At 47.0% G+C, this 72089-nt stretch overlaps 1 protein-coding gene across 5 annotated transcripts; it reads right to left on the reverse strand.

The window, feature by feature from the left end:
- Window positions 1-615: 615 nt before the first annotated feature.
- LOC119165656 (uncharacterized) lies at window positions 616-30267 on the reverse strand. 5 transcript variants are annotated; one of them, XM_075872299.1, is made up of 7 exons: window positions 30142-30248; window positions 12663-12759; window positions 9035-9147; window positions 6043-6111; window positions 1950-1985; window positions 872-937; window positions 616-752 (listed from the first exon to the last, which is right to left on the reverse strand). In XM_075872299.1, exons 1-7 carry the CDS (start codon window positions 30142-30144, stop codon window positions 648-650), a joined length of 489 nt encoding a protein of 162 aa, XP_075728414.1. In that variant the 5' UTR covers window positions 30145-30248; the 3' UTR covers window positions 616-647. The 5 variants fall into 5 exon arrangements, with proteins under 5 accessions (XP_075728414.1, XP_075728417.1, XP_075728415.1 ...); XM_075872302.1 differs by lacking the exon at window positions 9035-9147 and having other exon boundaries at window positions 30142-30267; XM_075872300.1 differs by lacking the exon at window positions 1950-1985.
- Between the last annotated feature and the right edge of the window lie 41822 nt (window positions 30268-72089).

Raw genomic sequence — 72089 nt, forward strand, 5'->3', positions numbered from 1 at the left:
GTTTCAAGCAACAAATGAGGGAAGTGTGTGTGATAGTGATTTCGATATTATTTTGTAAGTGAATCGATACCAAAGGAGGACATAGTTAATATTGATAACGTCTGAAAGTTTTACGTCCACAAACCCTAGTGTAATTATGAGAGACGCATTAATGAGGGGCTGTGCAAACTGCGATGACCTGGCGTTCTCTAATATGGATTGACATCGAGCAGTATGTGCGCAGTATATGATTGTGGTATGGTATCTCACCTCCAATTTATGTGTCACTGCTGCACTCGTGATACAACCCACCACTTTCGGGTTAGCAGGGCACAGGGCTTATATATTCGCGAGCTGCTCGGTGTCCAAAGGTTCTTTTTCTGGCAAAATAAGTAATTAAGGAAGAAACAATACCAGTAGCTTCCTACTCGTTGTTCCGAAACTTCACTTGCTCTCCCATACATAGGCACGAAGGAGGATTTCTTCAAATGAAGTACATTGTACATATAAAATTGGAAATATTTCGTAGAGCTTCTACATTTATGCATATTCAATGCGTGCAGATCTGTCGTGCAAAGTGCCAAAAAGAGCTGAATTGCCACACTGCTCAGCAAAATAAACGAGTACAGCAGGAAGGCAGTACCACTGGTGTTTGACGGTTTATTCAGTTAAGTCCATCCAAATGTCAGTACAACTCGGCGTGTCAACGCAGCTGCATCATCCAGAGCTTCAATGTTGGAAGGATGAGCGGCCACTACATCCCAAGCACAGGCCTAAGAAGTAAAGGATAGGACGAAGCCTTAGTCTAAGCGTAATATATGTTCCGCGAAGTCATATGGATTTTTTATTTTCTCATCGACACGTTTCCAGAAACCAAGGTAGAGAAACATACCAAGGCATTCGCGGCAACTTCCCTGTGTGCTTTCGTCAAATTGAGACGTGTGTAATGGGGCGAGCTCTGTGGGCAGAGAAACGTAATGTTTCTACTATAAGTGCTGCGCAAACCAAAACAAGAACGTGCTAGTACACAAACACGCTGCCAAGTTTCAAACCGCACCTTAATTTATGAGGGCTACAATTTTGTCATTATTGCCTTCACGCACTAATTTTATTAGGGAAAAGTTTTAACAGGTTGTTTAAAGAAGTGGGTCTGAGAATAAAAAAAAACGAAATAGTTTCTCCTGCTTCCGTAACAACGAATTTTTGTAATGGCAATTATCTTAGATGACTAGACAGAGCACTTACGTGTGCAAATCAAAACAGGTTCTTTTTCATTAGCACTGACGGATAGTAGGTTAAATGGGAATATTTTTTGCGAAGAGGCAATTACCCCTAATAGACTTCAGAAAATCAACCTCTGGTGTGTAGTGCGGAGCAATGAGACTTATCCAAATTGACTGGCCAAGCATAAACGAAATTTTGCATAAGAGCAACTACGAGACCACCTGAATGACGTTCCTGGTCACGACAATGACTGCAGTGGTATTAGTTTATCTGCAGTTGTCAGCGTACACGCGTCACAGAGGCTGTAATTTGAAACTTAACTAGTACAACCATGAAACTACATCAAGTGATGGCCACTGCAATCATGCTTGCTAACTCAGAAAGTTTCGGGAGAGTAAGACAAGTGTGCTTTTCTAAGCTTCCACTTCTATGTCATGAACGAAATTGGTAAGATTCGATTAGTCGTTAAGAAATACCAGAGACAACTAGTCTTTTTTTTTTGCAGGAAAGGCTGCAATTTTACCATTTTACCTGATCGCCTGTCTCCACTAATCAAGAAGTTGTCTAGCTGAATTAAATGAACCGGAAAAAAAAACTATGGAGGCAGCGTGAATATATTTTTGTCCCTACTTTTGAGAACTTTTATGCACATTTATTGAGACCCTCAGTAAATTAGCGCTGCCTGTGAGTTTGCGGTAATTTATCATGCATTTTAATGTATGTTATGAAATCACAGCTCTACTTACCTCGTTACGAACCGGTTGTAAGATACAGTCGTATGACTAAAAAAAAAAACACTTACTGCTTTAATTTTTAAGTTGTACTATGACGTCGCATATACATTCTAATTACTGAAGAAATGGCCTTTTGAATCAGGAGCTTTATGTCGCCGCACCAGCTCGATTCGCACACCTACCCCAGTCCTAAGATGCTATCCCGTCAGGTTGCGCTAACTCCCTGTATTAGAGTTGTCAAACAATCCCAGGCAGTGGGCCGTAGTCACGGAGAATTCAGGCCCGCGTGGGTCAAGTCAGGGAAGATTGTAAGAGCCCTTAAACAAGATAGTTCTTTGTACACATTGTGCGCAAACGTCACGATTCAAAATAAAACATTTACCGTATATTAATATGGGTCATGTCGCTGACTCTCCAAAATATAGGGCAACGGATCAATAAGACACAAGAAGGGCGCACACACACCGAAGCATTGTCATTCAAGAGTGAATGTTATTCCTTTTTCTGGACGAATATAAACAGAAACAAGAGCGATGGTAGAAGATCACTTCTTACAATCTCATTTGTATTTTTTTCTTGGTTTTCTTAATTCATTAGTTCTTTTTTGTTCACGTTTTTTGTACGTTTTCCTCCACAAGTGGGCATAAAATTCATTGTTCACAATTAGTGCTTAGGCGTGTGTACCTTTGTTGTGTCTGATAGGTCATTTGAGCTATATTGTCCACAGTCATGCTTTACCAACACGCGCTGTCTTCAACCTTAGGGTCATTTCAATACGAGAGTTGGGGCCATAATATCATTCAACAACATGTGGACACTGACCTTGATATTGAGCGAAATGTGGACGCAGATTCTGATATAGTGTTCTAAAGACGATAGTCTTTCGGGGTATACTTCGACGCTGAAATTCTGGTCTATCTGTCTGGTTGTTTCTCTGTCGATTGCTTCAGCCACCCGAGTGTAAATTTGACCCCTTGCTGAACGCCCACCAATCTTGATCTCCTGGCTGCGTTTATACTAATGGATACTGTCAATCAGAAACAAATATTGCGCATGCTTGGGCGCCACATCTTCAAGTAGGTATCAGGTAGTGCGCGTCTTAGATATTGCAGAGTTACGTAATTCTAAAGACCGCAGTGTTTATAACGCTGCGCTGACAATGCAAATCCATGGAGGAAAAAGAGGGTGCTTTTTACACTTCACTAGAACCACATGGTGCTGCCACCTACCAGTTCCGATGTGTTCAAAAACAACTTTTGTTTCTCTGAACTACTGCCACATGGTGTTCACATATCTGACAGTGAACACAGCGCCTCCACACAGAAGACTAACGTCTTTCGGCGTTCTTTGAAGAAAAGGATGCTGATACAATGCCAATTTTTCGTTTCATAGTTCTGCTTCAACTGGCGGTGACTATATGCGGCGCCTCATGCAAACAATGCTTTATCCACCAGTCACTTCTGTCTGGCTCACGGACGCACTTGTTTACTATGAAAATATCAAACGATTGTGGGAAAAACACACCGACGTGTGGGGCACGGACCACAAGCAAGAAGCTCGTGGGATCGTGTGTATGAGAGTTCTGCCCTACACTTTTCATGAGACGCGCTCTCAGATTGTGATGTGCTATGGTAGCACCGCTTCCACTATTAGCAGCTTAGCTGCTTTGTATCTTTTTAAAAACAGTTACCAAACAAAATATTCATCTTCAGTTTAGAATCGCATTGAAGGGGCGACGACTTGTAAAAGGTGGCGCACAACAGCGCCCCTGTAGTGGACGTTGTTTTTATAGTCGTCCTCCCTCAGTGCGACGCTAATATTAAGATGGATTCGTACCAACTTGCTCTAGTTTCTATTCTCATGGAGCAAAATGTTCGTGTCATGACGTCGCCGATGAGTTCAGCTAAACCAGGAAAAGTGTGTGACGTGAGAAGATGAGGGTTACTGCGAAGGCTCTCCTGGGCCTTGTTCGCATGGGCGCGCAACGTGTTCACGCTTTCTTGCAGGTACTGTGGCTGCTAGGGTGACGAGGCCATTCCTGAAGCTTAGCTAACTGATTTTGTTTTGTTCGCGTGCTGTGAAAAGAACAGATTGAATGTGACCGATTTTTTTCTCAATAAGATTAAATTATATCAGCAAACGTAAACGTAAGGTCTTCTTTTATACATGTGATTATTACTAGGAAAGAAGACACATACGTTGTGTGAAGTCGACATGTAACGTTAACTTTATTTGACAAATGGAATATGCAAATAATGAGAAAACTTTAATCCAAGAAAAGAATACCTGAGCTCATGTGAAACTTAGTAAGAATCAAGAGCAGCTCATACGCACTTTACACAATCACGCATGTTATGACACCTAATATAAGTTTTTCAGATCTTTAGTACCAAAAAAACAGATTTTCAAAGAAAAATGAAAGTCTCGATGCAAAAAAAAGTTGTTGAACAGCGAACACCTTTGAAACAATGTTTTGGCTATTTTTCTTGTTTTCTTCAAGGCATTAAAGAAGAAAGGTCTGCTTGTGAAAATGTTGGCCTCTGTGAGACATTTTCTCTTTAACGATTTCTCAAAGCATCAGAAGTCCATCAGATCTATTTCATTGCCAGTATGAGAAGCAAATAGCCACACAGTGTCAAATGGGCTATATGAACCTATATTAATAGGGAAGAGGCTACAACGACTTACCATCATTTAGTACAAGCCATAGGTAAAAATTAAAAAAAAAACTGTAGCTGTGTCAACACACAATCGAGTCTCTCATGAAACTTATTTCGTAGACAACAGCTAGACTCTCGTCATCTCAAGTGTGTCTAGCGACACTGCGCTGTACAGTCATGCTTGCAGAAAACTAGGTTCACCCACCTACTCACGAGAAGTAAATAACTACTGATTTGACGTGTGGGGTTTAACGTCCCAAAACCACCACATGATTATGAGAGACACCGTAGTGGAGGGCTCCGGAAATTTCGACCACGTGTGTGTTCTTTACCGTGCACCCAAATCTGAGCACACAAGCCTACAAAGAGTAAATAACTACTCAAATAATGGACCCAGGTACTTCTGCTGAATCGTTCTACCCTGAAAATCTCAAATATTCCGCGGAACATTAAATCCCTCGGTTATCACATCACAGCACCAGTCAAAAAATACGATGCGCAGATTTAGCCACTTTCGTATAATCTATCGTTAACCTGCTCGACGTGGCTCACTGCAGCTTCCGTTTTGTGCCCACCGCATATTATGCCTTATATTTCTCGTATTAAAACTTGGCATGCTAAGTTAACTTATGAGGCAATTGACTGCGATCAAACTTGTGACATCACTAAGCGAGTGGCAATGAGGAGCGGAGACAAGCGATACACACACGTCTTCAGCACTTCGCCTGATTTATAGTTGACAAGCTTAGAAATAAGAGCAAATGATCCACAAGGTATATGTTTTTTAAAGTACCATTCGATTTGTAAAACCTGGTGAAATACAATAGGTGCGCACATCCACAAACCCTCAATTCCTTCAGACAGATCTTATTATGTCCGGCAACCACTACCAGCGCACATGTTCCTTGAAACCCCAACTGACGCCTAGTATCCATGGCCACTTCGCCTTTCACTGGTATTGAATTGGTGCTGAGTTGGCGCTGAGTGAAACGTCACCACCAGCAACATGTTGTTGTCTCCCGACATGACACTCATGTGAATCATTGTCAAGCTATAAGGAATTACCATTGCTTCTAATTTACTGGCTCCCATCGCGCAACATCGCTTACATCATGGAACAGACAAAGCGTAAAGACTAGCACTGCCCGGGCAACATTCATCATCATTGCTTTCAATGCAGATTTCTGGCGTATATATGCCTTTTACTAGAAAATGTATACAGAGCGATGGTATCTCTCTCCGGATAGTGCTTGATAAAATATTCCTTGGTATGTGGCGTATTTTATGAAAGAATGCTAATCCTAAAGTGCTGCGTATCTCCAAAATCCGATGAAGTGTTCTGTTCCAGACTTGTTGTAGTTTGATTAGTTGTATTTCAATGGCTGCATAATGCTTATAATAATCTCTGGAGTCTATGGCCGAATATATTACTTGAAACAGCTTACCTGCCTCAGGGTGTCCTTCTGAATCAGGGATTTGCATGCGTTGTATATAGAGCAGCCAAGCTTCAAAACCTGTGAGGAAAGATAAAAAAAAATTATGTTTAACGTCATGGAAAAAGCAAAGCAAGGACAATCGTCTCAAGAGGACCTTTTTTTTCCCTGTTTATTTTTTTGCACTGTCTCCCTGTACACTTGTCTATATTATTCGAGCTCTAGTGGCTTTCTCTTCAAAATCCTTCCTGATATGCCAAAGGCTACAGCGTTCAACGCTACCTAAGTAACGCGCAGTCCGCCTCGGAGTCCTTCCACAAGCTATTGATCTTGCACCAGCTATCAAGAATGACGTCACAGGATGGTTTACCGATCACTTGCACAAACCGAGTTTCGCAAACCCTGCACAGGACTACTTCATTGTTGTAGAAGCGAAGCACTTGTTTGGCTACCCTGTGTAACGCTGTCCCTCCACAGGTGTTGGCGCGGTGCCAAGTAGGTCACGCCACTGCTCCACGCAGATGTCACGCTCCTCTCGCAACGCACGCTGACGTCACTCTCTCTTTCTCGGCTGCTGCGCGCTTGCTGGGACGCCCGCAACTACCGTCTCGTCTGTTCACCCGCTACGCCTGCCGGGACCGCCGCTCGCTACACCGCCGACTCGTCGGTTCACGCGCAATAAACGTGACGCGCGCCTAACCTACGCATTGAAACATGCCTGTACGTGCCACCTAGAAGACCTAAGCCAGCCATCGCTTCAAACGAATCATACAGCGCTCACCGCAGCACCTTTGTTAGCGCCGTTCAAACTGTGACTCACCCGTAGGCAACCCTACTGCTTTGCATTCCGCCAGCCTTCCCTTTGTGAAGATGGTTTATTTTGTTTTTCTCCAATAAGGCATTGTTGGTCGAGTGATGTAGAATTTATGATCTATTTTTGTATTTCATATGCTGCACTGTACAAGAGTGTATTTGTGACTCGTAATTTTTGGAAAAGCTTTCAGCTGCTTTGGAAAATAGTGTAAATAAATGCAAAGTTGCGTTAATGCAAAAGCTGTGAAAGTAGTGTAAAGTGTGATGTGTGATAATATTGTGTTGAGTAGAGACCAGATTTTAGGCAAATGCCGGTTTCATCGCTTATGTTCCTATCGTGCCAATTTTGTCTAAAAACCTATGTTGTGGATTAGGCACTTCTATTTCATTCCGATTCAATTCTGGGGAATTAAACTTGCCGTAATCCCATTGTTTTCAACTTATCGGAAAAAAAGAAACTTCGCTCATTCACACTCCAGAAATGGTCAGGCAGAATAATTCAAATACGACAATTTGTAAACGTTGATAAGCTTTTGTGAGGGAGGCTTATATCACTTAAATTTTGTTTGTGGTGTCCGCGTTCATGTCGGCGGCGATGGTCATGTGTCAAAACCAGTGTTGTCTGTCAGCGCAAAACTGCGGAGGGTGAAGAGCGAAACAAAAACAATCGGTATAACACCAAAGTGAAACGTGTCGTTGCAGAAGTACTTCAGCGTTCATTGTGCACTGTTTCAGCACAGGAATAACTGCTACAGCAACTAAATGCAATATAACGCGAAGAACGGCAAGCAGCTCTAAACTTGCAGCACACACCCCAAGCAGAAAATACTCATGAAATGAGCCTACACAGGACAAGCGCAGACAAACAATTGTCAAAGCTCGACAACTGAAGCACGCTGCTCAAAGAGAACGAAAGACACACAAAATGAACATAGAGGTATGCACAGGAGAAGCGTGAAACACTGTCACAATTGTTACTTCGTGTGTGAACAGCGCGCTTCCTTCGTAAACAACGCCGCGGCAGCCACCGAAGAGACGTTCGAGCTCTCGTTAACTACTATAACTTGCGGTGGAAGCGAAGGAGGTAAAAAGCACCGAATCTGAAGACAAGTGCGCTAAAGCGCGAGTGCGTGAGCCAGCACGCCATCGAACATCTATACGCCCTTTCCCCAGCCGCGTGGAGCCGCGCGGTGCGCACGGTGGCACAGCACGAGGAGCTTGCGCGATCCCAAAGTGCGCCCGCCGTGCCATCTCGCTACTGATGACCAAAACGCGCTGAAGTTGCTCAGCTACGAGGACCGCCAGTGCTACATGACGTATACAAGCCTTTCGCGGTTAAAAACGTTGTGAAGGGTCACTATGTGGCCTTGTGGTTGGCGTCGCGTGAAGATGAACGCGAGGTCACTGGTTCGACGCCCGTCTGCGAAGCTTTCCTTCTCGTTTTTTTTGTTTGCAATTTGTTAGTATATATTTTAAAACGTCATATCCGTGACGGAAATACGCCAGAGAAGGTTTGGTTGACCCTGGTGTGAAACACCTTCGTGTTAAAAAAAACAGTAAAATTTAACTGGCGTGCTGCGCGTTGCAGGCACGTCTGCAAGAATCTATATTTCTGTGATTTACTGTGTCAGAAAATAATTTATATCAAGACGTAATATATCGCGAGGAGTCGATATAACAAATATATTAATCAGAGGTATAAGCATAGAATAGTTCATAGAAAGCGTTATCTTAACTGCGTAGAGAGTGATTGGTTGAATGCGTTTGTGTTTGATGAAATACATATAATGAGCAGCTGGAAAAATATTTACACATTCCTCAGTACGTATTTTGCAAAACAATTTGGGAAAGTTTGAAATCACCAATGCTACGCGAAAAGCAGCTCATTTCATAGTGGCGCTGTGTAGATGTGCACGGAGAAGTGAATTGAGACAATCTATTGAGGAAGGTGCTGGATTTGTCTGTTGGATCTCACTTCTCAACCAAAGGCTTAAACGAGGTCCAGGTTTTTTCAACTTTATAGATTCTGAAAGAATGATCAAAACAATTGTTTCATTCAATAACTGTTGTCTTTGTTTGTGGAAGTATTAAAGGGAATCGAGAAACAATTTCCAAGGTGAGAAAACCACTAAAATGCGCATAATATAAGTATTTGACGCAAAAGTAAAGCAGCATTGCTTCATATACTTACGGTTGCCATTTTGTCAGATGGTATTGTTTTAGCGTAGGCAACAAGTTCCTTCTTACATGCGCGCATTATGTCTCCAAAAAGAGCTTTTGCGTGAAATAGGCGAGGTCCCATACCTGTCGCAATGAAAAGTTTATGTTCTTTTCAGCCGTATTGCGGGAATTAAAATCTATATTAGCAACGTCGTAGTAACAAACATACACTTGAATGACCATTTGCTGCTTTTCTAACTGGTGTTTGTTTGTCAGAAAAAAAAGTGCCGGCAAGTGGATACCAGTGCCGGCACAATACTAACTTATACGAATTCTTGAAGTTCTACAAGCTTACTATCAAGCAAAACAGGAGGCCACATCTTATCGGCTTTCGAACCTCTGCAATATTACGTTCTTTTGGCTTTGAATGATATCTAACTCGCTACTCGGAACGCCGAGTCGTTACAATAGAAGCCTATATTTGTTAGCCTATGGCAGCCGCTTTGAAAATAGCGGCAAGAGAAATAAAGGGTAGATAGTAAAGTACATACACCTGTGGTGTAGCCAGGAGCTGGTGCACCAAGACCACGCCTCCCCACCCTCAAAGCCTTCTTTCGCATCGGCATACATAGCGAAAAATGACCATTTCAAGGGGGTGCCACACTGTAATCGAGGACGTCCTCAACCCCCTCTGTAAAAGTTTCTGCCTACGCTCCTGATAAGCGCGCATTGTCAAACAAACCAAATCAAATGAAATTTTATTTCAACATACGTAAAAAGGACGTTGAGCACAGTTAATTACAAACACCAAACATTTGACGTAGTCTATGGCCTTATTTCTGACACGTCAGCAACAGAACCAATTATAAAAACGGCTTAACGCTATAAGATGAAAATAATAGTATACTCATACTAGGAACATTCCACGTACACAAATATACAGACTTAAGCTTACCACACATGATTTACACGCTCAAAAGCTGAAAAGCAAGCAAACAAATGCTGGAAAAACAAATCTTGAGCTGCGGAACTTTGGCATTTATAGGTACATGTTCATTTTATTGCAGTTCTATTTCAGTATGAAACGTGCCATTGATGGACACAATATGGTCTAGGAATGAACAGTTACCTTAATTCAAACATTCTCCTATTGACCATTTTATGCTTTACAATAAACTCGCAATAAGTTTCAGGATGTCATTGGTGTTTAGAACACTGTTGCTTCTTATTATTTAGTTTTGTAAACGTGCGGCATTTATGGGCAATTTCTCTTTTCGTATAGATGACTAGCTGGCATTACTAGTGCAACGCATAGGCTCTTTGTGCATTTTATGCGGGGTATCGTTTGTCGGCCCCGACAATATGACAATATATGTATGACACAAACAGGAAATTGTGCTTAAGAAGCTGAATACTTTCTGGTAGGAACAAAAAAAAAACGTAACACGCGTAATATTTCAACAATCAGAAACATGCCACCCACTGTCAATTCTACGCGAATCTTCAGGGCATATGTAGCTCAAATAGCGTGCCTTGACATTTAAATGGAGGTACGGCAGGCAAAATAAAGTTATTGAAATGTACATTCAATCGAGCACAAATGTTTCACTTCTTCCCTTGAGTACGGCATTTATTTTATTGACTTTCATTTTTAATGACTTCACAGTGTCAAGGTGATACTTTTCACAGGGCATTATAGAATTTAGTCATATGATAGTGACAGAATTTCGTTGTCAATACTAAAATTTTGGTGTTGGGTCTATATGTAATAATTTTGCGTCTGTATCAATGCTCAATAAATCTTGTCTGTTTCTGCAAAAGAGCAAAAGCCCCAAACCACCTAATGTAATGCTGTTGCCATAAGTAGTTTCAGTTCCAATGCGTGACTATTAATAAGAGGTTTTTGCGCACGCTGCTGAAAACACTGTTACAACAAAGTCAGAAAAAAAACATTACAAGCAATATTAGTTCCATTCTTCTAATAAGTGGGGTATGGTTTATGCTGTCAAGTGCCTTCAAGTAGTCCACAGAAATGCGCAATTGACATAGGTGGTGTTTCAAAGATTATGATACTCATTTTGTTTTTATCTAAAAGTACCACTTCCGTATACTGACATCTCGCAAATCGAAATTGCTTAGGCCTACATGTCATTGATTTATAAGACACGTAAGCACCATGTATCTCGGCCTCAAGTAAGATGATGCGCTGGTGCTCGTGGGGCTATTTTCTATGGTCCTTCAGGGAGCACCGCGTTTTGACTTTATTCAAATTTAATCGCTCTCTTCAAGGTACTTAATACCCGACTTGAAAAGAATTACCGTATTTACCGCGTGCCAGTCGTGGTCATGTACGATTTGATCATTCCAGCGATTATAGGCGGCGCAGCGGAAGGTCGAAATGGCGGACGAGACGGTGATGTCGTGAGCATTTACGTCAGCGTCGCAGAGCGTGAAGAAGCGTTCATTGGTTCTTGGCTTCTGAGAGACCGAACTGCATCGCTGTTTTATCACCATGTGATAGCTTCGGAGCACGGCTAAATGGCGCCGCCTGCGTCGCTTGAATGACCGAATACTGTATGCAGAAGTTCATAGGGAATGTCTCGAATTATGTTGAATTGCCAAATTTCCTAAAATACTTATGTCGTGAACTCTTCGGTATTCAACTTTTTGAGATAAACCAATGACGTAAACGCAAACTAATTAATCAGCCGGTTCAATGGTGCTTTAGTTAGAAAGCTGTACGTCCACCGAGACATGAATAGATAAATAGATAGATAGATAGATAGATAGATAGATAGATAGATAGATAGATAGATAGATAGTTGGATAGGTAGATGGATAGATAGATAGATAGATAGATAGATAGATAGATAGATAGATAGATAGATAGATAGATAGATAGATAGATTCACAGTGTCGTCCGAAGCATTTTAACATTTGTATTGTTGTTCCTCTATTGATTTCTTCGGGGTTCTTGTAGTCTTCTCGTAGATCACGCACGCCCGCGCGTTCACCTGGTAGGAACTTCAAGTTATCGCTATAGGTTGGTGTTTTCTAAAAAAGTTTTCATCTAATATAGTTCATAAATAACGCGGCTGTGAGTCTGTTTAGCTTATTCTGTCCAGATTCATACATTCAGCATTTTTTCTGCATGTACGTAAGCAGTAATTTCTCAGTCTTGTAGTACATAATTATGATAATCATGTGTGAATACTTACGGACAATGAATCATACATACGCGAAATATGCTTGAATACTACTGGGTGTCAATAAATATTTATAATTTAGTTGCTGACAGAACCTTTCACTAACGATACGGTCCAATGCAAGACTCAATGAAATGAAATTAACGCTTTATATTCTACCCTAAAAAAAGAAAGAAAACTGTGCATATTTCAAAACATAGCATGCTTCTACTGTTTTGAAAGATTACACAGTGCTTTTACGAATGTTTTTGCTTTATGATACACCTCTATCGTATATTGCCGCATATGTATAATATGCAGATGTGCCTTCCTGCCGATGTCCCTGCCGTATTTATCAGTGGTGATACAGAGGTGGCACTCAAAACTTCCTGAAATGCAAAGTTGGTTTACGAGAAACGGCGACAATAAACGAGTGAGAAGAAAGAAGGGCTCAACGGCTGGAGCACATCTCACGTGGCAGTTGCGTATTGCAGGGTGTTCCATGATCTACCATGCATATTTCAAGGAAGAGTACCAGGAAAGCAGTTCTTTGCGCGTCCCACTTCCATACCTTTCGATGGCACCAATGATTGTCCGAGCGTTGTAATACATGGCAAATATGTAGAAAAAGAAGGTCGTTAATAGAAAAACTTCAGTTTCTCCACAAGCGTGAAACAATAAATACGATAGCAAAAAAACTATTGATATATGAATGACGGCTAGCAGCTAACCCGCATAGTCCCTGAGCTGGTGAAACCCTACGATCTGCTGTGTTGCAACTAAAAAAAAGCACAGGTTCAAAGAAAGAGAGCCGCTTCACACTTCGAAGAAACAATTGTGCTGCATCTCTCATCAATGCAAAGTGCGTGCTGAAGCTTTTACAACTGGCATATGTGGAAAGGTACTGGTCGTCTAATGAGGACTTTCTGTGGGTATGGAAGACATTATGCCAGTGCCGTATATGCATGGTAATGGCGATACTAGCGTACTACTTGATATGCGATTGTCCAAACACATCTACTAGCTGTCTATTTTGGCGTACCTTCATTGCTTAGAGGGAGCATCGGGAGTTCAGGGAAATAACAAAGCCTTTCAAGTTCAAAGCCTCTTACAACCATACGGTGACTGCCATGGCCGCCTCATTACGTGGGCAGCCCTTTCCACCTGGAGCAGCTCCTGAAGAATATTATCGAAATGTTTTATCAACATCTCGTCAGCCTTGTGAACTATACTTTCAGTTTATTGCTTTGCTAACATAGCTGTAGACATACAATGAACCACTTTTTAACGCTACGTTCACCAATAGAGGAATCTCGATCGCTGCTCTGTGTACTGAGGCGTAATATTAAGAATGACATTATGAAATAAAAAGAATTGTATGGCTAATCCTCAACCTACTATTTATCCTCTTGCCTTTGACAACATACGCAGACGTGAGAGAAGCTTTCAATAGGACGCTCTATAGTATACACAATATCAATATGTTTATTCATTGGTAAATCGATGGAATGGCGGAAAGCCAACTCTGTGTTATGCGTGCGCATAGGATGGATTTTTTAAGAATCAGCAATGAGGGCTAATAATGGATATTACATTCCACACACACCATGTAGCATACAATGTTCTCTCAAACGATGGTCACTTAATCACGCAACAAATATTCGGATAGTCTTACATCGAAACAAAACCAACAATATCAGCGTGAATCAGAGAGAGGATGGAAATAGCCTCTTGAGCTTTAACTTCATGCGTGTTTAAAGGCATCGGCTACCGCGATTGCTGATTTCGACCAGCTTTTTACTGTCGAGTTGCATATAAACATTCATGACTTGATATAAAACTGACGCCTGCATGCACAGTGGTTTGCCAGTAGGCATAACAATATTGTTATACTAGAAATTAAATTTTTTTTTTCATACGCACACTGTGCACTACAAGTAATAGGAACAATCGCTGTGAAATGGGCTTTTCAAAATGACACAATTAAAGCACTGCTTCATTTACCTATGGTGTGAACAGCCGTTTCTAGGATATAAAAGAGCTGGCCATTGCACGCATGTTCAGATATTTGCGGTGTTTAGATCACGCATCAAAAATATTGAAACTCGTGTATAGCGTTGTGACAGAGAGGAGGTCTACGAAAAAAGTGAAGCACGAATTGATCAGCGTCAAGTTCTATCAATAAAGAGAGGATACCATCGCATGCAACAGCACTTAATGACATCATGACAAATTGTGATAGTAGAAACCATAATGTCACTAATATTTATGGTCACTCTCTATAATAAATTTAGAACTACAGCTTCAATTAGTCAATGTCAATTGATCAAGCGTTTGCACGCTGCACACATACAACAAGATACACATAATTTTATCCCAAGATGAGGAGACAATGCCTATAACAAGTTCTTGCTAATGTTTGATATAAATCAGAGATTTTATTATTCAAAAACACATAATTTAATAAACAAAAGAAAGGGCGAGTGAGTCAGTCATATTAAAATTATGGCAGCTGATGGCCCTATTAGTTGCATTATTTATATTTGCAATAGCAGTTATATTGACACTCTTGGCTGGTTTTGGCCATCATCATCCCTGTGCTGTCCCGTATATGTATGTATACATATTTACATAGTTATGAAAGCCTCCAAAAATAATTCAGGATACTGTTTTCAAAGTGCAGTATCCAACGAAGGGCATCTGGAGCCGCAGAGCAAGCGCTAACTGCTGAACCACCAGAGTGCACGTCCTTGATCACTCAAGGAATTAGCTATTTATTCACAAAACTTACCTGTAATGGTACGCCGATCTCGTGTAAATACCCGCGTGTTCTCAGCATTAACAGCGAGATGGCGCAAAGGGCACGCTCAGCGTCCCACTCGTCGCGATAAGCGCTCGCCTCCCAGGCGTACTTTGCTCCTTCGAGGGGGAGGTGTAGACGCTCGTGCATGCTCCCACTTATCCTACTTTGTGGTGGTGAAGAATCGTTCGTTTTGCCATAACAACTACATGAACCATCTCCAATGGTTTTTGTCGTTGCCAAAGCTGCCACCATGCACCGTAGATGTATGTGTATTTATATATAGGAAAACTCAAGAAAGAAACAAATTGGCCCTGTATCTGCATGTTTCATTGCAGATGTCGTCGAAAGACGATAGTCTTGCGTCTGTCGAGATTGGAAAACTGTTTGTTTGATGTTCTTTGCGAGAAAATTGGTGAATTGTATTCTGAATGCGCTGTATGAGAGAATATCGATCCGTGCGGCGAAGGCGAACATGTTCATGGAGGCACGTTATCTGGCATGACATGAGCGTTATCTGGCAGTTATTTTCAAAAGTGAAGGAAAGCATGCGGACCTGTCTCGGAGACGGTAAGGTCAGGCCCCGGAAACTCTCAAGTTCAAGTGCTCGCCTATAGGGGGCGAAAAAATCAACCACAGCGCGTTTCTGTATCAAACACCTAGAGTGGATCTACTAACCTCTCTCGCCACTCGCGCTATCGCACTTTCTTGTAGAGGCGCCTTCGTCGGGGCCAAGTTTTATTTCAAAATGATCAAATACTACATGTTTGCGTACCGCTACACATAAAAAACATTTTGTTCTTCTAGCAAGTAGTTTTTCTTAAACATGTGCTGCGTCATCAACTTTTGTAATAGTTTTTGCTCCAGCTGACTCGATGTCAGTAGCAGCCTATTGACATAGTTATCCCCATTTCAAAGTTTGCGGCGGCCAACGGTTGCGACGGCTGGTACGTTCGGCTCATGGTACGTTCAGAGGTGTCTCGGACTGTTTCGTTTCGCTGTAAATATTTCGAGCCTCTGCCGACCGACACATTCCTTCTCATTCTGTTTATTTTGACTCGTTCAAATGCTTTCGCGAAGAGAATTCGAGTGACTTTCGGGGGACGAAGCGACTGTTTAAGCTTTCATCGGATGAACACCCGTTGCTAGCCCGGGGTGGTGAGTAGAAACCACTTCAGTTTTTTAAGGATGGTTGCTTGCGGGGCTAGTTGGTTCATTTCAACATATGTAGTTTTTTTTGCCAATGGCTGTGTAGGCGTCACACGGTGGCAGCGCATTGCAGTATTAAATTTTAAAATTGTTGAACGTCTCAATCTGTAACCGGAAAAACGTGCGTTACCTGCGGCGTGCATGGCTTCTTGTGGGAACGAGTCGCTGACTCAATAGTTATTTCTGAAGTTCTATTACCAGGTAACACCAACCAGGCCGTTGCGATAAAAGAAGGCAAATCAATAACTGTCGCCTCGCATGTGTCTTCTTAGCTAGCCCATATGTTAGTGCAAAAAACCTACTAGTTAGTAGTTTACTGCAGTCGCGTTTGAGAAACATCACATAATTATGGAGCTGGTTTTGCTATATTGTGACAAAGGAAGCGTGACATAAATGGGAAATACTTCTTTTTTTGCCACAGCCTCCTGGCCCACCTACCATGGAAGCGAATGTGTACAATTGGCTAGGAACCTGCTACATGACAGGCCTTGTGAAGAAGCAGCCCTGAGTGATATACGTGTTATGAGGTACCACTACATATATTTATAAAATACTGCTGTTTATTAATTAACTGATTTTATTTGTTTACTTTGAAAAATTTCATGCATTGATTATGAATTGATTTCATGCATTGATATCTGGTGATGTTACTTGTTTTTCCAGACTGCCATGCAATGACAGGATGACTACCCTCGCATGTCCACTCTGCCAGCAGGTTGAAACATCTGAATGTCCACTACAACAGGTCATCTCTGACCTCACACATGTAATGCTATATTTGTGCATGTTTTACCGTGCATATCGTGGAGAGGTGCTTTAGATTAGCTACAAGCATTGCCTGCCTACCGTGGCATAAAATGTAAACTTCAATAACGTTGAAACTGTAACACTACTAGTTAGATTGTGTGGCGCTGCTGAGCTCAACAACACACTGTTTGATCCCAGTCACTGTAGCGATATTTCGATGGGAGTGAAACGCTAAGACGCTAAGGGTTTGTTCGATTCGGCTGCACCACATGATTCATTTTACAAAGGGCTGCACTTCGCCATTAGTTTCAGTGGCGCAGCAATGGCATCTTCTAAATCTTGCCATTCATTTCAAAAAGCGCAGGAGGGGTACTGCACCAAAACTATTTCATGACCTTCCTGTACCTTCTGCTCTGACGGCGCTGGTTTGGTGGAGCTGCTCGCACAGCTTAACTAACAAAATAGCATTACACGTAGATGCTCTACCCACCCCTATAATTGTGGCGTGTTTTGCCAAGATGTTCGCACCTCAATAAATTAAGCGAACAAAAATAAGGATTTCACGTTGTCGGCACCTTGTCATTCACCTGTGATGCCGCACCGCTGAACTCCTGCCGCACAAGTTCTGAACTTCTCGTGAACAGCTTCGAACCAGTTCGCATTGGTGCAGGTGAACTAAACTAACCCTTAAAAGATGGAAGCTTGAAAATATGAAAATTATGATAAGATAAGGGGTCAAAGCAAATTTTTCGACAAGCATTCTTGTCTCCTGCGAGGCTACAATGTCATTTGTTTGAACCCCTGGAAGCCAGAATCAATCTAAATTCACCCACTACTGTACGACTCACGATCTCTTCATAGCTGGCATGTGAATCGTCGGAAATTATTATTTTCACTACATAACGAACACACCCACAGTGATGGGCATTAACAGGCTTTCCGACATTTAGTTGTGCCTTGTGACAGTTTACCAACAACACCCCGAACTGTTTTGTCTTAATTAACTGTGTTTAGCTCATACAAGTTTACAAAAAGATGCACCAAAGCTCATAAGACTGCACTCAGTTGCTTTAGCTTTGCACATATGTTCAGTCGGTTCCTAGAATAGTAAATAATAAAGGTGATGAGCAGTTGCAGCACAGCTTCCTCAAAGACGTGAATGGTGTCATGAAGAGCAAGATAGTGTTCATTGCATGTGGTACCATTTTTTCTGGCAGAAAAACGTTTCAGATTTCTTTGTGCACATCTGCTTTTGTTTAAATGAAGTTGTCATAATTATATTGTTTACCACTACGAAGTGAAAGTCTGTGCACTACGGTCATGAAAAAAAATCTAGAAAATCGCACATGTAGTTGAAACATACATGATCTTCACTTATCTACAGCCACACTGCAAGATAGTACGTATTTCAAGTCCTAATCTAAAAGTAGCAGAGAGAAAACAACTTCATTTTCAAGCACAAGTATACTGAAAAAGTAAACATAATAACAAGTGTGTAATAAATGTGACCTTTATTGATCCAGTATTCGGACAGATTCACATAATGTACCACCAATTGATTTCAGGAGCGCTTGCTTGCAAGAAAGTACTCAAGTTCTATGGGTATGTCTATGCAAAAAAAAAAGAAATTGTGCTCAGGGCTGAGCAGATAGTGTGATGTAAGAGTACCAACAAAGATGTACAGACAACAAAATTGTACAATGCATACAAGAAGCTTATTTTCTTAGAATTGGGCCTTTTCGATCTGTAAGCACACACCTCATAAGTGTCCCTTTAGCATACACGTTCGCTGCATACTCAGCAGACTGGTCATTACCTGCGACGAGAAATTCTAGCTGTGATAACTGTGTAACTTAACTCTAACAATAAGTGTAGCGAGCCTGAAATATTTTTAGGCCTATCCCCTAAATACATAATACTTATGATATGGGCTCACGGCTGAGTATTAAAACTATTGCCTACCCTCTCGCCACGACGTGACATTGCAGACTTGTGAAGTACTCAATGTAGGACTGCAGAGCGAGAATGATACAGAAATGCACGCATCCGCAATTGTTTATTTAACAAATTTAGCAAAACTACATTACGAGCTATCTATCGGTAATGTGCAAGTTTCCTTCCCGATTACACATCATGCATTCGCTTCAAGATCAACATTACGGGGCAAGCGCCGCATCTGACGGCAGTATCGGACCCTTGTCCTGAAGCCACGCTATTAAACTCGAGCGCCGCAACACAATTAAAGCGAGGTTCATTCAGCAATTTCGATATTCACTTATATGCATATGCTTGTTAGCTTTCAAGAGTCTTTACACATGGGTTGAAAGCTTTCGATATGTATGAGTGACTTGCTTTGTTCGGACCCGACCGCTACGTATTTGCATGTTATTTTGATACAACAGCATAAAGGTACAGTTTCCGTTCTCTAAACTGGTAGGTGTTCTGTGGTAAGGTGTAGAACGCAAAGCAACGGGCAGGTGCCACCACGGTGTGGTCTTGCAAAGTGTTTGAAACACTTGCCTTTTTTTAGCATCGCATTGCATTGTCATCGCAGCGTCATAAACGGTACTGTCCTAAAAATTTTCTATGTATGCCTTCTCTAGTATAAAGACACACATACAAAATATTGACGTGTTGTTATTGTACCTCAGATATAAGCGAGAACTGCTTTTTAATCGACAACCGCACAAGTATGAACGCCAAAATTTGAGCGAAAAATTGGGGGACCCTTAATCTTAACCTTTGGGAGTTGAACGGGATGGCAAAATCCGGCTCCTAAGGCAAGCCTACCTATTCCACGCCGCTTAATTTCTAACCTTGCTTGAACTTCTGATCTCGTGCACAAGACCGCATTGCCGAACGTCAGACCAGGAACCATTACCCCTTTCCATATTCCTCTCACAACATCGTACCTATTGTAATTCCACAGTGCCCTGTTTTTCATCACTGCTGCATTCCTGTTACCTTTAGTCGTTACGTATATTCCGCGTTCCCTTAAACACTCTGTCTCATTGCTTATCCATACGCCCAGATATTTGTATTTATCTGTTATCCCTAGCGTGATCTCCTATCTTCTAAGCTCACTACTTTCATTATCATTAAAAACCATGACTGATGATTTTTTCTTACTGAATCAGAAATTTAGCCTGTCTCCCTCATTACCGTAGATGGCCGTGAATCTCTGCAAATCTTCCTTGTTGTCGGCCATTAGCAATATATCATCTGCGGACATCAATGCTGGTAGTGCCTGTTCAATGAGTTTTCCTTGTTTGAGGAAAAATAGGTTGAAGCCAAGTCCACTTCCCTTTTACTTGGCTTCTAGTCCTAGTAGGTACATAAAAAAATAACAAGGGTGACAGAATACACCCCTGCCTAAGCCCCCGTTTTACCTCTGCGGGCTTGGATACCTGTTTTTCCCACTTTATAACTGCCTTGTTACGTTTATAGATATCCTTTAAAAGATTAGTGATTCTAGTGTGTCCAGTATTCTCCACAAGTCCTCTTGAACCACGCTATCGTACTCTCCCTTGATATCCAGAAATGGTAGTTACAGAGCATGTGTTCTCTTTCTGCTACTTCGATGCACTGCGTCAGTGAAAGCAGATTGGCTTCCAACCTCCTGTGTTTTCGAAACCCAATGGGTAGTTCCCCAAGCACCCCCTAATCCTTTATCCATGCCTGCAGTCTTTCCTTTATAATCTGCATCGCCAGCCTGTAGACCACTAATGTCACTGTTATAGGGCGGTAGTTCTTTATGTCAGCTTTGTCCCCCTTTCCTTTATAGATCATGCTCATCCTGCTGTTTCCATCTATTGGGGACATCATCATCGAATTATATTTTGCTCACTGCCTCTCTCAAAGTCTGCTTAGACTTTGGACCCAATGTCTTTATCAGCATAAATGGAATGCCACCTGGGCCTGTTGATATACTACTAGAAACCGTGTTCACAGCCCTTTCCCACTCTCGTTGTGAAAATGAAGCGATTGCGCCACTTGATTAAATTTTGTCTATTATGGGGCATTAGGCACTTCTTTGTTGAAATTTTTTCGTCACCCTTGTTTTTATATTGTCACAATGCAGAAACAGCAGCAGTCGAATCCAGGAAACTCACTTTAATTGTATTAGAATACTGGCAAACTGATCGGGAGAGAACCTCGTCTTCTTCACTCGCTGCGCGTGTTCTTCGTTGTCCTCTTCGCGCTGCATATTCAATGTGGCATTTGCCCCCCTCCAGAGAGCAGCGTCCCGATGCTCTTCTACAAAAGACGGTGTAGTAGATGTATGGTGTAAGTCAGTCCGAAAAGTAGGGCTTCATTCGCACAACATGCACGATTTCTGGTTTTTGCTGGCGAGTTGTCGAGGGGTTGTCAGGAACGACCACGTAATTAACGTCACTCAGGCGTTGTAAAACTGTGTAGGGGCCAAAATACTTCTTCAGCAATTTTTCAGACAGTCCCCGGCGGCGGATAGGACTCCATACCCAAACTTTGTCGCCGGTCCGATAGACGACATGTCGGTGTCGCAGATTATAACGTTGGGCGTCATAATTTTGCTGCTGGGTGATTCGGACACGCGCAAGCTGCCTCGCTTCTTCTGCTCGTTGGGTAAAAGATGCAGCGTCCAAATCGATGTCATTGCAGTCGTGCAGTAACATGGCGTCAAGCATCGTCGTCACTTCACGGCCATGAAGGAGACTGAACGGCGTTCTTCGTGTAGTTTCTTGCTGCGCTGTATTATAGGCGAACGTGATGTACGGTAGAATGTCGTCCCAGTTCTTGTGATCCACGTCAACGTACATACTCAACATGTCGGCAATAGTCTTGTTGAGGCGTTCTGTTAAGCCGTTGGTTTGTGGATGATAGGAAGTGGTTTTCCGATGGGCGGTTCCACTGAGCTCAAGCACTGTCTTCAGGAGCGTGGCCGTGAAAGCGGCACCTCGATCCGTTATTATGATTGTTGGAGCACCGTGCCTCAGGACGATATTTTCTACGAAGAATCGTGCGGTTTCAACGGCGGTGCCACTTGACAAAGCCTTCGTTTCGGCATAGCGCGTAAGATAATCAGTGGCGACTATTACCCACTTGTTGCCAGCATGGGAAGTCGGATATGGTCCAAGGAGATCCATTCCAATTTGGGCAAAAGGTGCCGTGGGCACTTGAATTGGTTGTAATAGCCCAGCTGGTTTTAACGGTGGCGATTTTCGTCGTTGGCAATCGAGGCACGTGCGCACGTAATGCTTCACAATAGCTGGAAGTCTTGGCCAGTAGTATTTCTGTTGGATTCTGGCCAATGTGCGTGTGTATCCGAGATGACCAGACGTTGGCTCATCGTGGCAAGCACAAAGTATCTCCTCACGAAGTGACGTCGGAACGACAAGTAGGTGGGTACTTCCTCTGGGAGAAAAGTTCTTCTTATAGAGAACACCACTACGTAAGCAGAATGACGGCAGGCTCCTTGCAAATCTTCTAGGGACGGTTGTTGTCCGGCCATTCAAAAATTCAATAAGAGGAAGCAACTCACTGTCTTCTTTCTGCTTGCACAAAATCGTAGTGGTGTCAACGACTCCTACAAACGCCATACTGTCATCTTCTGTGTCCTCTTCGCGCTTTATCGGTGACCTTGATACGCAATCGGCGTCGGCGTGCTGCCGTCCGGACTTATACACGACCGTCATATCAAACTCTTGGAGGCGTAAGCTCCACCGTGCGAGCCGACCAGACGGGTCTTTCAAGTTGGTCAGCCAGCAGAGGGAATGATGGTCGCTGACTACGTGGAAGGAACGGCCGTAGAGGTACGGACGAAACTTCATAACCGCCCATACGACAGCAAGACACTCTTTTTCCGTTGTGGAGTAGTTGGACTCGGCGCGGGAAAGCGTCCTACTAGCATATGCGATCACACGCTCGGCTGAGTCTTGCCACTGGACGAGTACAGCGCCTAAACCCACGTTGCTGGCATCTGTATGGACCATCGTAGGAGCATCCTCATCAAAGTGAGCAAGCACAGGCGGAGTCTGCAGGCGTTGTCGGAGATCGTCAAATGCCACCTGTTGATCGTCGCCCCATGTGAACGAAACGTCTTCTCTTGTGAGTCGTGTTAACGGCGAGGCTATGTTGGAGAAATTGGCAATAAACCTTCGGTAGTATGCGCATAGGCCAAGGAAACGCCTGACTGCTTTCTTCTCTTTTGGTACCGGAAATTTTCTGACGGCCGCAATCTTATCGGGATCAGGTCGAACACTTTCATGGCTCACCACATGGCCTAAAAATTTAAGCTCCTTGAAACCAAAATGACACTTCTCGGGTTTCAGTGTCAGGCCGGCAGACCTTATTGCCCTAAATACCGATAGCAGCCTGCTCAGGTGTTCCTCAAATGTTTTTGAAAAAACAATGACGTCGTCCAGATAGACCAGACATGTCTGCCACTTAAGGCCTGACAGAACGGTATCCATCAGTCTCTGAAATGTTGCGGGGGCTGAGCACAATCCGAATGGCAAGACTTTAAATTCATAAAGCCCGTCAGGCGTTACAAAAGCCGTTTTTTCTCTATCTCGCTCGTCGACCTCTATTTGCCAATACCCACTTTTGAGGTCCATTGACGAAAAGTAGCGTGCATACCTCAGCCTGTCGAGTGAATCATCGATGCGCGGTAATGGGTACACGTCTTTCTTTGTCACACGGTTCAGCTTGCGGTAGTCGACACAAAATCGCAAGCTTCCGTCTTTCTTTTTAACCAGCACTACCGGCGATGCCCAAGGACTTCTTGGCGGCTGGATGACGTCATCATCGAGCATTTTCTTCACTTGTTCCCGGATTGCTTCACGCTCTTTCGGTGCTACGCGGTATGGGTTCTGTCGTATTGGCCTTGCCGTCTCCTCCGTTATTATCCGATGCTTCGTCAGTGGCGTTTGATTGACCCTCGAGGTCGATGAAAAACAGTCTCTGAACTGGTGAAGAAGATCTACTAGACGCTGTCTCTGCGCTGGTGACAAATCCGAGCTTACGTCAATAGGTGGTGAGGCTGACGTGGCTTGCGGCTCGTCCTGTTGTACTACACAGCACTCGCGGATTTCGGTGATCTCGTCGAAGTAGGCGACTGTAGTGCCTTGTGTAATGTGTCGTCGCTCGTTGGTAAAATTCGTCAACAGAACCTCTGCTTCACCGCACACAACGTTGACGATACTTCTGGCAATTGCAACACCGTGAGAGAGTAGGAGCGTCAATACTTGTTCAGCGATTCCTTCTCCAGTATTCTGCTCGCTGCACGTGACTGGAACAAGGCGGCACGATAACGGAGGTATGGTCACATCGTCAATGACTCGTAGGGATTTTCGGTGTAGCGCCGCGCTTTGATCCGCTGAAAAGGTCAGTACACCGTCCGGAATATTGATGATGGCACCATATTCACTCAAGAAATCCATCCCCAAGATTGCCTGCTTGCAACACTCAGAAAGGATAACAAAAGTTGCGACGAAGGATGCATCCCCTATCTTCATTCTTGCGGTGAACTTTCCGGTAGGTGTGAGTAGCTGCCCTCCAGCTCCTCTAATCTGCGGTCCTGTCCATTCCATTCTAACCTTCCTGAGCGTGTCTGCCAGACTCTCACTCATTATCGAGAAGTCCGCGCCAGTGTCGACCAATGCCATGACGTCATGTCCGTCAATCGTAATTGCAACTTCGGCAGTAACAACCCCATCTTTCGTCGATTCATTGAAAATGTGTCTCTCTTCGCTCGGCAGTAATGGGGGATTTTCAGCACTTCGACGATTCGCAACCTTCCCCCCTAAGGTCGCTGCTTTTAGTTTCCCCGGCGTGGACTAGGAGATCTCCCTCTTTGCATGTCAGTGGTGCTCCGTCTAGAGGATGGAGAAAAACGCCCAGGAGAGGGTGAGCGTGACCGAAACCCAGGAGGAACATCCCGCGGGGTCATGACACTCGTGTCGACGTCAGATGTTCCATTGAAATGGCGCCGAGGAACCGTAGAAGGAAATCCTTGGTACCCTGCGGCGCGATACGGGCAATACCGAACGATGTGGCCTGCTTCCCCACAGTGAAAGCACAGGGGCCTATGATCAGGGGTACGCCAGATGTCAGTTTTGCGAAGTGGTGGCCTCCTCGGCATCGAAGTTTCTCTGTAGTACCAAGGCGCTGTCGGCGGATGTTGCTGGTGGTACTGATGTGGTGTCGGCACGTTCGCTGGCTGTCGGCGGACTACGTCTGCATAGCTTGCCCTGGGACTGCTCGTGTTCGGCTCAGGAAGCGAGAGCGCTTGCCTGATCTCCTGGCGTACAACTTCCGTCACTGAGGCGATCGCGCAGTCATTCGGTTTGACGACGAGTTTCTTGACCTCTTCTTGTACGATTTCTCGTATTAGTTGGCGCAAAGAACCTTCGTCGGGTGTTGTTGCTGTGGTAGAGGCTGCCACGCTGATCGGTGCACTGTGGGTTGGGCGGTCATACTGGCGATAACGTAGATGCAGTGCGCGTTCGATAGATGTCGCCTCCTTGGAGAATTCATCCACACTTGTAGGCGGGTTTCGTACGAGACCAGCGAACAGCTGCTCCTTAATGCCCCGCATGAGGTGGCTAACCTTTTTGGTTTCGGGCATATTAGGATCTGCTCGACGAAATAGCCGCGCCATGTCCTCAACAAACATCGTAACGGATTCATTTGGTTTCTGAATCCGTGATTCGAGGAGACGCTGTGCGATTTCTCGTCTTTCAGTGCTCGCGAACGTGTCGAGAAACTTCTGCCGGAACTCGTCCCAAGACGACCACACGCGATTCGTGAACCACGTTCGGGCTCCGTCTTGAAGCGGAAAATAAACGTAGCCCAATTTCTGTGTGGTGTTCCAACCGTTAACATTCGCTGTGTGCTCGAATTCCTCGAGCCAGTCATGTGCATCCTCATATGCGTTTCCGTGGAAATCAACCGGAAGTCGAGGGTTCAAAACAGTCACCTGTGTCGTGCTGGGGCTGGACATGTTGGGGCCAGTGCTTCCAGGCGCCGTCATGCTTTCTGGCACAGTCACGCTTTCCGGCAATGGACCAAACTCCGGGCTGAGGCCTAACAAGCGCCGGCTGCTGCGGTGAACGGGGGTGTCGATGCGCGGAAGTCTTTCTTGACCAGATGCGGGGCTGTTGTCAGGCGTCCCGAACATGTACCCAGCGCCTCCACCAGTGTCACAATGCAGAAACAGCAGCAGTCGAATCCAGGAAACTCACTTTAATTGTATTAGAATACTGGCAAACTGATCGGGAGAGAACCTCGTCTTCTTCACTCGCTGCGCGTGTTCTTCGTTGTCCTCTTCGCGCTGCATATTCAATGTGGCAATATAATAAATAGCTTCGTCCCCTTCCAGCCTACCACCTTCAGCTGTAGTTATGAACCTCTGCTCTAGGCTCGTCTCATTTTTTTGGGAGTTCAGATGGTTCCAAAATTCTGCAGCTGCCTTTCTATCTTTTTATGCACTTCTGCCAGCCACTGAGCCCCCTTTCTCCCAATATTTTCATCTATCAGAAGGGTTGCTTCCCTTCTACAGCTTAGAAAGGTTTCCTGTTTTCTTTCAGCATCATCTGTTGGTTCGACCCACTGGTTAGCATGTCTGTGTTCTCTACAGGCTTCCTGACGTTATGCTAAGGCTCTTTTAACTTCCTCATCCCACCAACTCTTGGGCTTGTGTCTTCTTTTCCGGGGTGACTTGTCACGTGCCTTAGCGAGCTATAGCCCAAACAGTCTAATTAGATTTGTGTATGTCCACAAATTTTTATTATTCTCAGTGATTACTTTCTCAATTTGTTTAGTATCAATTTCTATTTGCCTTTCTGAATGAAAATTTTCCTGTAGTTGCTCATCTTGTCTCCTTCCCACTTTCGCTGCTCTTCCAAAACTTAACTTGATACGTTTGTCATCACTACCCAGACTTCTGGAGCCACCTTCATCTATGTGCATTCCCCTGAGCTTATCATAAATCTTATGTGACATCAGTGCGTAATCTATGGTTGACTGCAGCCTTCCTATCTCCCATGTTATTTGCCCTTCGCGCTTCTCGGTACTGTTGCAAATGATCAAATCATCCTTTCAAACATATCCATGATCTTTTTGCCTGTTGAGTCAGTATACCCATCTATGTATTCTATATGTGCATTCATATCTTCTAGTATAATAATCTCGCACTCTCCTCCTAACTCCTGAATGTCATTTGATATACACTCTACCATTGCCTGGTTTTCCTCTCTGGCCTTTGCTCCCGTCCACACGTACACGAAACCAAGGAGTATCATTTGCCCTGCCACTTTCCATTTTTGCCATGAATGTTTCTTGCGCTCCTGCTTGACCCTTTGCCAGTCTGTACTTTAGGAATGAGTGCCCCAATAGCACGCCTCTTTCTGCTGCCTTTTGTTCTATTACAGGATTCCCATGCGTAGCCAAGATTGTTAGGAGGTTGTTTCATGTCCCTAAGATGTGTTTCTACTGAACCGTATACCATCGGCCTCTCCTCCCTTAGCTGTTCTTCTATCTCTTCCCACTTCAGCCTGTTCCTGTCACCCTGCATGGTAATATACCCTATTTCTGAATTGGCTCAGCCCTTGCGGCTACGTCTGTTTCTGCCCCTGACTCTACCTATCTTAAATATTGGTGTCACTTTGGATTTGTATCTGTCCATACCACCTTTCAAAGAGGCTCTCTGGTTGTTTTCCTCGTTACTAGCTATCCTGCACCCTGAAGGGCCTGCGTACCCCCCCAAAAAAGCTACTGTGCGTCCGGCAAGTCGCCAACCTACCTCATGACCTAGCCGCCCATAGAAATGAATTCTGTCTCGAAAACCACCCCACCTATGCACATGTCTGTTTACTTCCACCACCTCAAAGCCTTTCTCTCGACTCATCCGCCATATACCTTGGTTTGCGTTGACGACCGCTCTTCGCAGGTGGCCGTCACGCACCGGTACCCCCGCTATCGTTCATATCACTACCTGCTCCTGAGGAGAAGTGGCGTGCAAATCATCGACCCCTTTCGCCAGTGTGGTTGCTAGTCCGGCAATATCTTCATTTAGGACATCGTTTAAGCCGCCTGAATTTGGAACGAGGTTTCGTCTATCAGCTGTAGTTTTGACTTTTGCGCTTGCTTGCCTCATGGCTGCTTCCAGCTTGCGTCCTGGGGACGTACCTACTGCAAACCTCTTGTCACCTTTACCCTCTCTTTGATTGCTTCCGCGCATCAATTTAAATTCGAGTCCCCGTCGATTATCACTTGCTGTGACTTTTCAGCTGGAGCGTCCTGCACCTGGGGGTTACTTGCACCTGTCACGCCGGCTGCTTTGTCCCCTCCCAGCCTGACCACTACTTTGCTGAAGCTGGGTCTTGCGACAATTGAACCGGCTGAACGTGTTTTTTTCAACGTTTCTTGCTCCTTCTTCTCTGCCTTTCTGGTTACCGGTGCTCTACTGTTCTCTCCGCCGGTCGCTTCTTTGTTGACCTTAGCTAGTGCCTCCTCGGCTGGCTTCAGCCTCTCTCCCCTAGCCCTCAATTTCTCTCGCTCTGTCGCCTTAGCAGTCTCCAGCTTGGTGATTCTCATCAGCAGTTCACTCTGGGCAAGCATCATTTTCTCCATTTTTCACTCAACCCTCACATTGCCTACACTTGGTGTCAGCCTCCTCTCTATTCGCTTCTGCACTTGGGGTCCATTTTCAAAGCCGCCCAGCATTCCGAACACTTTAGAGCCTTTTAAATCATGTCTTTCTGACATCAATTGTCTTATGACTTGTTTCACTTGATAAATATGAAACACGATCCCTGCCCCACGAAAAAGAGAAAGTCAAAGCTCTACTACAAAAGTTTGCGTGTTCAATGTATGTGTACTTCCCCCACGGGGTCGCAAGAGAAAAAAAACACAAAGAAACAAACATACACACACACACACGCACAAACTAGTAAATACCTGGTGACTGACTCTCGAAAAAATCATACAATGTAATAAGTGCTACAAAGATTTTACCTGCTGCCTTAATAATTATAAAGGCAAGCTCAAAACATGCAAAACCACTTATCTGCGGAACGAGCCCGGTTTGCCGATCCCTAGCTAAGCCCCTGCTTTTTATTTGTGGTAATTAGAAGCTTAAATAGCTGCCACGAGGGCAACACATAGTGATCTGTCATTTTTTACATTCGTGCCTTTTATTTGGTTCCTTGAAGTGCAGCGAGAAAAAACCAATGTTTGAACTGTGCAGCGCTTGTGGTGCAACTAACGGCAAAAGAAGCGATCATAACTAAGAGATACTCGTGTCGCTATCTGTACTCAACTTGAAGATGTGAGAGTTGCGTCGACTACATCTCCAAGGCAGCTCTTACAAAAATAAAATGGTTCGTGCTTTCTAAGAGAAGCTAAAACAGCTCCACACGAAAATTCCAGCACAGAGAACTGGTAGTGAACCAAAGGAGTGAGGCTTCATCCCAAAGCTAAAATAAAAGGGATCAAGAATCAAAAGCCCATTTCGGAGAGTCGAGGGCAGGATTGCAGCTTCTCTCATTCATACATCTTTTTTTCGAAGAGTATACCATTTTGTAGATGTGAAGCTTGGGACACCAACTTTTATAATCCATGCAAAGAAAGTGGTCGAAATATATTCATGCCTAAGGTTCCGTCACATCAGGAAGAAAATAAACAAGCAAATGAATGCCGAGAAAGTTAGCTCAGCTCTGACGAGTATGCTTCTTTTTAAAAACTAGCGTTACCGATCGCCTTCATCGGAGTGAATTCTTGCAAGGAAAACGCCTAAAGAAACAGAATAAGGTCGAGTCGACTCTATTCTTGTTCACCCTTTTACTTCTTATTTTGAACAATTTATCACTTATTGCACTCCATAACCGTTAAAAACTACGGTGGAAAGTAGCGGCGGGCGTGCTTTGTCTACCGTATCTTGCCTATGGCAAGATGGTCGCCACTGCTTTACTGCAATCCAATGATATGTATAGGCGGCCTCGACTCCAGCGAGATTTATTTGAACCTCCTCGGTGGCACATAAGTGTCTGCTGGTTAAAAAGCAGATCACTGTGCCCATATGCAGCATCATTGTATGAAAATATGTACATCGATAAACAACATTAACCACATCTCTAACAATGCGAGGCGTGTGCATTTCCTAAGAGCATATAAATCTCAGGGCATACTTTCGAAAATAAAAAAATCTAAACGTACCATTTTTGTGATTTTTACGATGCTATTTCTTTCTTTTCCTTCAATTGTTTCAAAAATATCAGTGTAACCACTTGAACATTGAAGCCAGCTTCAATACCTGGATAGGATAGGTCTCATAGTTCTGTGTGTGACACCACAGCAGAGACAACTCATCCCTCTCTTAACACCATCCTCGCCAGTACCGTTTGCTTAAGAAAAATGAAACGTGGAAAGTAAACTAGGTGCCTGGTTTATGTTTGAACAGCTGATGCTGCCTGTGTGACTTTGAATTAATGATACTTGACTGCGTCCGCGTTTTCTGTCAAGACAACGTTTCGAGCTTCGCGTGGGTGGTGCGCCCGGTATTCACTTACTATGTCATGCTGATTTAGGGTTCTGGAAAACAATAATTTCACGCCGAGTATATCAGTACGCTGTGCTCAGAAATGCTTTCACCGTAATCTCGAGTATCCTAACATGAAAAAAAACGGGAAAAAGACGCAATTGTTAGCTTTTATATACCTCACAGCTTGCACAGGCATTGCACTTACTCAGATAGCCGTAGAACTAGCGTCGTGAACTGGTACACTGCCGCTCAATTCCACAAAGTAACATTCTAAATAAAAAAATTATTGCAGACGATATACAAGAGGTACCATCACGTGTGCCACTTTTTGATGCCGTATCTTACCTCCCTGTTACCAGGGCAAAAACCACATCGTCACGAACTCAGTGGCGCTAAGAAACATGAGTCTAGCTCTCACTTATCTGATTTGAAGTGCATCGAAGCCGCAAAAGACATATTCCTTGAAAGTTGTAGCGCGCAGAATTAGGACAACCCTATCGTAATCAATCTGTGTCTCTAAATAGTTGAGTGTCCAGTGAAAAAGAAGCAAATATACAAATGTTATTTTCGGCGTTATACAACAAAGTTCAATTGCCAAGAGAGAGCGGCGATTCGTTCACTTGATTGTAATTTTATTACAAGAAGAAAATGCCTTGAGAATCGATGTGTTCGCTTGAAGCTCTGAAAAAATTCACTGTTACACCGTTAGGTTGAAAGAATGTCGATAGTAGCAAATCTAGTGTTGATTTTTCTCTTCTCTTTTGATCTCCTCTATTCACTAAAGACTTTTGGCATAAGCTACAAAAATCACAGCATCTCCACGAAGTGAATGAGCAATGGTGGGGCGCCGTCTTCGTCAGTACGCCCATGCTTTCGTTCGCCAATTCGTTGTTGCTTCTGTCCATTCATGCGTCCATGCGTGTTTCCGTCCATCCGTGTGACCAGTGGTACATCCGTCCGTCCTTGCGTTCCTCAACGTGTCCATCCGTACGTCCGTTTTGCCATCTGTCCGTCCATCCGCACGTCTGTTCGCACGGCCGTCCCTCTGTCTACATGTCTGTCCATCCATCCATAAGCCCGTGCGTCCGCCCCTCTGCCTGTCCGTGCGTTCGTCAGTCCATCCGTCTATCTGCATGTCCGTCCTTCTATCTAGTGATCACTCCAAGTACAGCCATCTCACATATTTTCTTGACGTATTCGATGGATGGATGGATTGATATGGCGGTACTCTTTAGATTGGTCGGCGGCTAACGCCACCTAGCCGTAATACTTATTGAACCAAAAACAAGATTAATCTTTTTTTCTTGAAATAGCGAAGTCAAGGACTGCTGCTTTGCAGTGAAGAAAGAGAAGGAGGAATAACTGTTTATTTTTCAAAACAGTGCACTGGTGTAGGTTCCGCTTCCACCACAGGTGGGAGGTCTCCTCATTCCAGAAACCCTCTGGCCTTCGTGGCCTCCTCGATCCTAGGGACAAGACGTCGTTGTTGAACCAGGTCCTCCAAAGCAACCTTGGCCTCCCACGTTTCGAGAAGGTGTTCATTTTCTTCACCAGCGTCACAGGTGTTCGGCAAAAGCGTTAGATCTTTGTTTGGATTGCATGCACACTCGTGTATAAGGTGGGCCAACATGTCAGGTACGGCACGAATTGGGCAAACATATACATGTAATGTTGGGTTCAATCGGTGCATTAGTATGCCGTGTGTTTATGTATTGCTCTGCAGCGTTCTCAGTATGGTGCTGTCTTCTTTGTTGAGCTTCGAGGATTTTATTCATCATATACAAGTGCCGTCATCCAGCGTACCTTCAAAGGACCGCTCTACACAATCGGAGGAAGGACATACAGAATCCAATACACAATCGTGGTTACATACACAATCGGAGGAAGTACAGATCCACTCCCTGAGGAGCTTCACCCCTAAAAATCAGACAAAAGTAGAAGAGAGGAAATGACGCCTATATTGACGCACGTATGTGCCAGTGGTGAGGACAACGAAGGAGTGCGAGTGTCTTTGGCCGAGGGCAAAAGACGAAGAAGTCGTTGCAGTCTGTTTCCTGCGATCGATAAATCGTATTTGTTTGAGGCGCTTTGTGTGCTCGTCAATCTCGCGTCGTCACACTGGTGGAGGTGCGGGGTACGTCTTCATGCTTGGCACCCCATCGCGGACCCGACATTCAAGCCCGGAATCACTACCACCCGTCGCCGCACCAGTCCACCGTTCCAGCCGCCGTCTGCGGGGCCTAGCTACCGAGCTCAATCCCTTTCCAGAAACTGCCAGCAATCGCTTGCCTCCTTCAACCACCATGGCCACTGCAGCTACATCGCACATGACACTTCAGAATCCCATGATTCCTGACTGCTTTCATGGTGAGATCTATGAAGATGCACAAGACTAGCTGGACCAGTTCGAACGCTGCGCGAAGTACAACCAGTGGGCCACCCCAGAAGACAAGCTCGCGAATGTGTATTTCTACCTGAAAGACAACGCCCAGACGTGGTACATCAACAGGGAAAGAAGCATGGCTACGTGGGATGACTTCCGCAACCAGCTGATTGACACCTTTAGTAGTCTTGACAGAAAGGAGAATGCGCAACGTCTCTCGGAAGCTCCAATTCAAAAACCAAACGAGAGCGTCACTATGTTCGCCGAGGACATGACCCGTCTTTTTGGCAGGGCGGATCCCGAGATGCCGGAAGACAGGAAGCTGCGGTATCTAATGCGAGGCGTGAAGGAGCGACTGTTTGCTGGGCTTGTGAGAAATCCGCCAACAACAGTAGCTGAGTTCACGAAAGAAGCCACAGCTATTGAACGGGCCCTACAGCAACGGTACCGCCAGCAGAACCCGGTCAACGTTCGAGCGAGTAGCCCTGTAACGACTGCGGCGAGCCTCTGCGACAACGACAGGCCTCTGCGGGAAGTCATCCGGGAGATTTTGAGGGAGGAGCTTCGGCAGCTTGGTTTAATTCCAGCAACTGAACCGACGCCGGCATTGTCTTTTGTCGCTGATGTTCTCCGGGATGAAGTCCGCCATGCTCTCTCTTCATCCGGCTATAATGGTGTGCGACGACATTTTACTTATGTGATGCAGTCCGACGCCCCGTCATCGCTCCTTCAGCACAGCAGACCCCAATGACTGGACCACCACCAACCCCGCAAACACAGCCACTGTCAGCAACGACCACTTTCGCAACCTCACTGATTCCTCCGACAAGACGAATGCCGTATAACCAACATGCCCCACAACGTAGCCCCACAACGTGGCCCAATAGTGAGTCTCCACTTACCTACCAGCGTCGGAAAACGGATTTGTGACGTACCGCTGACCGTCGACCGGTATGCTTTCATTGTGGCGAAGCTGGGCACGTCTACAGAGTTTGCCGTTATCGCGACGCTCAGTACTTGAGATTTCCTCGCTACCCTGAATACACTGCGTACGACGATCAACGCATGTACAACTACGCCTATGTGAACACACCGCCGCAGAATCCAGTAATGCCCAGATCACGTTCTCCATATCCTGCGCGGCCCAGTTCACCTAATCGTCGCAGTTTTGCCGACGTCGCCAGGGGCAGGTCCCCTAGCCCGCGATGGGGAAACTAGACACAGCGACCTCGGGGGGTGGGGTTGCCAATATTCGAAATTCCGAACAGCCCCCATTGCAGACAATTGACAGCTCGAAGCCAACGATACCGAAGAAGACGACAGCAACGACTAATTCGACGAATGAGACAACTGCCGACGTAACCGACGTTATCAGCGCTGACCTCGTCGTTCACATTGACGACCACCAAGTGACGGCACTTGTGGACACTGGCTCCCACTTTTCTATAATAAGCCTACAGCTAGCCGAAAGACTAAGGAAGGTGAAAATGCCATGGCAGGGACCCAATATAAGAACTGCAGGAGGTCAGTTGATGACACTGGTTGGAAAGTGGACGGCCCGACTCTTCATTGCTGGTTCCACCTTTGTCAACACCCTCGTCATTCTCCCCGAGTGCTGTAAACAGCTCATATTGGGAATGGATTTCTTGCGCGAATACGGGGCTTTGATTGACATCCGTGACAGAAGCGTAACGTTCACTGTAAGCTCGGAGACTGCTACAGATGAGGAACACCAGCCACCTCGCCTCCGTATTGCCGATGACGACGTCATACTGCCGCCACGAAGTTGTTCTCTCGTATCCGTGCACTGTGACAAATTACAAAATGGTACTGGCATCGCTTAACACATCAAGGAGCTCGCATTCACTAGCGGCATTTCTGTTGCCAGGGCTGTCATCACTGTTATTGACGGTGCGCTGAACTGCTATTGACAAATTTCAGCAGAGAACGTCGACACATAGTTAAAGGCACGGCTATTGCCTATTTGGACGAGCTCTCGCAAACAGAAGATTGTCATTTAGTGGAGGAAGCAGCAGCGTCTACTATCACTACATCGACACCTGTACACGTTGGTCCAATGTTATCTCCCATTGAGCGAGACCACCTTCTCACGCTGATCAACAAGTTCCACGGCTGCTTATCATCCACATCAAGAGTTGGTCAAACGGCACTGACAAAACACCGCATCATCACGGATTCCGATGCCAGACCCATCCGGCAAAATTCTTATCGAGTCGCCCCAAAAGAGCGTGAGGTAATTCAAAAACAGGTGAAAACGATGCTAGAAGATGGTGTTATTCGGCCGTCTAACAGTCCTTGGGCATCACCTGTAGTACTCGTCAACAAGAAGGACGGTAGCTTGCGTTTCTGCGTCGACTACCGTAAGCTTAATCAGATCACAAAGAAGGACGTCTACCCTCTGCCGCGTAGTGATGATTCATTGGATAGACTACGAAACGCACGCTACTTTTCGTCTATGGACTTAAAAAGCGGCTACTGGCAAATTGAAGTGGATGAGAGAGATCGTGAGAAGACCGCCTTTGTTACGCCGGACGCACTTTATGAATTTCAGGTTCTTCCTTTCGGTTTGTGTTCGGCGCCAGCAACATTCCAGCGTCTCATGGACACGGTTCTGTCGGGACTTAAGTGGCAAACCTGCTTGGTGTACCTCGATGACGTGATTGTCTTTTCGGCGATTTTCGAGGAACACTTACGAAGGCTCGAGGCAGTTTTTGAAGCAATACGCTTGGCCGGTCTTACTCTAAAACCAGAAAAGTGCCACTTCGGCTTCCACGAACTTCGATTCCTCGGTCACGTCGTGAGCAGCCAAGGGATCCGACCCGACCCGGATAAAATTGCCGCTGTGGCAAACTTCCCGACGCCATCAGACAAAAATTCAGTGGGACGTTTTTTAGGACTTTGTGCCTATTACCGGCGGTTTATTGCTAATTTTTCGCGCATCGCATGGCCATTGACACAGCTTACTCGGGAAGATACCCCCTTCAGATGGCGCGAAGACCAACAGCAGGCATTTCACGAGCTCCGTCAGCGAATGCAAACACCCCCCGTGCTGGCCCACTTCGATGAAGACGCGCCGACAATACTTGATACAGACGCTAGTAATGGGGGTCTTGGAGCAGTTCTCGTACAGACGAAGGACAACAATGAAAACGTGATCGCCTATGCCAGCAGGACGCTGTCCCGAGCTGAAGCTAATTACACTACGACGGATAAAGAATGTCTTGCAATGGTATGGGCATTCCTGAAGTTTCGTCCTTATTTGTACGGCCGCCCATTCACCGTTATCAGCGATCACCACTCTCTCTGTTGGTTGGTCAACTTGAAAGATACGTCTAGCCGCCTTGCACGATGGAGAATTTGACTTCACTGTTGCCTACAAGTCGGGAAAACGACACACCGACGCCGACTGTCTTTTTCGGTCTCCTGTTGATGCGGCATCCCCGGACGACGATGACGACACGGCCTTTCTCGGAATTGTGGACACTGCCACCTTTTCTCAACAGCAGCGTGGCGATGCTGAGCTGCTACCACTTATAGATTACCTACAAGGCCGAGCGAATAGCGTTCCGTAGTTATTTGCGAGAGGGCTACCGTCGTGCTGCTTGCGAAATGACGTTCTTTATAAGATGAACTTTTCACCCACCGGCAGCAGCTACTTGCTCGTCGTTCCTTCTTCGCTTCGCCGTGAGGTACTGCAAGCCTGTCACGACGAACCTACCGCTGGTCACTTGGGTTACGCAAGAACATTGGCGAGGATAAGGCAGAACTATTACTGGCCAAGACTTGCCGAAGTTGTCAAAACTTACGTGCAGGCATGTCTAGATTGCCAGCGCCGCAAGCCACCATCCATCAAACCAGCTGGCCTGCTGCAGCCTGTTCGAGTGCCGGCGACAGCGTTTGCACAAATTGGCATGGATTTTCTGGGCCCCTTCCCAAAGTCTGCCACTGGAAACAGGTGGATAATCGTCACCACGGATTACCTGACCCGATACGCGGAGAAAGGCACTCTGCCACGGGCAACGGCAGCTGAAGCGGCGCAATTTTTCATCGAAGTCATCGTCTTAAGACACGGTGCCCCCGCAATAGTCATCACCGACAGAGGTACTGCGTTCATGGTCGAGCTTTTGGACACCATTTTCCGACTAAGTGGTACAGCTCACAGGAAGACAACGGCGTATCATCCCCAGACCAACGGGCTCACCGAACGCCTCAACAAGACCCTGGCTGACATGATAAGCATGTACGTAGATGTAGAGCACAAGAACTGGGACATCATTTTGCCCTACGTCACGTTCGCGTACAACACGGCTCGTCAAGAGACCACTCGGAAGACACCCTTTAGCCTTCTTTACGGACGCGAGGTTACAACAACGTTAGACTCAATGCTTCCTCATGAAAATGATGGCAATGAGACAGACGCCGAAGAGTTTACCCAGCTAGCAGAAGCCAGACAACTTGCCAGGTTGCGAATCACCAAACAGCAAGACGACGATGCTAAGTATTACAACCTCCGGCACAGACCCGTCATATACAACGTGGACGACAAAGTATGGGTCTTGACACCTGTTTGTCAGCATGGGCTTTCCGAAAAGCTGTTGAGAAGATACTTCGGACCCTACAAGGTTCTGCAACGCATTAGTGACGTCAACTACGAGGTTGTTCCGGACGGCGTGCAGTGTTCAAAGCGGCTCAGACATTCACCAGAAATTGTCCACGTGCTTCGGATGAAGCCTTACTTTCAGTGACTAACTGTGCAGTTTTGGTTTCGCCTTCCTTCTCAAACGTTACAATCGGGACGATGTTTTTTAAAGGGGAAATAATAACGCGCGTATGTGCCAGTGGTGAGGACAACGAAGGAGCGCGAGTGTCTTTGGCCTAAGGCAAAAGACGAAGAAGTCGTTGCAGTCTGTTTCCTGCGATCGATAAATTGTATTTGTTTGAGGCGCTTTGTGTGCTCGTCAAACTCGCGTCGTCACAATATGTTACAACTGGACGCATACGTGGTATGTCGCCACTAGGTAGCATGCTTACAAGGCAGTATACTAACAGCAGAGGTCTCATGCTCGTCGTTTGGCACATGTCATAGATATTGATACCTGTATAGAACTGTAGTTTAGGCCCAGCTGAAATGGCACCCGAAAGGAGGAAGACGACAACGTGGTTGTTCCGGGTCGGTTTCTCGAGCTTCCCCCGTTGGCTTGAATGACTGTGCTCTCTTTAAGCCGTCAAGAAGACCTGCAGTCAGTGAATAAATGTTCCTCGTAACATCTTTTCGTGCAAGGTGCGGGGTCTTCACTTCACGCAACCCGGCTCTGGAACTCCGCAGTGGTGCCAGCTTTGTCCGGCCGCGATGCCTGAAACCGGCACTCAGACTTCGCCATTCGTGCCGGCTCCATCACCTGTAATTACTCCCCCCCCCCCCCATCTTCTTGACCCTGGCACGTTTTTTGGGTTGGATCGCACACACGTTGAAAAATGGCTCGCATCATTCGAGCGCATCAGCAAGCACTACTGGTGGGACGAGACGCTTAGGCTGGCATATATTCTATTCTACCTACGGGGTACGGCGCGCGCCTGGTATAAGACGCACGAAGAAGAATTAACCAGCTGGGACACATGTAAGCAATAGCTTCGCGACTTGTTCGGTCGGTGAGTTGCTTACCAGATGGCAGCCAGGCAGGAATTTGCGTCGCGTGTTCAATCATCGGAGTCGTACGTCACGTACGTCCATGACGTTCTGGCACTGTGCTGGAAGACCGAAAAAAACATGTCCGAGGCGGAGAAGATCAGCAACGTGTTGAAAGGCATTGCTGATGATGCTTTCAACATACTAATGTGTAAGAACTGTACCACTGTCGACTCCATCATATCTAAATGCCGACGCTTTGAACAAGCTAAAAGCAGGCGAATAACCCACCACTTCACGAGACTACCAAACACCGCTGCGACTTCGTCTTGCGAGGATTTTGCAGCACCCCGTTCACTTTCGCCTCCTGCCATTATCACAACGATTGTTCGCCAGGAGCTGGAGGCCGTGCCGCCTACTTTCTATCAGCCCACTTCGCAAGACAACTGGGCAACAGTCTCGCCTATTCAAGCCGTCGTACGTCAGGAATTTGCTAACCTGGGCGTCCAGGTTCCCCATTCCTCCAGGATTACGCCACAGCCAATGAGCACTCCCGTCCAATGCACTGACCACCACTCTGCTCCACTTGTCGCTGCGGCAGCTTCGACTCCTCGGTTTCCACCATGCTACCGAAATCCATCTGAGGGGCGCACGCACCATGATCGACCCATCTGCTTTTCCTGCTGTCGAGTTGGGCACATCTCCCGCCATGGCCGGAACAGGTGGTATTTCTGGCCAAGCTTTCGTAATGTCGACAGCCGTCAGGACCATGGACACTATTCGCAACCCGCTTTTCCGGATGACCATCTTCAGGACCCTTCACCTCGCCGTTCATCTCCACGCTCCGAACCATCCTACGCTAACGTCGACGCCCAAAGGAACTGGTCTAGCCGCTCGCCGTCACCTCAGAGTCGGCCGTCACGCTCTTCTCAACGCCGCCGCTCTTCATAACTAGATTATTCTGGTCCTCCCCCGGGAAACTGACGAGTCCAGCTCCTGGAGGTGACGCTGCTTTGACGACCCGGAGCGAAAACCCTCAAGCTGCTACAAATTCAAGACGAAATTTGCTTCGATTGTTCGTTGATGGACACGCCGTTACTGCTTTAATTGACACTGGTGCCTGAGTATCTGTTATGAGTTCAACACTTCGACCTCGCCTGAAAAAGGATCCCACACCTGCTATGTTCTCTACTGTTCGAGTAGGCAACAGAAGTCGAACATCGGTGCTTGGCATGCGCAATGCCCACGTTACTGTTGCCAGCCACCACACTTTCGTTTTCTTCGCAATCCTCGATGCTTTCCCACACGACGTCATCCTTGGAATTTATTTCTTCACCGCCCATTCCGCCCTCGTTGATTTTTCTACCGGTATCTAACGGCTCGAATTGCTTTGTGCATCGATTTCACTCCTCCAAGTCGCACTCCTTTACGATTCTCAGAGCCTCCACGGCTACCACCCCCGGCTTCTATGTATATTCCTGTATCGCCCTTTCTGTCCGTTCCGGATGGAGACTATCTGGTGGCTCCTTTCATTGATTGACCCTTACGCACCACATCGCACTACCACATACAATTGTGGTTGTTGCTAGCAACACACGGCGCTCCTTCCAGTTCTGAACTTCTCTACGTCAACCCATGTTCTTCACCAAGGCATCACTTTAGTCGACCTTTCCACCCTTGATGAATGTTCGATTTGTTCTTTTACCGCTGACACTAAGACCGTGGCGAAACCAATAATCACCCCGCAATATATGGCGTTCCCCGACAAAATGATATCCAGCAACCTCTTACCTTCCCAAGTTGCAGCACTCTGGGGTGTTCTATTTTCTTACCTAGATATCTTTGACGTCGACGACCATCCCCTGGGCCACACAAGTACCGTAACCCACTGCGTCGACACCGCCGACGCCAGTCCCTTCCACAAACGCCCTTATCGCGTCTCACATGCTGAGCGCCAAGTTATTCAGACGAAGGTCGAGAAAATGCTGAGCAAAGACGTCATTGAGCCTTCATCGAGTCCTTGGGCATCTCCTGTGGTCTTAGTTAAAAAGATGGCAGCATATTCACGGAGTGAATGATGGAGAGTGGGGCGAAGCATTCGTACGTCCATTCGTTCTTGCTTCCGTCCGTTCCTGCGTGCGTCTGTGTAACCGTCCACGCGTCGATTCACCAGTCCGTGCGTGCGTCTGTTTATGCGTCCGTCCCTGCGTTCGTCCATGCATCCGCGCCTGCGTCCGTTCATGCGTCCATCCATGCATCTGTCTGTGTGTCCGTTCGTCCATCTATTCAGCACTCGAAGTACCACCATCTCGCATCTTTTCATCATATATTCTCCATATGGAAGCACCGCCATCTAGTGGACATTTCAAGGACTAAATGGGAGGTGGCACATGCACACTTTCTTACAGCTTGCGCTTCGGATTTACTTCCCACCTTTAACCACCTCCAGTTCATGGTATATACTAGTTCACTGTATTCATGGTTATGCTGCCCAACGCTCGCTAAATCTTTCTAAAACCAAGGAGGTTACACCCAGCGAGTATAACGTAGCAACCCTTTCTTGTAAGATCGTGCTCAATGTACATGCCAATAGCTGCTAATGAGGATTGCAGCGTGCGCGTTACCTAAAGGCCGAATGCTCCTGTCTCTCATTCCCCCTTAGCAGTCATTAACATGTGCATTGAGCACTATCTTTTATTGTTCAACAATGCACAGAAAAAATCTCTCACCAGAACCACCTTGGAGGTCAAAATCGTAAGGACCGCTAATTCGGGTATGTGCCACTGGTGGTTACGTACTACGAGGGACGCACAAGCCACGCCATAAGGAGCTTCGGCCCTAAAAGGAGGACAACACCTGGCGCATTTGCGTCGACTCTCGCCACCTGAATCGGATCGCCAAAAAGTACGTTTATCCTCTACCCCGAATTGATGATACGCTTGACTGCTTCCATGGCACCAACCATTTCTCATTCCTTGACCTTCGATGCGGATACTGGCAAATTTCGGTCGACGACAGCAACCGCGAAAAGAGAGCATTCATCACACCCGACGGCCTTTACCAATTCAAGGTCATGCTTTTCAGGTTGTGCAATGCCCCGGCTACTTTTGAACGTATGATGGACTCTTTTCTTCGCGGTTTCAAAAGGTCGACCTGCTTTTGCTCTCTGGACGATGTAATCGTTTTTTCGCCCTCTTTCGAAAGCCACCTGTCTCGTCTCTCCGCAATTCTTGACGTTTTTCGTTGTGCTGGTCTCCAACTAAATTCGTCGAAATGCTCATTTGTACGCCACCAGATTAAACTACTGGGCCACCTTGTTGACGCCACTGGTGTTCAATCCGACCCTGATAAAGTCCGTGCAGTCCGAGAATTCCCGGTTCCGTGTTTCACACAAGAAGTTCGCAGTTTTATTGGGCTCTGCTCATACTTCCGCCGTTTTGTATTCAACTTTGCGGATATTGCTTGCCCCTCACGGATCTCCTCAAAAAGAATGTGGCCTTTTCTTGGGGGAAGGACCAAGAACACTCCTTCACGTCGTTGATTACCACTCTTACATCACCACCTGCGTTAGCTCATTTTGATCCAGCGGCTCGAAGAGAGCTTCGCACCGGTGCAATCAACCATGGCATTGGTGCAATACTCGCTCATATACAGAATGGCACCAATCGTGTGATAGCCTTTTATAATCGCCTTCTCTCGCAAGCGAAAAAAAATTATTCCATAACTCAGCGGGAATGCTTAGCCCTCGTTTGGGCCATTGTGAAATCCCATCCGTACTTATACGGATGTCCGTTTGCAGTCATCACAGACCATCATGCGCTTTGCTGGCTGTCGACGCTTAAAGACCCTACAGGAAGACTCGGCCGATGAGCACTTCCATTACAGGAGTACACGTTCTTGGTTGTGTACAAATCTGAAAAGCTGCACAGTGATGCTGACTGCTTACCGCGGAATCCCGTTGATCCAGCTAACTTCACTGATTGGAATCTGATGCCTGCGTTTTAGCCATCATTGACTTTCTGAACTTGGCCGACGAACAGCGCCGAGATCCATCGCTGCTCATCATCATTGACCGCCTTCAATCGCGTCATACTGACCGTTCCCTTAGCAGATTCCTGCTTCAAGACAACGTTTTGTACCACCGCAACTTACACCCCGATGGCGCAGAACTTTTGCTCGTCATAGCACATCACCTGCAAAAGGGTGTTTTGCGACCATTCCACGACGCTCCAACTTCTGGACATCTAGGAGTCTCCAGAACTTACGATCACGTTTGAGGACGAGTATTCTGAAAGGGTCTCTATTGGTCCGTTCGCCGTTAAGTCACATCTTGCGACCTCTGCCAGCGCCGAAAGAAGCCTACCACTCCCCTTGCTGGTCTTCTTAAACATATTGAAGTTGCAGCCAAGCCGTTTTATCGAGTGGGGTTGGACTTGCTAGGTCCCTTTCCTACTACTACAACTGGAAATAAATGAATTGCAGTGGCCACAGATTATGCCACTCGTTATGCAATCACTAGAGCGCTACCAACCAGCTGCGCCACACGCGTTGCCGACTTCCTGCTCTACGACATTATTCTGCAGCATGGCTTTCCATCTCACCAGCTCACAGACGTGGCTGCTACTTTCTACTTCATGTGGTTGATGATCTACTCTAATCTTGTGCTACCCGTCACGCTTAGCCACATCTTACCACCCTCAGACTAACGGCCTTACAGAGCGCCTAAACCGCACATTGACAGACATACTTTCCATGTACGTATCTACCGACCACACTGATTGGGACATAGCTCTGCCGTTCGTCACCTTCGCCTATAACTCGTCGCGTCATGAAACAGCAGGCTACTCCCCCTTTTATCTGCTCTTCGGACGTCATCCCTTACTGCCCTTCGACATACAGCTTTCATATAGACGAACCATCCTACACTTCATACGCTCAGGATGCGCTCACCCATGCTCTCACGGCACGCGCGGTAGCCCGCACTCGGTTATCGTCGTCGCAGACAGCACAAAAGTTCTTTTACGACCGTCGACATAGGGATGCAGTTTTTTCTGCGGCATCTCTTGTTCTTCTGTGGCTTCCATCTCGACGTGTCCGCCTCTGCGAGAAACTACTATCGCGATACGCTGGGCGAAACCGAGTTCTTCGTCAGGTCACACCTGTGACCTACGAGATTGCCGCTACCACAAACCTGTCAGCTGCTGCACCCAGAACGGAAATAGTCCACGTTTCGCGTCTCAAGCCCTACAACGTCGACTCGCTCATTTAACAGACACCGAGACGGTGTATTACCGGCCGGGGTGATGATACGTGTATAGAGCAGTCGCTTCGGCACAGCTGAAATGGCACCCGAAAGGAGGAAGACGACAACATGGTTGTTGTGGGTTGATCTCTCGAACTTCCCCCGTTGGCTTGCATGACTTCACTCTCTTTGCCGTTAGCAAGACCTGCTGTCGGTGAATAATTCTTCCCCGTAACAATATCTATTATCATCTTCACGAACCGGTACGTCATGTAGTCGCGCTCTTCTTCATCTTCATTTTCTTTTGTTTTCCCCCCAGAACTTACGCTCCGATTTGTCCGGCTTGGGGTTCCCTGTACTGATGGCTATGCCGACGACCGTGGAATGAGAGATATAGGACGACCTCTTTGATGCGACAGCGTGATGGTTAGTTTTGCAAGAGTTCTGGTGTCAGCGGTGGCATCGTCGGTTGTGAGCGAAAAATTGTGTTCTTCTTCGTTCACGAAAAATTGACAAACATGCAACTAAGGTAAATAACGAAAGTTCCAAGGCCTGAGTGAGGTTTTAACCTGGGTTGTTAGCGTGGAAAGCAAGTGTTCTGACACAGATCCACGCGTCCGCTTGGAAATCCAGTGAAAATAGCTTCCTCTCCTTGCATATGCTTCAAAGTAACTTGCATACTTTGCGAAAAGACGCGTCCTCTATATATGCTTCAAAATATAACGTGTAACATCACAGTAATAGTGCGTGCTACAAACGTGCATTGCGATCGGGCGTCAGAACTTACGGATATCACGACTACGAGGTTTGAAAAAGGTAGGTGCGTTACTGCGTCTTTTCACTTAAGGCCACGTAGTGGGCGCATAGCAAGCTTGAAAAGATTTCACGCACACAATTTACCCATTACATAGAATACAGCCGTATACGAAAGCTCTAGTGACGCAAGCCATATTAAACTCAATACACATAAACGTCAAGATAGCGCTTTCGTGTTCAACTGTTAAAGGTGAAGCCTAATGGTTTTCCAAACTTAGTGAGGCGAGATTAAAGTCCGCTTTCTTGCTGTATTTGCTGGAGTCTGACGTCCGAAACACACGGGATTCTGTCGTGGGACGTCTTAGTGAAGGGCTCTGGAAACAGTGACTACTTGGCATTTGTTAACATTTTTGGCGGCATGAAAATGACACTGCCGTGGTGGCGATTCCATCCGGTAAACCTCGCCACAGCATTCGAACATAGCCACAAAACCACCATGGTCGTTTGGTTACCCTAATCAGAAGCTAATCTTCGTGATCACTAGGTCAATAAGGTTAAATATTATAATAGGGCAGGGAAGTAAGAAAGGGAAGTGTCGAAGAAGGCCGAAGAAGATCGAAGAAGACGCTGTACGATGATTAGCTCACATATTCCTGCGAAGTCTGTCGTTTGAACGTGCTAGTTTTTCAGTGCAAATACTCACTGTGAAGTGAACGAAGGTCTAACCGCAAATGCCACCACCCCGGTGGCCAATCCATCCGGCGACCCTCGCTACAGAAATCGAAAATAGCCACAAAACCACCATGTTCGTTTGTTTAACCCAATCAGAAGCTAATCCTCGTGACCGCTATGTCACCGACGCTCAGTTTTGTAATATATATATATATATATATATATATATATATATATATATATATATATATATATATATATGCTTACTAAATCACTTTTTTTACAGTTCATTTTGCTTCGTGCTTCGGTATCAACTATGATGAGTATCATTTCGGAAGCTTGTTTGTCTGCTGGTTGATAGCCACGAATACTTCTCGAGTGAGTAATGGAGAACACAATACAAAGTCCTCCTCCCCACCAGGGTTAAACTATAAAATTTTGACCAGTAACTCTGCCGTGAGTGAGACAAGTGGTAAATGGTGGCCAAAACGTTTCAAGACACGTTTATTTTAAAATAAGCCTGAAGTCAATATATAGATCACAAATATTTCGGGAAATTTAGTTTTATTTTAGCTGCTTTTTAACTGCATTGAATCAAAGTTGAGTAGTTGGGCTGTGAATTGAGGTATATGTTTATGGTATTGCGTAGTAATCAGTAGGATCTCGTAAGAAAAGCGAGCAATGTAAACCTGACAAAAACTGTACTAAGTTTATATTTTAGATTCGGCCACAAGTGTAAGAGTTGAAAAGTATTGCAATCAGGCCACCTAAAAAAGCAGTATAAGAGAAATTCGAATTATATCTGAATACTTTAGTTCTTCATTGACCCGCATTCCTTGCTGTCGGAGAGGCTGCTAAACTGCGTCCCGTCAGCAACAAACACAACAATAACAAGAATAGCAACAATATACGCAGTTCTATTGAAGTGCAGAATAAATAAACACTTTCTTGTACTCATTGTTTTTCGAAAAATCTCCGGCTGGAATGCACAAGCTGCTGATCCTGTCGATCATGCACATAGTCATGAATTTCTGCAAGCAATAGAAATAGTGCTCCGCAAGCGCCAACGAGCCTGAAGCGCCTCACGTGATGTACTCGCATAGTATCGGCGTTGAGTTTTTTATTGTAATCAATTATGATTTTAAATCGACTGCTTTAAACAGCTCGTTTCGCGGAAATTCCGCCATCGGTGTGGGTTGTGAGTGATAAATCCACGTCTTCTCTGAGATTGTAAAATTGAGAAAGTTGCAAACAAAATAAATAGTAAAATAATTTCTTCCAACGAGATTAGAATCCAGTTTGTCTGCGTGGTAAGCAGATTTTCTACCGTATGGCTACATCGTTGCTTAAATTGATTCGAAAAAAAAAACAATATATGAATGTTATCCACCGGAAGAAGTTTACTTGGCGCATGTGAGGCTGCAAGTCAAAAGCGCAGAATCATTGTAGTCATGAAAAGATGTACATTGCAGAGAGTTGGTTTTTTAAAGGCCACTCATTACAAAGCACTGAGACATGTTTAATCATAATCAGCTGCAAATGCATCAAAAGAGAGAGCAGCTCGGTCTGGTCATGTTGACCCTAAACAAATGTAGGGGGCCATTCGCTCATTTGCAAAAGGGGTAATTATTTTAAAGTGTAGAATAAACAACTGTACTTGCAAAAGGCTCTCTAGAATATAGCGAGATATAATTATTATAACAAAGTGGGGAGGTTTGTCCACTTTGCTACCGACACGTGGTGAGAGGGGAATAAGTGATTCAGAGAAAGGGAGATGAGGAGACCTACATTTAACACACACACACACACACACACATACACACACACACACACACACGCGCGCACGCCCGCGCGCGCGCGCACACACACACACAAACACACAAACATATTGTAACGAGGGCAGTGGGCATAGAGCTCGAATATAGAAAAGGAAGAAGACTTGCTGTGATCGCAGGCTTGCGTTCCACTTATTGTACGCGCTCACCAGTTCATACTCGGCAATCCAGTTGTCCACATCTTGGTCCTCTGTGCCACCAAATATGGGGGGGTCGCGCTGCCGGAGAGCGCCAGCGCAGAAGACAGGTATGGGTGCGAGAGCTGGAGTGGCGGCCTGAGTCGGTCCCGGATCAGTCATCGCAGAAGGTGGTTGGAGTGTGCGGGTACGAAGTTCCAGGGTGAGGACCAGATGTATCCCAGCACTTCCACCACTTGAAACGGGGTGTTGAACCAGCAGGGGTTGACTTGGCAAACGAAAGCTTTATTGAGCGCAAGGGCTAACTGAACGCAAGCCTGCGATCACAGCAAGTCTTCTTCCTTTTCTATATTCCAGCTCCATGCCCACTGCCCTCGTTACAAGAGCTACATTGAAGATGTGCTCTTCCTCTGCCAGCTCGTCAACCCGATACTGGATGAGGCAGGCAAGATAAAAAACATAATGAAAAGAATCGATGATGGTGCATTCCAAATGCTTGCTGCTAAGTGTCCCCAGACAGTCGCCGAGGGGATTCAGCTCTGCCAAAGTTATGATGAGCTGCGTAGGCAACGTGCTTCCACACGTTGCACAGCTCAAGACACTGCGGACCTCTCATCCCTCGACTATCGCCATGACACTGCCGACCACTCTGCTTTAATGCCACTCATAAAGCAATTCATACGCGAGGAGGTCGCCCGGAAGCTATCTATAATCACCAGAACTACCGAGCCAATGGCACCCTTATTGCCTTCGCTTCGCCTCACCACTTCATTGAATCGCAAGTTGCGGAAGCATTGCCGCCAGCTCAGGCTCCACCATCTGTTACCGCACCATTAACTTATGCAGCCGCTTTTGCTCGGCCACGCGTTCCATCGTCTCCGGCTATCTACGAAGCAACTCGCCACGTTTATTCGTCGACGCCATCTGCCCGACCGATGACTGTCCCGTCTCCGGCTGTATACGAAACAACTCGGAACATCTATATAAAGCCACCGCCTGCAAGACCGTTTCCGGTACCTTATTCGGCGACAAGTGCCCCTACCGTCAGCCAATGGCGCACTCCGGATAATCGGCCAATATGTTTTTCATGTGGCATCCCAGGCCACAAAGCTCGTCACTGCCGCCGTCACAGCTTCCCTTCTCATGACATTGCAGTGGCCTCACACTACATGCCCACTCAGCCGCGATATCCCGTTCCTGCCGACCCACCTCTAGACCTACGTACCGGTCGCCACCCATCCGGCTCAAGCCGTTCGCCTTCTCCTCGTCGCAGATCTATTTCTCCAATGTTACGTCGCAACAGCCCACCGGGAGGGAAAAACTGACAGGCGCAGTTCCGGAGGCAAGAACTGCGTTGGCAGTGAAAATTTCAAGACCTAACTGCTGTCCTCCGAACGAAATCGAACTCTATATTGATGGCATTAAGGCGCACGGACTTGTTGACACTGGAGCTGCCGTATCTGTAATTAGCGAAAAACTGTGCCTAAACTTGAAGAAAGTGACCACGCAACTTACCGACTTATCTTTGCAGACAGCTACGTCCCATCATATTCAGCCTTCAGCTTTGTGCACTGCACGAGTCGCCATTCAAGGTGCGATGTACGTCGTCTCATTTGTAGTTTTATTCTGTTCGCCCCGCCACGGTGGTCTAGTGACTAAGGTACTCGGCTGCTGACCCGCAGGTCGCGGGTTCGATTCCCGGCTGCGGCGGCTGCATTTCCGATGGAGGCGGAAATGTTGTAGGCCCGTGTGCTCAGATTTGGGTGCACGTTAAAGAACCCCAGGTGGTCGAAATTTCCGGAGCCCTCCACTACGGCGTCTGTCATAATCATATGGTGGTTTTGGGACGTTAAACCCCACAAATCAATCAGTTTGATTCCGTTCTTCGCATGACGTTATCCCTGGATGAGACTTTCTTTCGTCCAATTCTGCTTTCGTTGAATGTGCTCGTTCCGAACTCGCATTATCTGTGCCGTGCTATGAACCCGACGATGGCGCTTCGTGTAGAATGTTTGCTGCTTCTGACGTTGACATTTTGCCTTTCTCAGCTGTTGTTGTCTCGGTGTCGTGTGCCTCCCCACCGAAATCGCCTGTGTTTTTTTAGTCCATTGGTCCCATCTGCGTGCCGTCGAAATATCATGCTTCCGTTTGCTGTAGTCGTTTTTCGCAACGGTCACGCTGTCATTTATGTGTGCAATCCCTCGGACAGCCCGTCATCCCTACTACGTGGAGAATGCCTGGGAAGCTACGAACCTTACGCGTGCATTCTTCCGGTTACTATACCCGATTCTACGGTTTCGCTCCCAATTTGTGCTGTCACTCCTACCAACACGCCTAATGATGTTCTCGACGTATTCTCGGGTGCCATCGACTCTGAGCTCGCACCAACTCAGCGCGAAGAGATTATAAATCTTCTACTCCGCTTTCGCTCTTCATTCGATCGTGACCAGTCAGGCTTAGGCCGAACCTCTGCGGTCGTTTACCGTATTGACACCGATCAACAAGCACCGCTAAGACAGCGTCCGTACCGTGTGTCATCTGCTGAACGCCGTGTCATCAACGAACAAGTGGACGACACGTTGAAACATGGCATCATCGAGCCCTCAAACAGTCCCTGGGCTTCACCGGTTGTTCTCGTCAAAAAAAAAAGACGGATCCATCCGGCCCTGCGTTGACTACCGCCGACTCAACAAGATAACGCGCAAAGACGTATACGCTCTGCCGCGCATTGATGATGCTCTAGACTGCCTACAAGGTGCAGAGTTCTTTTCTTTGTTAGATTTACGCTCCGGCTACTGGCAGGTGCCCATGGCAGAGGGTGACCGCCCGAAGACAGCCTTTGTAACACCGGATGGACTATATGAATCCACCGTTATGCCTTTTGGCCTCTGCAATGGGCCTGCCACTTTCGAAAGGTTGATGGATACCATCTTGCGAGGTCTGAAATGGAAAACGTGCCTCTGTTATTTGGACGACATTGTCGTATTTTCAAGTGACTTTGCGACCCACCTCAGCCGCCTCGAGTAAGTTCTTACGTGGCTTTCCACTGCGGGACTTCAACTTAACTTGAAGAAATGCCACTTCGGCTCTCGCAAGCTTGTAATTCTCGGCCATGTAGTTTCTAAGGACGGCATTCTCCCGGACCCCACGAAACTTAATGCAGTCGCGGCGTTCCCTAAGCCAACCACCATCAAAGAGCTTCGAAGCTTCATCGGCCTATGTTCTTACTTCCGGCGCTACGTCTGAATTTCGCCTCCATTATCGCCCCCTTGACCAATCTTCTTGCGGGAAGTTCTGATTTGTCAGCGTGGTCGCAGGCGTGTGATGATGCATTTCAGGAACTCCGACGGCTCCTCACCACGCCTCCCATACTACGACATTTCGATCCGTCTGTTCCAACGGAGCTTCACAAAGACGCTAGTGGTGTCGGGCTAGGGGCCATACTGGCCCAACGCAAGGATGGCTTTGACGAGTACGTCGTTGCCTATGCCAGCTGCACCCTCAGTAAAGCCGAAAAGAATTACAGTGTAACTGAAAAGGAGTGCCTTGCCATTATTTGGGCAATCGGAAAATTTCAGCCTTATATATATGGACGTCCGTTTGATATTGTAACAGACCACCATGCGCTTTGCTGGTTATCTTCACTAAAAGATCGTAATGGTCGGCTCGCTCGTTGAACATTGTGGTTACAGGAGTTCGATATCCGTGTTATCTACCGTTCTGGCCGTAAGCATTCCGACGCTGATGCCCTCTCACGTTCGCCATTTGCTTCAGAGCCTGTTGGCTCGCCTATCTCCACCAGTGCTGCCTTGGCCATCGGCATTTCGGACATGCCTTCCGAGCAACGCAAATATGTTTGGATTTCTTCTCTTTTGGACTTGCTCTCAAACCGGACGCCCGATCCAGTTTTCGGGACGCTTCGCCGCCAAGCAGGACACCTCGCTATTCGGGATAACCTGCTTTACCGCCGAAACTACAGTTCTATGGGTCGTAAGTGGTTGCTCGTCATTCCCCGACATCTGCGCTCTGACATCTGTGCCACGTTCCACGATGATCCGCAATGTGGCCACGCTGGTGTGTTAAAAACATACATTGGCTTGCAGCTGTGGTACTACTGGCGCGGTATGTACCGTTTCATTCGCCGTTACGTAAGGTCTTGCCTTACGTGCCAGCGACGCAAAATGCCCACTCAGCATGCCACAGGTCTCATGCAGCCGTTGCCATGTCCAGCATGAGCTTTCGATCGTGGCGGAATGGACCTTTACGGTCCGCTTCCCTATACTTCGAGTAGCAACCGCTGGGTCGTTGTCGCTATCGACCACCTAACGCGGTACGCTGAAACAGCTGCGTTACCTTCTGCTCCCTCAAAAGACGTTGCATGTTTTATACTGCAAAACCTGTTTTTAGGCATGAAGCACCTCGAGAGTTACTAAGCGACCGCCGCCGCGTTTTTCTCTTTGATGCCATCAGAGCGTTGTTGAGCAAGTGTCGCATTATACACCGCACTACCACAGCCTATCATCCGCAAACTGATGGGATGACAGAGCGTTTTAATCGTACACTTGGGGATATGCTGGCCAAGTATGCTTCATCCGACCAGTCAAATTGGGATAGCATACTGCCTTTTGTGACATATGCTTACAACACTGCAACGCAAAGCACCACAGGATTTTCGCCTTTTTTTCTGCATTACGGACGCGAGCCATCATCAACAATCGATACTATTCTTCCTTATCGACCGGACCCTTCAGAGATGACTACAGTTTCTCGAGCAGCAGCACACGCTGAAGAATGTTGGAAGCTTGCTCGTGCGCTCACGTCACATGACCAGACGCGCCAAAAACATCGCCACGACGCGTCAACCACGCCTATGAGCTTTGTTGCGAACTCACTGGTGTGGTTATGGATTTATTCTACTCCTACAGGACTCTCCCACAAGCTTTCGTCCAGGTATTATGGCCCATATTGAGTTGTACGCCAAACATTCCCTGTCAACTACCTGGTCGAGCCGCTGGATGCATCTCCGGACAAGCGCCGTCGGGGACAAGAAATTGTACACATCTCTCGGCTCAAGCCATACCAAGACCTTTCTGTGCACACCTATTCTTAGGTCGCCAGGATGGCTCCCTCATTGCCCGGCGGTGATTGTAACGAGGGCAGTGGGCATGGAGCTCGAATATAGAAAAGCAAGAAGACTTGCTGTGATCGCAGGCTTGCGTTCAGTTAGCCCTTGCGCTCAATAAAGCTTTCTTTCGCCAAGTCAACTCTTGCTGGTTCAGCACCCCGTTTCAATATATATATATATTATGAAGTCTTGGTAGTCTGGGTTGCGACAGCGTTTATTTGAGGAAAGACCTCGCAAAACGAACGGGCAGAGCCAGTACACAGACGATGACGATGATGATGAACCAGAGTGGCAATGAGGACAAAGAGACAAGCGGATGATGGTGATTGTGATCATGCAGGGATGAGGACGATGCAAGTAGCAAATGCCCACACTAATACCCCCCACTTGGAAGCGCACACCCTGGCCGCCGTAAGTCAAAGTGACGGGGAACGTCGCGTGAAAGGTTTCATGCGACAAACGTGGACAATCTCTGTTCTGCGGTAGCAGCGGTCTGTTGGGGCGACGAGTGGTGTCACACGATAATTAACCGGTGAAGTCTGTTTTAAAACAATGTATGGCCCGATGAAGCGTGGTTGGAATTTGTCACAGAGACCAGGAGTGCGAATAGGTGTCAAAAGCAGCACCTCATCACCAGGTTGGAAAGACACAACGCGGTGGGATTCGTCATAGGTGATCTTCCGCTCGTGCTGTCTCGCTTCAGTATTGATGCGAGCCTGATGGCGAGACTGAGCCAGGCGGGAAATGTATTCGCTAGAAGACTGACACGAATTACCATGGCTGCTAAAGAAGGAGACGTCGAGAAAGGTAGTCGGGGTGCGTCCGTACACGAGATAAAACGGTGAGTAGCAAGTTGTTCGCTGAACGGCGGTGTTGTAAGCGAATGTCAGGAATGGTAAAAGAGTATCCAAGTTTTTGTGGTCGGGTTGGACGTAAACGGCTATCATGTCTGCAAGGGTTTGGTGAAATCTTTCTGTGATACGTGGTGAAGGTGGATTTTCGGTCCTCTTACCTCCCGCAGCCCGCTCTACCCGCTGGAGCTTCGTTCAGGCCGCCGATTGCGCCAACTGTCAGGCAGCATGTCCCAGACCGAGCCTACCGGCGCTCATGTCATCAGCCGCGCACCGACGCAAGCTGCCCCTCCTATTTACATACACGGACATCAGCGGGAACCCCCGCTCTTCACTGGTCGTCATGGAGAAGACGTAGAAGACTGGCTCGACGACTACGACCGCGTAAGTGTCGCTAATCGGTGGGACGAGGCCGCCGAACTGCGTTACGTCCCATTTTATCTGACCGGAGTCGCAAAGACATGGTATTTTAACCACGTAATTGACTTACCCGACTGGGCTACCTTCCAGCAGCAGCTGCGACACGTTTTTGGCACCCCGGACATTCGATCCGCCGTCCCGAAGAGGACACTTGATACTCGCCGACAACATCCCAGTTAATCGTACACTTCATACATCGAGGATGTCCTCGAACTGTGCCGGCGTGTCAATCAATCCATGCCGGAATCGGACAAAGTGCGCCACATATTGAAAGGCATTGGGCCTGTTGTCTTTAATGCACTCGCTGTGCAAAACCCAGCTACCATCGCTGATGTCGTGACGACATGCCAGCGCCTTGATGCGCTGGACTCCGTTCGCCTCCAACCAGACATTGGCGACCACCACTCCACGTCAGATGGCCACCTGCGCGACCTCATCCGGGACATTAAACGCGAAGAATTGCAGTCCATGGGCTTCACACCTCCTACACCACGACCTACATAGCCTTCGGGAATGCCCTTACGTGACATCATCAGGGAGGAACTTACAACGCTGACCGGCGTTGCGCCCGTATAGCCACATGCTTCACGCCCCATACCCACGTACCCTGAAGTTGCTGCCGTGCCTTCCAGCGACGCCCACGCGACATTGCCGCGTCCATCCTACGCGTCAGTTGCTGCCGCTCCCCCGGTCAACTACCATTCCGTACCCCCTGACCCTCCGGCCCACCTGACCGCGCTATCTACAGGTGCCCCGAATGTCTTTTATTCCCCACCGTGGCGCTCGTCTCGCCCTGTTTGCTACTACTGTGGCTATTGCGGCCACATATCTCGTTTCTGTCGAAATCGCCAGCAAGATGAGCGTTGGAACGACGTGCGTGAACGGGATTTGTACGCCGGGGCGTCTTATCAAGGTCGGCGTTATTCGTCTACCCCGCACCTCCACCACGTAGGAAGTCTTGGTAGTCTGGGTTGCGACAGCGTTTATTTGAGGAAAGACCTCGCAAAACGAAAGGGCAGAGCCAGTACACAGACGATGACGATGATGATGAACCAGAGTGGCAATGAGGACAAAGAGACAAGCGGATGATGGTGATTGTGATCATGCAGGGATGAGGACGATGCAAGTAACAAATGCCCACAATATATATATAGTCCAGTAGATCCTCCGTGAGCGGTCACAACGTGGTTTATTTCGACTTTTCGGCCTAGAGTCTGGCCTTTGTCAGGATTAAAGATACAGTTTCTTGGCACTCAGCTTTATGCAATCGCAAATCAGAGGGCAAGGAAAGAAGAAAAAAGGAAAAAAAGGGAAAAAAGGACAGAAAAAGAAGAAAAAAAACAGAAGAAAAAATAATACACGGTGGACGCCCCTCGGGTGCCCCCCTTCCACTCTTCCCTCCACTTCCCCTTTATCTCTCTCCCCCTTCTCCCCTTCACCTTTCTGATGTCAGCGGTCTGTGTATGTTTCCGTTCACTAACGCATTCCTCCCGATCAGACAGCCCCTCCTCGCACTGGCGGTCCGGTGTGGGGCAAAAAAGAGCTTTTCAGGAAGTCCTAAGCCTTTAACTACTCGGAGTCCCGTAAACAATTCGTCGTAGAAGGGGTGCCGCGTATTGTGGCAGAGACTGGTAAGCGGGCATTTTAGGAAGTTCTAAGCATTTAACTACTCCGCGCCCTGTCAACATTTCGTCGTAAAAAGAAGGGTGCCCCGTATTGCGGTAGGCTGTGCAAGCGGGTGCAATGCGAATTCCTTGCCCGCTTCTGGATTACCCGTGTAGTGGGGGCCTCCCGGCTGTGCACAGGGTCGCTGTTGGGCCTTGGTACTACAGAGAAACTTCGATGCCGAGGTGGCCACCACTTCGCAAAACTGACATCTGGCGTACCCCTGATCATAGGCCCTTGTGCTTTCACTGTGGGGAAGCAGGCCACATCGTTCTCTATTGCCCGTATCGCGCCGCAGGGTACCAATGGTTTCCTTCCACTGTTCCTCGGCGCCATTTCAACGGAACACCTGACGTCGACACGAGTGTCATGACCCCGCGGGATGTTCCTCCTGGCTTTCGGTCATGCTCACCCTCTCCTAAGCGTTATTCTCCATCCTCTAGACGGAGCACCACTAACATGCCAAGAGGGAGATCTCCTAGTCCACGCCCGGGAAACTAAAAGCAGCGACCTCAGGGGGGAAGGTTGCGAATCGTCGAAGTGCTGAAAATCCCCCAATACTGCTGAGCGAAGAGAGACACATTTTCAATGAATCGACGAAAGATGGGGTTGTTACTGCCGAAGTTGCAATTACGATTGACGGACATGACATCATGGCATTGGTCGACACTGGCGCGGACTTTTCAATAATGAGTGAGAGTCGGGCAGACACGCTCAGGAAGGTTAGAATGGAATGGACAGAACCGCAGATTAGAGGAGCTGGTGGGCAGCTACTCAAACCTACCGGAAAGTGCACCGCAAGAATGAAGATAGGGGATGCATCCTTCGTCGCCACTTTTGTTATTCTTTCTGAGTGTTGCAAACAGGCAATCTTGGGGATGGATTACTTGCGTGAATATGGTGCCATCATCAATATTCCAGACGGCGTACTGACCTTTTCAGCAGATCAAAGCACAGTGCTTCACCGAAAATCCCTGCGAGTCATTGATTATGTGACCGTACCTCCATTATCGTGCCGCCTTGTTTCATTCACGTGCCGCGAGCAGAATACTAGAGAAAGAATCGCTGAACAAGTATTTAGGCTTCTACTCTCTCGCGGTGTTGCAATTGCCAGAAGTATCGTCAATGTTGTTTGCGGTCAAGCAGAAGTTCTGTTGACGAATTTTACGAACGAGCGACGACACATTACCGAAGGCACTACAGTTGCCTACTTCGACGAGATCACCGAAATCCGCGAGTACTGTGTAGTGCAACAGGACGAGCCGCAAGCCACGTCAGCCCCACCACCTATTGACGTAAGCACAGATTTGTCACCAGCGCAGAGACAGTGTCTAGTAGATCTTCTTCACCAGTTCAAAGACTGTTTTTCATCGACCTCGAGGGTAAGTCAAACGCCCCTGACGAAGCATCGGATAATAATGGAGGAGACGGCAAGGCCAATACGACAGAACTCATACCGCGTAGAACCGCAAGAGCGTAAAGCAATCCAAGAACAAGTGAAGAAGATGCTCGATGATGATGTCATCCAGCCGTCAAGAAGTCCTTGGGCATCGCCGGTAGTGCTGGTTAAAAAGAAAGACGGAAGCTTGCGATTTTGTGTCGACTACCGCAAGCTGAACCGTGTGACAAAAAAAGACGTATACCCATTACGCTGATCGATGATTCACTCGACAGGCTGAGATATGCACGCTAACTTTCGTCAATGGACCTCAAACGTGGGTATTGGAAAATTGAGGTCGACGTGCGAGATAGAGAAAAAACGGCTTTTGTAACGCCTGACGGGCTTTATGAATATAAAGTCTTGCCATTGGGATTGTGCTCAGCCCCCGCAACATTTCAGAGACTGATGGATACCGTTCTGTCAGGCCTTAAGTGGCAAACAAGTCTGGTCTATCTGGACGACGTCATTGTTTCTTCGAAAACATTTGAGGAACACCTGAGCAGGCTGCTATCGGTATTCAGGGCAATAAGATCTGCCGGCCTGACACTGAAACCCGAGAAGTGTCATTTTGTTTTCAAGGAGCTCTAATTTTTAGGCCATGTGGTGAGCAATGAAGGTGTTCGACCTGATCCCGATAAGATTGCGGCCGTCAGAAAATTTCCGGTGCCAAAAGACAAGAAAGCAGTCAGGCGTTTCCTTGGCCTGTGCGCATACTACCGAAGGTTTATTGCCAATTTCTCCCACATAGCCCCGCCATTAACACGACTCACAAGAAAAGACGTTTCGTTGACATGGGGCGACGATCAACAGGTGGCATTTGACGATCTCCGACAACGCCTGCAGACTCCGCCTGTGCTTGCTCACTTTGATGAGGATGCTCCTACCATGGTCCACACAGACGCCAGCAACGTGGGTTTAGGCGCTGTACTCGTCCAGTGGCAAGACTCAGCCAAGCGTCTGATCGCATTTGCTAGTAGGACGCCTTCCCGCGCCGAGTCCAACTACTCCACAACGGAAAAAGAGTGTCTTGCTGCCGTATAGGCGTTTATGAAGTTTCGTCCGTACCTCTATGGTCGTTCTTTCCACGTAGTCAGCTACCATCATTCCCTCTGCTGGCTGACCAACTTGAAAGACCTGTCTGGTCGGCTCGCACGCTGGAGCTTACGCTTGCAAGAGTTTGATACGACGGTCGTGTATAAGTCCGGACAGCACACGCCGACGCGGATTGCTTATCAAGGTCACCGATAAAGCGCGACGATGACACAGAAGATGACAGCATGGCGTTTGTAGGAGTCGTCGACACCACTACGATTTCGTGTAAGCAGAAAGAAGACAGTGAGTTGCTTCCCCTTACTGAATTTTTGAATGGCCGGACAACAACCATCCCTAGGAGATTTGCAAGGAGCCTGCCGTCATTCTGCTTACGTAAGAACTTTTCTCCCAGAGGAAGCACCCACCTACTTGTCGTTCCGACGTCACTCCATAAGGAGACACTTTGTGCTTGCCACGATGAGCCAACGTCTGGTCATCTCGGATACACACGCACATTGGCCAGAATCCAACAGAAATACTACTGGCCAACACTTCCAGCTATTGTGAAGCATTACGTGCGCACGTGCCTCGATTGCCAACAACGAAAATCGCCACCGTTAAAACCAGCAGGACTATTACAACCAATTCAAGTGCCCACGGTACCTTTTGCCCAAATTGTAATGGATCTCGTTGGACCATATCCGACTTCCCATGCTGGCAACAAGTGGGTAATAGTCGCCACTGATTATCTTACGCGCTACGCGGAAACAAAAGCTTTGTCAAGTGGCACCGCCGTTGAAACCGCACGATTCTTCGTGCAAAATATTGTCCTGAGGCACGGTGCACCGACAATCATAATAACGGATCGACGTGCCGCTTTCACGGTCGTGCTCCTGAAGACAGTGCTTGAGCTCAGTAGAGCAGCCCATCGGAAAACCACTTCCTATCATCCGCAAACCAATGGCTTAACAGAACGCCTCAACTAGACTATTGCAGACATGTTGAGTATGTACGTTGACGTGGATCACAAGAACTGGGACGTCATTCTACCATACATCACGTTCGCCTATAATACAGCGCAGCGAGAAACTACACGAAGAATGCCGTTCAGTGTCCTTCGTGGCCGTGAAGTGACGACGATGCTTGACGCCATGTTACTGCGTGACTGCAATGACATTGATGGGACGCTGTATCTTTTACCCAACGAGCAGAGGAAGCGAGGCAGCTTGCGCGCATCCGAATCACCCAGCAGCAAACTTACGACGCCCAACGTTATAATCTGCGACACCGACATGTCGTCTATCGGGCCGGCGACAAAGTCTGGGTATGGAGTCCTATCCGCCGCCGGGGACTGTCTGAAAAATTGCTGAAGAAGTATTTTGGCCCCTACACTGTTTTACAACGCCTGAGCGACGTTAATTACGTGGTCGTTCCTGACAGCCCCTCGACAACTCGCCAGCAAAAACCAGAAATTGTGCGCGTTGTGCGAATGAAGCCCTACTTTTCGGACTGATTTACACCATACATCTACTACACCGTCTTTGTAGAAGATCATCGGGACGCTGCTCTCTGGAGGGGGGCAAATGCCACATTGAATATGCAGCACCAAGAGAACAAGGAAGAACACGCGCAGCGAGAGAAGAAGATGAGCTTCTCTTCCGATCAGTTTGCCAGTGTTCTGGTATAATTGCAGTGAGTTTCTTATATTCGACTGCTGCTGTTTTTTGCATTGTGAAAGGATGACTTCCCGTTTAAGCATGTCCGCAACGTTTTCTTCTATAATTTTTCTTTCAGCTAGACACGCGGTAGGGTCGGCGGTGTACGATAGATGTCCCCACAGTTTCAATTCGATGTGCTGTAGTATTAGTGCGGCCCAGCTTAGACGAGCAAAAATCGAAAGAATTTGCATGTTTCTGTAACAACGCGAGCAGCTGCTGCCTCTGTGAATATGTCGATTCGCTGCTGATAGTGGTGGTAAAGGTGGAGCAAGAAACATGCTCACCGAAGGAAGGCTCTTTGGATGCGATGGCCTGAAGTGGCGTGGCAAATACAGGCTCGAAGTCGGCATCACGGGCCACAGTAGTGCCCTGTGGCAGTAAGATCTTCTCCGGTGTAGAGTTGACAAGTGCAGAGCCATTGCAAAAACGAATGACACCAGACGGAAGAACTATACCTTTACGAACGCAAAGTGGTGACGGTGAGACCAATACATCAATATATATATATATATTGAGTGGCCCTTTCCGTGTTTAAGAATAGGGGTAATTTCGGCCGATTTCCATTTCTGTGGAAGTATGTCATTGACCCAATACTTATTAATCAACTTAGTAAATAAATTGAGCATGTCGTCACTTAACCTGGCCGTCAAGGTGGTAGCAATTTCGTCAGAAGCTGGAGTCGGTCAATGACGCATCATATAAATTGCCACTCTCATCTCTAGAGCCGTGAAATCTTGACTCATTTCAAGGTTTGCGATTCCACTGTAATCGGACACGTGGTCAGCGCTCACGGAGGTATTCATGTATTTGTCCTCTAGATCTCTGAATAGTTGGGCAGTGTCTCCTGCATCAGCATGGATAGCCCGCTGAAGGTTTCGATGGGCGGCTCCACGTGATTGTTCGGGGTTGATAAGATACCGGAGCAAGTGCCAGGCTGATTTAGTGTTTAATGTAGCCAAGAGTGCGTCACGCTTCGCGAACCGATTAATTTCTGCAAGTTTGGTGGCATATTCGTCTGCTTCTGCTGTAACTTCTGTGATGCGAAGTTTCAGCTTGCGGTTATAGACTCATGACGCTTCCATCATTTGGTCAGCCGGGGTCTTGCATACTTGAGGTACAGCAGATGCTGATATACTGCTGGTGTTTCCCGGTCGGTTTTATTTTCTCTGGTCACTTCCTTCCTCAGCGGAATGAGTGTTAACGGCAATTCGTATTAGGAATTGGTCAGCTGGTGAAACGCAAAGTTTTTCGATTTTTGGAAAGCGTGCCAATATACCAGTTTGATTGATTGATCGCGCGCTTTATGACAGCCATATATTATGGTGATATGGATGAGAAAATGGTCACTTCCCAGCGCTTCCTAGCAGTTGAGCCGTTTTGGTTGCGGAGCATTGAGATCTCGGCATGTGTCTCGTGATACGCTGTTGCCGATCTGCGTGGCATAGTCCGCGTCTGTGAGTAGCGTGAGTCGTTCTATGGTCATTGAATTTCGTAACCTGCGCCCTTTCGCAGCCTTGGCGATGTAACCACAACCCGAATGTTTGGCGTTCAAGTCACCCAGCACTAGTGGGGGAGCGCGCATTGCTATGGCTTTTGCCTTGCGGATGACCTCAGCAAACGTATAGTGTCGACCCGCTGAGCGACTGTATATATTTGGAAAGTATATTGAATTATGGTACTTGTTGCACGGAATAAATTGGATGAATACATATTGCTAGCTAGCCTTTCTAAGGGCAAGATCCTGCTGTAGAGTGGCGTAATGGTTGTTGACGAATGTAACTGCTGATATGCCGTCGGCACTAGCATAAGTCATATACGTAGAAAATTTAGCTGCATGTTGACCGACATCTTGTAAAACTCTTGCTTCTGGCACTGATTGTAAGGTTTTATTATAATAATACAACGATGCTGCTTTAAGGCGCAAACTGCGAAAATTCTGCTGTATTACTGCAAAACTGCGCACGTCAGCTAGCCTTCACGGGGCAAGGTGGGGGCGTCGGCGCTATCTAGATTGATGTGTAGGGCTGTAGCTGGCATGTCACGCCGCTCAGACAGCTGCTTGACCCCCTTGAGATGTTTGCCTTGATTGAGTTGTGTAACTTGTCGATTGTATTTGGCAATGATCGATTCCATCTGAATGATGTAAGGCAATGTAAGTTCACGAAATTGCTGCGAATTTCTGGCTTCGAGTGCACTGACGTGGCTGAAAGTTGATTGCTCTATCATCTGAGTTATAGTTGCTGTAAAAGCACTGAATTTTTCTTCCAGGGCCTTGACTACCATGTTGGCTATCGAGCCTTGCGAGATCAAGCTACTGCATTGGGTAGAACCAATGTCTGTTTCTGTCGTCTTATGAGGTGCCACGGGCCTCTCGTAGTTTGCGGAAGTTGCAGAGGATGGCTGGGGACAATGATTTTTCTTTGTAGTTGCCAGTGGAAGACAGTCAATTTGCTGCTTCTGTTGCGCAACTAGCTGCTGCAGTTGGGCTAGCGTTCGGTTCTATTTTTCTATAGTGCTTGTAAGCTGTTCGATGAACGGGGATTTCTGTAGTTTGAGAGCTATTTTGTGTACCCGGGGAGGCTACCTTTGATGCCCAGCTCACCTGAGGACCTGCTCACTTGAGGGCCGGGGACGGCGCTGTAGAAATCCTATCGTGCTCGGTGTGCTTTTGGGCTGACAGGGGTCCCCTGAACCGGGGCCATGATTTTGATCGGGACGCCACCCACTTCTCAGATCTAGGCCGGGATGATCTGGCACTGGTGTCATTGCCGGCCATGTTGCTGCTTTTTCGCTGTTCCTTGTGGTCACCAGGTAGTGTCCGGCTGCGGTCATGGGCTTGGCCAGCCTGCTGGACCGAAGGCTTGGCAGAGGCTGCTTGGCGATATCTGCGTGGACATTCACGAGAGCCGGTAACGTGTGACTTGCTGCAGACCACACAGCTTGGATGGCACTCGTGTGGTTGCGACACCTCTAGTCCATTTTTGCCGTAAAGCGAACACCATTCGGTCACCGGCACGGATGCAGGACACACGTCCATTCAAAGTCCACGCTTTCCACACATAGCACAAACTGCGTTGGTTTTTCTTTAATGCTGTACTAAGGTAGCTTCGTTGAGGAAGAACACGTGCCTTGGGATATTGCTATGTTCAAATATGAGCGTCACTACATTGTTGGAGGCAAGCCTCCGGGCCCGAGTGATTGGGTTGTTAGGCGAGATGGTGTTCGCAGAAGGTAATCTATGGTCAATGTGTTTGCCAGCCGAATTACGTCCTTGCCTATGTTTTCAGTCGCCTTGAGGTAAGCTTGCTCCTTGATGACTTTGTAGGTCAACCGCTGGTGCTTCAAGCTGAGAAAAATGTATAGGACACGTTCATCTTTGGTGCCGACGACCAAGAGATTCTGTTCCTACAGTGGGTGTAGGCTTTATTGATGTGTCAAGTTCGGGGCTACTTCTGCAGCGATGCTACGTTGAGAGATGGCTGCCCGTATGGCGTTGCTAATGCTACCTGTGTCTCTATACTGCTTTAGGTTACAAGTCTGCCTGGGTATGATGATGATCACGTACTCCTCGGGAGCCATGCGAGGCGAGCAGCGTGGTGCACCTATGTTCTTGCTGGGTTCACCCCCAGAAAGTGTTAAAATAGCTCTTGCTGCACAGCTTGTGCTTGCTATAGCGTCTCCGCGTCTGTCAGAGGTGTGCGAATGCGTGGGCAGTTGCGACGCATTTTTCAAAGTACCCCATCGTAATGACGGGAAAATTGGCTGATGATATAGCGGCCAGCTGGATTTCTTGAACTTGCATGCTTCCCGGGTCGTAGCTACGAATAACAGGCTGCAGATTTTGTGTCGACATGGCTCCAATTGCAGTCGCGCGTTCGTACTTGCTGCTAGGCCCGAGGCCTAGCAGCATCACACACACTCGCCATGGTTTCTCGCTGATAGGGGTCCTAAATAATTGGCCCACCTGTATGTTTCCGTTTTCACGGACGCCTGGTTGCTCGCGGAATCGAGGAATATTCAGTACGCTGCCGTAGTTCGAAATTGGCACACACAGTGATTCTAAAAACATGAAGCTTGCAAAACATGCGTCTGCTTCAACTTACACCGCACCTGCATCTTCATTATGTGCGGTAACCCCGAGAAATTTTAGTAAATTAATGTCACAAGGCTGGACACTCCCCAAATTGTAGCTAGGGCCATAACTGTTACTGAGTAACAAGCCAGCGCAGTCGTATTTGAAATTAAATCAGGAGGACACAAGATACAAACACGATCATTTAGAACAATAAGATTACTAGGAAATAAATGACGCCGTAGCTCAACCGATATCTGAAGCAGCACTTAGAAAGGCCGAGGGCAAATGTGGGAAACTTACATACCACCGCATATATTTAGAAATGCAAACCCAGTCTTGATATATTGTTAACACAGTTAATAGGCAACCGTATAATTGGCGAAAATGCAAACAAAATGAGGGGACTCTGCCTCAGTTACATAATCTGAATCTACAGTAGCTTCCAGGGGCACAATCGAATATAATTTCTTGATAAGCGTGGGTAACGGAGTCAGGAGCTTGCTTCACAAAAACAAGTCATCCGCCTAGTGAAAGAAGCCGTGAGGAGTCGGAAAATTTTCACCTGCTTTTAATCAGATAAGTACCAGTTCCTGTGCGGAGGCCTGTGTCCCGGGGTGTGCGGGGCCTCCTGATCTAGTGGAAAGGAAAATAAAGTGGTTACCATGATACTTATTATTGTGGTATATCTATCTCTATAACCGACGTATCAACCATGCCTATTTTTTCATCACTCGTGTTGATGATTGCTTCATTAACGGTCTATACTTATGCTTAATGAAGCATCTAAACGGTTCGCTATCATAAACTACCACATTCGCGTGATGGGTGCAATTTTTTGAATATCTTAAGATATCTTTAAAAAATTCCAGATGCTCAAACATGGTCTGAGCATGCATTGCCGTGCTCAGCCCATGTTCATAATGTGAACCGATTTGTGTTCTATGTCATAACAAATTTACAATATTTCATTTTATTATCCTAAATACCCCATTAGGGCATCTAAATGAGGCGTGGCTGGTGTGTTTGTACAATAAAAGCTGGTGTCAAGGAGTCAAACGGGTTTGTGCCGTGTTCAGAAATTTGGAACGACTTCTTAAAGTAGCCTCATGATTATGCATGTCGTTTTAGTCTCCGGCAGCCTGAGGAAAAAATGAGGTTTCAACTTTTGCTTTTCGTCTTCGATAACGCGTCACTTGTTCTTGTTGGTAGCTGGCGCTCCGCGAGGTGCGTGAGAAATACAGTGTACTATGAGCTGTGAAAGTTTGTGAAAAATACTGCGTTGGAACACGATGACGAAAACCAGGACTAACAAATTTGATTCTTTCTCTAACAAGTCCCTGAACCACTTTTTGAGCAGTCCAAAAATGCTGGTGATCAGTAGTCCTGGCTTCCTTGTTCCTTTTTATGTGGCTCCTTGCCACCAAAGGAGATGGGCTCTTCTAAACACGCTAACAAAATATTAAAGTTCAGCAAGAGCCATGAAATTTTTCTAAAAATTTGGAACTCCGCTAAAAAATTCCTTTCACTTCTATTAAATACTCATGGAACGTGCTTATAAATCACTCGTCACATCTATTGCACATCCATTGGCTGTTTGGTTTCAACATGGGGCACTCAATCCTATGTAAGGGGCCACAGTGAGAGGCTGTGACATGTTCAAGCATGCACGTGCAATCACCCTGAAACGCGGCGTACTCGACGATAAAAAAAAAGAAAAAGTGCTTGAGGGCACGAGGCGCGCGTGGCGTATTTTCTTCCCCCGTGCCATCGCTCCCTGCTTAGCGTTGAAGGCCCCGCCTCCGCTCAGGGGGGTCAGTGAGTTGGAGTTCGCAGGACACGAGCCAGCAATGCTGGCAACAAGAACCGCTTTTAACTCAAAAAAATCGTAACCAGCCAGCAGCACCTACATAACACGGCACTAGCGCGCACACAGGTGGACCGACATTCGGGAATGAACATTCCCCGCAGACTGATGGTCGATTGAACATACAGCGCGAAATTTAACAGAAAGAAAGCAAACTCACACGCAGCTCTCAATAGAATACAAGCCATGCACTCGCATTAGCAGACGCCCCAAACCGGCGTGGTCTCTGCTCCGCAGAGTTCATGGAGGAAGAAAAAACCATCGCTTCTAGCCCGGGCGTCCTCACATCTCATTGCCCTGTCGCCAAAAAAGCTACGCTCTCGTCCAAGCTCGTCTCAGGTCCCTTCTTATCGGCTAGCATTTTTCCGCTCCCTGTGGCTTTTGTGACGCTGACAATCGTCGCACGCATGGGCAATGCGCACGTGTTCTCCTCGCCCTGCTTCCAACGTGCGTGCTGCAGACAGGGCCCGACACTCCCTCCCTCCCTCCCCCACAGAAGAATGGGCAATCCAGTTAGTGTTAAGTTTCTCCTTCGTGGAAGGAGAAACCAAACACACAAAACAAAAAACACAAAAACACAAAAACACACAAAAAAGAAGGAACCAAGTCGGTTTCGTTCCTCCTTCGTGGAAGTGCAGCCGCCTTGTGCCCCTGCTCAAACCAGGCAAATCACCTTTGAACATGGCCTCCTATCGTCCAATTGCGCTTGCCAGCTGTTTTGGAAAGGTGATGGAGAGAATGTTGCTGACTCGCCTGGAGTGGTAGTTGGAACATAACAATATATACCCCGATGCTTTGACCGGCTTTCGACGTGGACGGTCTTCTATAGACAATGTTGTTGATCTTGTCACGTCTGTACAACAGCAGAAAAACCTAAAGAGATTATCAGCGGCACTTTTCTTGGATATTAAGGCTGCATACGACAATGTACTACATGAAACCACCCTGGACGCCTTGGGCAGCATTGGATTGGGAGGCCGCGTTTACCAATGGATCTACAGCTATTTGAAGGACAGAACCTTCTTCGTTCAGACAGAAGATGGCGCAACAAGGCAACATCATACTTATCGCGGCGTACCTCAAGGTGAGGTCCTAAGCCCCATACTTTTCAACCTTGCGCTCATTGGCCTCGTTGACGTCCTGCCACACTCCGTACATCTGTCGATATACGCGGACGACATCTGCATCTGGGCATCAGGGGTCACGTGTCCACACCTACGAGCCAGGCTTCAGACAGCGGCTACACTGGCGTCAAACTACCTTCAAAGACGAGGACTGGAGCAGTCATCTGACAAATGCTCACTGGTTGCGTTTACACGCAAGACAATGACGCCATACCGCATCAGAATTAATGAACTCACAATCAACTATCCAAAGACTCACCGTTTCTTGGGAGTAATAATAGATCGTGATTTGTCTTGGAGCCCTCATATCGCTCACATGAAGAAGAAACTGACCATGATCACCCACGTCCTAAGGTTTCTTGCGGGAAAATCATGGGGTGCATTGGTACGAGCCACGCTTCAACTGTATGCTGCACTTTTTCTTGGCTTCATGCGCTACAGCCTACCTGTGCTCTGCAAGGCCCGCATAACAAACGTACACGTCCTCCAGTCATTACAAGCTCAAGCACTGAGAATATGCCTTGGGCTGCCGAGATGCGCATCGTGAGCAGCGACTGTTGCAATCGCTCATGAACACCCTATCACAACCTACATTCGTGTCGATGCTTTAAGAACGCACATAAGACATGTCACCCGGATTCAATCGCATCACCTCGCCTCCCTTCCAACTTCCAGGCCACGCTCTGCGTTCTGCTCTATTATTGCCCCACATCGCATGGTGATTCCCACGAACTTCACGCACGCAGCAAGACCGTCGTTACCATTGTGGTATCTACATCCTCTGGAAGCCCTGATAACCATACCCGGAATGCAAAAGAAGAAAAATTTCTCAAATTTGGCCCTAAAACAAACAACATTACTGTTTCTGCATGAGAAACACAGTGTACGTATTCACATTTACACGGATGGGTCGGTCACTTCAACAAGTTAAACAGGCGCAGTGGTAATTCCGGAGAAATCCATCACGATAAAGTTCAGGACCTCGCATCTGACATCATCCGCGGCGGCAGAACTTGCCGCCATTCGTGCCGCTCTGGAGTTCCTAGTTGAAAAACCGCAACAGACATGGTCAATATTCTCTGTCTCCAAAGCAGCTCTCCAGGGCATTGCCTCGCCGTATCGTCATAGACCAAACGAACAGCTAATTGCTGAAATACGACTGCTTCAGCACCGGGCAATAGAGAAACAGCAAACATAGCGTATCAATGGATACCAGGCCACTGCAGTATTTATGGAAACGACCATGCAGATGAAGCAGCCCAAACTGCTCATGATGGTGCTCCTTGTGTAGTTATACCATTATCAAGAACGGACGCCGCTGCAAGGCTTCGATCACTCGCACGAGAACTGACACTCACTCAGTGGAATTCACCGGCATTCACCAACATCCGCCTTCATAATTTGGACCCACACCTACAGCTGCGTCTTCCATCAGGAATAACCAGAGCAGAGGAGACGCTTTTGTGCCGTCTGTGGATAGGGGTGGCCTTTACGAATGCTTATTCGTTTCGATTCGGAATGGCCAGAAGCCCGACATGTGACAACTGTGGCTGCGCAGAGACTTTCTCCTATCTTCTCTGCGAGTGTCCCCGCTTAAGCGTGCCAAGAAAAGAACTGTTGAAAGCTTTAGATAAAATAGACATTCGCCAATTGTCAGAAGAAAGGGTACTAGAACACTGGCCGAGACCGTCCTCTGCACGCAAGGCATTGAAAGCGTTGTTGCGCTTTCTGCGGGCAAGTGGTCTTAGAGACAAACTGTAAACAGCGTCGTGGATTGTCTGACGACCTTCTCTCTCTTTTTTTTTACAACGGCTCTTTTCCCTCATCCTTTATCCCCCTTACCCCTTCCCCAGTACAGCGTAGCCAGCTGGTCTGAGAACTGGCTAACCTCCCTGTCAGGCCTCATTTATTCCTCCTCCTCCTTCAGTTAGTGTTGCAGGCTTACTCAGTAGGAGCGAAGGAAAGAGACGCCTCAATGACAATCGACGCCAGCAGGAAACGAGAGCCTTCACTTGATGTACCAGTGCCAAGCGCCCTCTTTGTTTTCTTCTACTTGCTGTCGCGCGCTGTCCGTTTTGGACGCCATCCAAACGGAAAGTCGAAATCTGACATGCTTCGGGCCGTCCAACGAGATTTCACGCGTATATGAGAGGCTTTCTAGAGCAGTGTCCAGATACGCCGGCTTACGTCGGTCCAAGCTGAATGTCTCTTCTCGACCATTTTGTACAAGAGTGGCAGTTTTTTTAGTGCGTTTAGGGACGCGAAATGGTCCGTCATAGGCTGGCGTTAAAAGCAGCCTGACCACGTCGTGGCACACGAAAACATGTGTTCAAGTGACCAGATCTGGGTGGATAAATATTGCCTTGTGATCGGAAGGCCGGGGTGGAGTGGGCCGGAGGTTTGAACGCAGTCCTGAAGTTATTGTAGGATCTCTTGCGGCTGGGCTGGTAGCTGTGTTGAGATGAAGAAGTCTTCAGGGAGCCGCAGATAACTTCCATTCACCAACTCTGCCACTGAGCACTGTAGATCCATCCAGATAGCAGTCCATAAACCTAGAAGCACCAGTGGCAAGGCATCGGCCCAGGTGGCTCTATTGAAGCAGGTGGTCAAGGCGGTCTTCACTTGCCGGCAAAGGCGTTCCACCATGCCGTTGGCACACGGATGATACGGCAATGTCTTGCTCCGAGAATGCGGTTAAGACAAGTAAACAGTGTGGACTCGAACTCACAGCCACGGTCTGTTGTTACCGTGCCAGGACAGCCAGAACAAGGTACCAAAGTAGAAATGAAAGCGGGGGCAACTACCTCAGCGGTAATATCTTGAATGGGAACAGCCTCTGCCGAGCGTGTGAAACAATCGACCATGTTGAGTATATAGCAGTATCTTTGAGACACTGCTAGAGGGCCTACAGTGTCTACATGTACATGGTCGAAGCGAGGTCTGGGTGGAAAGAAAGTTTGGGTGAAGCGTCTTGATATGACGAGAGAACTTTGTCATCTGGCAGGGCAGGCACATGCGCGTCCAAGAACATACATCACCATTGATTCCAGTCTAGACATAGCGCTGGGTGAAAATACGCTGAGTAGCTCGAATGCCGGGTTGACAGATGTCGTGTAAGGAGTGGAAAACGGTGCGACGTAATGGAGTGGGAACGAAAGGGCGGGTAAATTCAGCTGACACATCGCACCACTGTGGCTCAGATGATAAAGGTTGTGGCACCAGGCATAGCGGTAGACAACGAGGGTCCTCCCGAAAAGCAGTGAGCTCTTCGTCATTCTGCGGCGCGGTGAAAACGGGAGCACAGTCAATGGTTGGAAATGGAGAATCAACTACGGCTATACGAGAAAGAACATCCGTGGTGATGTTGTCGACGCCTTTGACGTGACGGATATCAGTCGTGAATTACGAGATATAAGCGAGATGACGGATCTCACGGGGCATGTGTTTGGATGAGTTTGTGCGAAAAACATACGCCAGTGGCTTATGATCAGTCAGCACGTAAAACGAGGATCCTCTAAAAATGACGAAAGTGCTGTATCGCTGAGTAGATGGCTAGTAACTCCTGGCCGAAGACGCTGTTGCGGGTCTCAGCAGGAGGTAGCTTCCGCGAGTAAAAAGACAAGGGTCCCCACTCGGAGTTAAAACACTTCTGCAAGACAGCTCGAACGGCCACGCTGGATGCGTCTACCATTAACCAGTAGGGGCGTCGTTGCGTGGATTTATAAGAAGCACAGAGTGTGCAACCGTTGCTTGGCGGCAGTAAAGGTAGCCTGGGCTTCTGACGACAAAGGAATGGCAGGGGACGGGCCGGTGGTTGAACAAAAGAGGTCGGTGAGTGGTCGAAGCAATTCTGCGCAGTGTGTTATCAAGCGCCTGGAAAAATTTACGAGTCCTAGGAATTGGAGTAACTGGCTCTCTTTTGTAGGCTGAGGATAATCTTGGACTGGTTTAGCGTGGGACTGGAGAGAGTGTAAACCTTTCGATGAAATGTGATGGCCCAAAAACTCGAGTCCACCGGAGCGCCGAAAATACACTTCGAGGCGTTCACAACGAGGCCACACTGCTGCAGGCGTTGAAACAGAGCTAAGAGAGCCTGCTCATGCTCTTCAGGAGTTAGGCTGGCGACGAGGACATCATAAAGGTACGCAAACACTGTAAGAAGGCCTCAGGTGATCTCAATAAACCACTGGAAGGTTTGAGTCGAGATGCACAGTCTAAAAGGCCTCCGCACGTATTCAAATAAACCAAAAGGCGTCGTGATGGCTGTCTTAGGTATGTTGGCGGGCTCGACGGGAATCTGGTAATACGCCTTGGCAAGGTGGACTTTGCTGAAAATGGTGCAGCCGTCGGGGCGTGATGTAAAATCCTAGATGTGAGGTAGGGAATAGCTGCCGTGAACAGTCTTGGCGTTCTGTGGCAAAAAAGATAGCATGACAATCATGCTGACGTCGCTGCGCTGTTAAGATGTTGACTGAGTAGTGTCGCTGATATGTTCCCGTACGTTGTTTCTAAGCAAACCACCACAAATATCCCAAATGCGTTTCCATCGCCACGCTCGTTTCTGTAGCCATTTTTATCAGCGCCACAAGCACACGCTCCGCACTGTTTTTATGCCTTCCCCTTCCCCTCTCCCCCCCACAGAGTAAGCTCGGAGCTAACTCGTCTGCCCGAGAAGCTCAGGTCATCCTGAATAGCACCCCAGACATGATGACCATGGTATGCGTGGCATGTAAAACATGACTACATGCAGCACTCATGGCGTGCTCGCAGCCCTTTCACGAGCTCCACATATTCTAAGTTTGGTATTTAGGGTCGTGAATAGACGACGAAGGTAAAGGACACGTCCGAACATGTTAATCATGACACGTGTGTCATGAAAAACATATTTTATGCTACGCTCATAGTGAGCTCGTTCCTGTTTCGCTTGCTTCCCATATACCAAATTTGAATTCGGTGTTACGTGACCTGAATGGAAGACGAACACAAATACCAGGCTCAAAGATGATAATCGTGACACGAAAGTCATGTACGGCATTATTAGCGTCTCATTTTAGAGTGACAGATCAACCTTCCTCATTTGCGCTTTGCGTGTGATTGATTGTCACTGTACGTGAGACGTGCCAGTTTTTCGTGAAATCTGTTATTTGGCACGAGGCGTGCACACGCAAATACGACGCATGATTTGTTCGATGAACCGCACCTACCAATAGATGCGAGCCATGTATTGGTATATACAAGACGCGTATACTTTTATGCTAGCTATATCAGAAGCGAATATACGAATGCTCACACGATCGATGTTTATTGACACGTTTCCGAAAGCATGTGCATTTGCTAGAAGCAAACACAAATTTGTATTATCATCGGCAGGCAATACCCAGTTGAGTGGCCTTCCTTCCTGCAGCTGTCGATGCACTTATCTATGTTAGGGCAACCAGTAGCACGACCTGGAATAATCGAGAGCAATAATAGGTCTCGATAAAACTCTCTTATAAACTTGCAAAATGTCTCTAGAAACTAATCTATCTATCTATCTATCTATCTATCTATCTATCTATCTATCTATCTATCTAGTATATATAATGTATATTTTATCTATTAGATAGATAGATAGATTGATTGATTGCTGAAAAATT

This window comes from Rhipicephalus microplus, chromosome 8 (assembly GCF_043290135.1).
Source record: "Rhipicephalus microplus isolate Deutch F79 chromosome 8, USDA_Rmic, whole genome shotgun sequence".
NCBI lineage: Eukaryota > Metazoa > Arthropoda > Arachnida > Ixodida > Ixodidae > Rhipicephalus > Rhipicephalus microplus.

Coding starts and splice junctions, on each gene's coding strand:
- LOC119165656 (XM_075872299.1), bottom strand. Junction 9,148..12,662: donor CTGCAATACGCAACTGCCAC/GTGAGATGTGCT, acceptor TCATTGCGACAG/GTATGGGACCTCGCCTATTT. Junction 1,986..6,042: donor AGAAGGACACCCTGAGGCAG/GTAAGCTGTTTC, acceptor TTTTTTTTTTAG/TCATACGACTGTATCTTACA.